The following is a 62,502-nucleotide window of genomic DNA, read 5'->3' on the forward strand; positions in this document are numbered from 1 at the left end:
TGGCATAGGAAGTGCAAAGGAATCTACAAATGATGAAAATGAGAGACTGAGCAAGAATTGCAGCAAACAACTAATAATTGTACATAAATATTTTTCTACCTTGGCTCATAGGTTGACACTTGTTTACTAACTATTTTTTGGCACTAGGGATTAAAATCCAGGGGTGCTCTACCACTGAGCTACATCCCCAGCCCTTTTTATTTTGAGACAGTGTGTTGCTAAATTGTCCAGGAGGAATTTGAACCTATGATTCTCTTGCCTCAGACACCCTCAGTGCTGGAATTACGAGTGTGTGCCACTGTGCCTGACTACTTATTTACTAATTTGGACCTAGTTTAATTAAAGGTGTTTTTCTCAACATCACACAGCATTTTATGAAAGCCAGGACAGGAACCTAAATATTGTAAGTTCAAATTCAGTGATATTTACATTATGAGATATTGGTCATTTTTACCATGTTATTACAAATGTGGCAGTGATAGAAATAGCAGCTTCACAATGCTGTGAGTTTTATTCCTGAAATTTTTTGCAAACAGAGTCAGAATGGAGGAGTAACTCTGTAGAAACTGACCTAGAGATGCTTTTGAAGCAGATAGTTTAACCTCACACAAACAATTTCACACTTATGCTTCATGTCATAACCTTCTTTGTTCCTGCAAATGACCAAGCCAAGGTTTCTGGGAAGATGTAGATAGAAACTATTATGAAATGGGAAGGGATCTAGATGAGGTGGGATGAGATCAATGAAAAATTCTGAGATTCCCCCATCAAAGAACATGCAGGGTGAAACTGAAAAAGGAATGCAGAAATAGAAGGTAAATTGTCTTTGTAAAATAAAAGTGTATTAGCAGATTTGTAATGTATTAGCTAATCATTCCTTCTTTCTTGAGAAAGCTTGGCCCATGGAATTCCATTGTCCTTGGTTGTCTCCATCCTAAGGCTTCTCTCTCTCTCTCTCTTGATTGCTGCTGCAAATTCCCTCCTATGTATAAATATTGACATGTCTCTAGGTTCAGTCCTTAGTCTTAATACTTTCTTTATCCCATTTTCTATGGTTATCTCATTCAGTCTTTTGCTTTGGCATACTCAAATTTTATTTCCTGCTCTGATGGCCTCTTTCCTGAATTAACATCTGGAATATCCAGCCACCATCATTTAGATGTTTAATAGTCACCTAAAGCTTCACATATGCCAAGTCAAACTCTTGTGTCCTACCTCCTCTTCAACCTATCTTCTTCGTGCCAGTAGACTGCAGTTTTTATCACTCAGTTTTTCAGGTGAGAAAATAGTAATGAACATTGACTCTACTCTCTTATGCACATATCCACCAATCGGCAAATTCTATTGACTCTGTGCTTTGGTTTGAAAATTGATAGTGTCCCACAAAGGTCCATGCATACAGGCTTGGTCCCCAGCATGGCACTATTGTGAAGTGCTGTGAACCCTCAGGTAAAGCCTTATGAAAGGTCCTTTAAGTCATTGGGAGGATGCCCTCAAAGGTTATGTGGAACTCTGGTCTCCTTGTCTCTCTTTTCTTCCTGACTTATGCTGTGAGTACTTTACTCCACTACATGTTCCCTGCCATTACTATCTGGTGTCCTCACCAGAAGCCCAAAACAAGGAGCCATCCAATATTAACTACAACAGTGACAGCAAACCTTTTAGAGCTTTCAGTGATAACAAACAGTAAGCATGACATTAAAAGATGAAATAGAGAATGTCAAATTTCAAGCTAAAAGAAATAGAAGCATGCCATAGGTTCACCACCACTAGACTAGAACCTCAAGAACCATGAGTCAAAAAAAAATTTTTGTCTTTATAAGTTAATGACTTCAAGTATTTTGTTAAGGTAACATAGAGCTAAATTATACACTCTGCCTTGGAAAAATGCCCAGAACCAAATCACTTCTCATCACTTTCACTACTTGACACTACTATCTGTCACCTGCACCACTCCAAAAGCAAGCTAATTAATCTTGTTTCTGCCTTGGTGGGTCCCCTGTAATCTATTTTTCATGGGCTGCTAGAGTGGTACTTTCAACAGGTCAGATCATGTTGTTCTTCTTCCTGTCACTAGTCTTTCATATCACTTAGGATAAAATGTTAAATCTCTCTCTTTTTTTTTTTTTTTTGTAGTACCAGGGATCGAACTTGGGACCTTGTGTTTGCCAAGCAGGCATAGCACCACTGAGATAAACCCCCAGTCCTAAAATGTGAAATCTTTCCCAAGGTCTCTAAGACCTTACCTGATGGTTCTTGGCTACAATTCCAATTTCATCTACTATCACTTTCCCCTGGGCCTGTTCCACACTTGCCACCCTAACCATCCCACTGTTCTCGAATGCTCAATCACATGTCTACCTCAAAGCTTTTGCACTGGTGGGGAGCAAGCCCCTCCTTCCCCCCACATCCATATGGCTATCTCTTCCTTAAGATATGCTCAGTCTCATCTATCAGATAGGGCTTGCTTGTCTCCTCTATGAAGAAACCATGTGATAATTAAGCTTGTGAAATAGAAGAATGCCTGAACTTTCACTCTTTACCCCTTCCCCTGCCTTCTCTTTTCTCCATGGGATCTATCACACTAAAATCTAAGAAACATTAAAAGAGGGACTTTGTTTTTTTCATTACCCTATCTCCATCAACTAGAACAGTGCCTAGTACATCTGTTGAAAGAATGAGTGTCCTGAGCAATAATAAAAATTGAGCAGTTATAAATAATATCCAGCATTCCTTTCTTTATATTTGGAAAATAAAATTTGGAGCATCGAAGAATGGGATTTCTCGGAATCTTAGAACTCCATCCTCTGTGAGATTGGCATGGTAGAATGTGCAGGAAAATTCAGAAACTTAGGGGATGAGATAAAATTTAGAAAGAATAAAATGCCCGGCTATTTCTAGAGGGGAATTTGTATTATATAAAGCGAGAAACTGTTGTTGCTTATTTTAAGCCCTGATAGTATTGCTACAACTAATTTAAGTTTTAAAAATAGCATTTCAATAGACACCTGTTTTTCAACACACATATATTTAGTCTACTTTGTCTGTTATAACAGAATATCCAGAACATGGTAATTTATCAAGAGCAGAGGTTTACCTCTCATAGTTCTGGAGGCTGGAAAGCCCAAGGTGGAGGGGTCTGTATCTGGAAAGGAAGTTTCTGCTACATCATCCCATTCATGGATCACCTTGTGAAGGGCTCACCTTTCAGCACGGTTGTTCTGAGACTTATGTTTCCAATGCATGAATTTTGAGGGACACCTTCAAGCTAGAGCAATAGGTTATACAAAAAGGATCACATCTGAAGCTCAAGTCACTTCATGGATGTCATTTTGTACTCAATTATCATCTAAACTCTTCTTTTCCAGAGAAGCAAGCATGACATTAAAAGATGAAATAGAGAATGTTAAATTTCAAGCTAAAAAAATAGGAGCATTTAGATATCTTACTCGCTAATATATTTTAATCACTAGCCAATTTTTAAAATGTAATACAAGTAGATATTAATAAAAAATATAAAAAGCACTCTTACTCCTATTAAAAAATAAAACAAAATTTCATAACAAAATAATTAGAGAATAACAGTAGTTAATACGCTGTGTACCATAATCTTAAAAGAATGGCCAAAATATTGCTCAGAGTACAAGTTATAGACACAAAAGACTCAAAAAAGAAAAAACTAGATAATAGCACAAAACTTTCTTTTCATTGAACTGAGAAACTAATAGTATAAACAAAACAAATTAGCATATCTATTTAAATATTTTTGAAACAACAGAATAGGTAATTTGGAGAATTATATGAACTTCTCCCTACTTCCTATTTCTCTACCTTCTGTTTCACAACCTTAAATATCACATGGTTTCTCTTATATGAGAAACTCAGAGTGCATATATATGTAAATAAACCAAATTTTACATATATATGAAAATAAACCAAATTTGTGGACTCCTTCCAACTCACTCTGAAATATTTATATTAGTGTTAAATATCCCTTGGAATGCACATAACTTTTAATAATTTAATACTTAGGACTTTACAGAAACCAGCTAGACCCAATGAGAGTTTTATTTCCTCAGTATAACCCATAAGCGCTGGGCCTGAAGCTGGAAGCACCTCGGTTTTCTCTGTGGGCCTTTGCTTTCTCTCCTGCCCACTCAGAGGACTGGGCTGTGCTAATCACCATGTGCTACACAGCTCAGCTGGCTATGACTCTCCAGTTGAGCTATCCTGAAACTGCCCCATTGCTGCAAGTCACTTCTGAGTAAGCCAAGGTGGGAGACTCATTACAGAGCTCATATCTCTTTCTCTTTTGTGCCTCCAATTTCCATGCCTCCCTCTGTCTCTCTCTGTCCCCCCTCTCCTTCTAGTTCTATCGATTATTCGGCATAGCCTTTGGGTAAGGGAAAGAAAGTTACCACTTTCTGTATCCAGAACAGTGCCCACAGCTGACACCAAGAACCAAAAACTCTGCCTCAGACTCCATAGACTGAACCTCTGCTGCTCCTCATTTGGCATTAATTCACCTGTGTCATCCACTGTTTGATGGGCTAAAAACACAACTGAAAGATATTTGACTGTCTTCAAACAAATACACAGTTTAGAGGGAGACACACATATAAAGCAACAATGACAATGAAGAGGGCAAGGACCACAGTGGGTAAAATCCTGGCAGCTTTCAGAGCACAGATAAGTTCTAAGGTAGCATCTGGCACTGCAAGGCACCTCGTGTCTATGATTCAGAATTCCTTCATCTGTAAAACTGGAATAAAATGGCTCGCTTACTTCATGGGTTGTTGTGGGTGCTAAACTGTAGAGTGGAAGTGGAAACACTGTATAACCCTGAAGACCAGCGCTATAGTGATGACAAAGCACGCCAGGTAGCAGTGGAAGAGATGGTCCTGTTATGGTTGTCCTGCCTGGGGCTCCTGGAAACTTCACTGGGTCTGGGAATTTACACAGATGTCAGACCTGGTCCTAGCTCAATGTTGAAGCTTCTGAAATGAAAAGTAGGATAAAGGATAGGAAAGCAGAGGACCCTTGGGGGCCCCAGTCTATACCAGTACTATTAGGACCTCTCCTCCCCCAACACAAACCTAACTCCAAAGGACTGGCAAGTATAGTCTCTTCAGGCAGGAAGACTGGGAAGTATAGTCTCTTCAGATACTGGAGTGTAATACCAGCAGGGAGAGATGTATTACACTCCAGTATCTCAGACCACGGGTCTTTCTGGGTCTAACTAACTTCCATCTTTCCTGCTTTAATATATGATCATTTCACACTTGGAGGAGAAAAAAATTATAAGCCTTCTATGAAATCTCTTCAATAAGCTACTTGAGAAGATGGGGCAAAAGGCAGGAGAGATGAAAAAATGTCCAAAGTGCTCATTCTCATGCGATATAACAAAGTCTGTCCATATTCCTCCTTACCTCATGCAAAGCCCTCCCATTTATCCCTCCCCTCAGCTCTACTCCCTGACTGACTTCCTGCCTCTTCCTCCCTCACTCTAGCTGTGTAGCACAGAGAGTAGGTGCTTAGTAGTAGTCTCAATGACTAGACTTGAGTACTGGTTTTGTTCCTTATTACTTGTTGGGCCTTAGGTAACGTATTAAGCATTTTTCCAACTCCATGACAGATACCTGAGCAAAACAACTTAAAGAAGGAAATACTTATTTGCATTCACAGTTTCAGAAGTTTCAGTCCATGGGTAACTGGATTCATTGCTTTTAGGGCTGTGGCACAGGAGGAACATCACAATGGCAGGGTGTGGTGAAGGAAAGCTGTTCACCTCATAGCAGCCAGGAAGAAGTGAGAAAGCCAGAGCCTGTGCTGGAAGGCTTTCTCCTTCTTCCACTGGTGTTCCATTTGGGCCCCCACCCTATTGGATGGTGCAACCCAATACAGGGTGAGTCTCCACTTCCCATCAGGTTACTGTCACACAGCAATCACCTCTGAAAACACCCTCACGTGCACATCCAGGAGTGTGCTTCACTAATTTCCTAGGTGTTTGTCAATGTAATCGAGTTAACAATCAAGATTAACCATCATAGACAAGTTGACTTTAAAGCTATATACTTCAGTATCCTCATCTGAGCAATAGGGATAACAGCAGTTCCTAGTCATTAAGATTATAGATAGTAAATGAGGTAACCCATATAAAACATAACAAAAGGGGCTACCTCCTAGTAAGTCTCTAGTAATATTAGCTATTATTTTAATTAATTCATTTGAAACAGCTTCAGATAACTTCCAAAGAGCCAGGCCCAGTCTCAGTCTTCAGTAAGGATGCTGGAGAGCAACATGTCCAGATCATGGCTCCTCTTGCCCTCTGTTGTTGGTACTGATGTCCTAGCTTCCTCTGGGAAAAAAAAGCCACTTGGTCCCTTCAGGCAGACCACAGTACCTCCAACATAACTCATCTCAGCTACTCTGATTCTTTGCTGCCCTCTGTTGACACAGGTGTGTGTGTGTGTTTGCCTTGGGCCCAGTGAAGGCAAGGGTAAGTCAGGGAGGCTAGTGGGGGGCTGGTAGTGTGTGGGGTGACAGGCATAGAGGTATCTGCTACAACTGGTTCTGTTTTCATGAGAATCAAGCGATGACACCAATTGCAAATCCTTACATTATATTCCTAAAATGTAAGCATTTTTCAGAGAGAGAGGGAGAGATCAGTAGAATCTTAACATTTTTCTAGTAGTTTAACAGCTGTGCAAATTAATATAAACAAATTTGCAAAGCCATTTGGAAGATATTTTGTGGAAATTAAGGATGGTTTTGATATAAAACACAGTATTATGAAGTTAGAAGTTTGGCTATGTTAACACATTAAGGCATAAATGATATCAAATTGATGCTAAGAGTGGAAAGCATGCTGGAGAACTCACCATTACAGCCCTTGACAAGCTGTGACCAGCTCTGAGCTCATGTTAGCTGACAGTTGTCACTTCATGGCTAAACTAGGCAAATGCACACAGAACTACGGATAGTGGAAACTCACCAAATGAGAATGCAGGTTTTGGAGATTTGTGAGTGTACAGAAAAATCCAGTCTTAGAAGAGACACAAATCTTATCCACAGCATTCACTCTCTGTGGCCATCCTGATTTACTTGGACTCCTCCAGGGATGGGAAACTCATAACCTCCTGGACATTGCTGGCAGAACTGACTCTTATGGAGGACTCATCATGTATACCAGCTAATCTTAAACTCTTCCATTGTTCCATCTCATTTTTACTTTTTTTTTTTTGCAAGTTTCCATGTTAGACAAAACTTGCCTTCTAATTTTCTGCTCCTTTGAGCATGCACATTCCTCTTATGCATCTAACTACCAGACCCCCTCTTTCCGATCCTCCCATTCATGTTATGTCTGGCCTACATCCCACATTTCTCATCCCCCAATCTGCCAATGAGGTTGAAGGTAGAGTAGGTGACATCTTATCTTGAATAATACATTTTGTTTGTTAACAGATATGGTAATGTCTATGAGCTAGAACATTGTGTTTAGAAAATCAAACTAAGCAGTTGGAAGTAGAATACAAACTGCTGCCAGAATCAAGACATGAGGCATAATATTGAGATCAACAGAAAGGGGAGATGACATGCTTCATTTGCAAAAATTTACCTTCTGAGAGTATAACAGCATACTCAAAGTTATAAACAGTCTGACTTAAATAACAGGAGCGGTGGAAGGTGACCAAGAGAATAGTGTAATGACTGTGAATGCAACTGACTCTTTTGCAATACATTACCACTACCACAGAAAACCTGAGAGCCATGGGTTAGCTCCTTTGTCAGGAATTTCCTGATGATTGAGTGCTGCTGTAATTCTGTAAGATCACAAAAAGAAGAAGTCGATGGTATCTCTTTTTACCCTCTATCAACCTTCAGAAAATAATATGCAATGGTTAGCCAGTTGCTAAGTTAGGGGACAGTCCCCCAAGACTCCCTCACTTCTGATACTAACTTACAAGTGCAGGGATTTTCCAAAACCACAATCAAGTCAGTAATTCTCTAGAAGGACTCATGGAATTTACAGAAAGCCACTATGCTCATGGTAAAGGTTAATTAGAGAAAAAGGATACAGATTAAAATCAAGAGAAGAGACAGCTAGTGCAGAGTCTAGCTGGGTTCCAAACACACAGCTTCCAACTGTCCTGTACCTATGGAGTCACGGATCATGCTAACCTTTCTCGGTAATGATGTGATTGTACACATTCAGTACTGCTAACCAGAGGAGCTCATCAAAGCCCTAGTGTCCAGAGTCAGTTGGACACACATGGGTATGGTTAACAGCCCATTATGGCTGATCTCAGTTTCCAGGCCTTCAGAATACTGTGATACACATCCCCTACCCTAAGTCATAGGGCCATGTGGTTGGTACAAGTCTCCCCTGAAAACAAAAACATACCTATCAGCTGTAACATTCCAAAGACTTTGAGTTGATTCCTCAGAATCCAAGGGCAAAGGCTAGACCCCACTTAGGGTGAAGTTAAATTGTTTACTACACAGGATTTTTAAAAGGTTGGTACACTGTTTTCCCTAAAATTGAAGCGAATTGAAGGAAAAGGCAGAAAAACAGTGTCTTATTTTGGTTAGGCTTCTAAAATAAAATACCATAAATTGGGTAGCTTATGTATTGTGTTAGTTACTTTTCTCTCATTGCTGAGACAAAATACCCAACACTCAAAGTCAAAGGAGGAAACATTTATTTGGCTTACAGATCATAGAGGTTTCAGTCCATAATTGGCTGGCTCCAAGGCAGGGTGAATGGCAGACAGGCATCGCAGAGGAAAACAACATGGCACACACAGGGTAGCAAAAGCAACAAGGGTCCTTAACAGCGTCTTTCTGCACCTTTTATCCCATCCAAACTACTGGGATTAGGGCAGTGGCAAACCAATCACGTGCAGTGGTTTAGTAATCACTCATTCTTAATCCCAGCATCACACATTCCAGATTCAGCCACTTCTGGGAAAGAAGGCCCTACCCCATCTGTATGAGGCTTTGGGGGGACATCTAAACACAAGCCATAACATGTATGATAGAAGTTTATTTCTCACAGTCTGGCTGTTGGGATGGACAAGACCAAGGTGCTGGCAGATTCAGTGTCTGGTGAGGTCCACTTCCTGGTTTAAGGAAGCTGCAATCTCACTGTGTCCTCATATAACGAAAGGGGTGAGAGGTGTCCCAGACCTCTTTTATAAGAACACTAGTTCTATTACTCATGAGAGTTCCACCCTCATGATTTAATCAACTCCCACAGGCCCCACTTCCTTATACCATTACCTTGGAGCTTCTGATTTCACCAGATGAATTCAGGGAGGGGGAACACAAATATTCAGACAAGAGCATGGGGATCAGATTTCATTTAAAGTGTAAGAGATCATGAAAATATGAAATAGGTGAAATCCTGGACAAGTGTTGGTGACTTGGAAAGGAGCCCTTGCTCATTAGAGACCAAACTGTGTAGATCAGACAAGAGTAAAGTTAGTGAGGGAAGCCTCCAGACTCACTGTCCTGTGAGGGAGCAACACATCCAGGAGGTAAATGCTGGTGATTCTCATAATCAGACATCCAGGTAGGGGAGCATCACCAGCAAAAGCCAGCCTGGAAGTTTCATGCTCTGCCCCAAAGAAATCATAAAACAATTGAATAATATCCACAGGATTGGGGAAGGTGGATATTATGACCCAAGAATTCTATAGCCACACCAAGTTGTTTTATGCAAGGAAATAAAGAACACTCATACATACAAAACTACGTTGCCCTTGTGAAGTAGTAGTTGTTAGGGCAATAACTGGAATGAGCTAGATTCACTGTAAGGTTAGACTGATTTACCAATGGCATATTTTTTTCTCTACTTGATATTAGAATAATTTCTGCCTGAAAAACAAAATAAAGGATAGATGAAGTGACAGAGAAAGAGTAAACCATTCAGGGGCTGTGTGTGAAAAGAGAAGGGGACATAGACATAGTTTGGGGAAATACCAATAATAAGTGAGCACAGGAAAAAGGATCCAATAGGAGGGTGTCATGGAATGGAACAAAAAGAGAATGAAAGGCTCTGTGGAAGGAATGGTTAATGGGTCAAGTGCTGAGGAGAAGTCTGGGAGATTCGGGCAAAAAATGGTGGTTGGATTTGGCCCCAGGTCACAGATTTGGTGGCTTGGGAAGGGCAGAAGCCTGTCTATGGTGTATGGAAAATGAGGTTGCAGATCTAATGACTGCAGATTCTTTTGTCAAATAATTTTATTTGTAAGAGAAGGAAAGAGGAAGAAACTTGTCACCAAACAGGGCCTGAAGAGCTCCCCCTTACAAGGATATGGGGATCTCCACTTAACCAGGTAGGTTCTTGATATATCATTGAAAGAAAGCATTTCAGGGTGCATCAGAGAGGCATAGACAGATTTCTTAGGTTATATCAAAAGAATACACTCAGAGAGGAAGAATGAAGGTGCTGGGAGAGTGAGGCACACTATGATCTGGGGTTGGGGGTATATGTGTGATCTTGGAGTATTTTTAAGATATTTTTGAGTTACTTATCATTTACCTACTCTCTGTTTCAGGTTGCTCATTACTGAGCAAAAGCAAAATGACTTTATCAACTAGATTACAAATATGAAGTATTTATACGTATTTGAGGTTTAGAAAGATGGAACCCAATTAATAGTACTGTTTCTTTGAGAATGGAGGCCTTTGGGATATGTGGATCTATAGCATCAGCAGAAAAACACAGGCCAAATTTATGTATTTCTAGTATCTTTAAGACTGTTAGAAATTTAGGAATGAAGAGCCTGGAGGAAAAAACAAGTAAAAGGTGATAGGTCACCTTAAGGAATTTTGATTATATCTCGAAGCTGCAAGTATTTTTAAGTAGTCGAGCTTCCTCAAATTACAGTTTTCTCAAAGCTACAATTTTCTCCTCTCCTTTCTACCTATCTTTACTCCTTCTGCCTTTCTCCAGACTCATGAAAGTTCTTGTTTTTGTTTAATAATGAAAATGAGCTGAGGATCTTTATGTCCTCCACCATAAGCAGATGCTACTCCTTTTTTCTGAAATGAGTAGAGAAGCAAGTTAAGCTGCCCTACATGGATTTGCTTTTCTTCAGGGCAGGCAGCAGACTGATTTTTATGATAGAAAGCCTCGGGGGTGACAAGATCACAACTTAGAATGGAAGATGAGACATAATGAGCTGCTTGAGGGTGTATGTGAAGGTTTGCAATCATCTCTGAGGAGGGGGTTGGAAGCTGATCAGGAGCAAATGAAAGAATTACTGGCATCCTTGGAGAAGGTGCTCTGAGGTATCACCTAGACTGGTGACCTCTGTTGCTGTGTCCTCTTTCTGCCTACACATTTCTTACTTAATTTTCTACAGCATGATTTTAGCTGCCAGCAAACAATTGGATTTCAAAGTTGAAATCAAAGTCTTTCCACAACCTCTTCAGCAGCCGATGTGTTATAACAATACTTGAGTTTTGAATAGCAATGTCTGTCCTTATTTGCTTTGCAAACATGAATAAGCTGAGCCTTGGTGTCTTCATCTGTGAAATTAAGACAATAATGGCTACCTCATTCAGTCCTCATGAGGAATAAATAAGTTAACACATGTCAAACCCCTTGTTCAAAGTTTGGTTCAAATGCTTGTTTAACAGTAGTTCCTTTTCTCCAACTTAACCAAATTCTGTAATTTTTCCTGAACTCTCCTTATCTTCTACCTTTTTGGAGTAACTAATAATATTCTTTTGTAATTTGATTAGCCTCAGAACACATTTTCTCCTAGAAAATAATGCAGATAGTTCCCCACTATGTCCATCTGACTTTCTGTTATCAGAACATCAGATGTGCTAAGTAGAGCATGTACGTACTTGGGGCCAGTGTGCTATCCCATTTCTAATTCAAGGACGTGCAATGGGCTGGAACTTGGGAACAAATTAATTCTGAGTAGTTTTCAGGTTCATCAGGTTTGAGGGAATATATTCAAAGAATACTCTCACAGAGCCTGTTCCCAGATAGTCACAATCTAACATCCATGCTTGGGTAAAGATTTTATCACATCTGGCCACATCCACAGGCTGATTAGTCTCCAAACACAGCCTGGGGTTTTGCTATGTTCCAAGTATATTAATCAGGCAAAATGAAGTATAAAACATGTTCTTCTAGTTACAATAACAAGTGATCATAATAAATGTGATTTGAATAAATAACCATCTACATATGTAAACACACAAGTGGTGATCAGACTGCCAGAACAGATAAGAGGACTTATTTAATCAGAACAGGAAAACTAGTGAGTGAGCCAAGAAGAGAAAGAATTCCAAATCCACTTAGAGGTTGGGTATCTTCTAAGCGAGCACACTAAGGTACAAATGACACTCCAGCTACACAAAAGAAAAAGACTCCTGGGGTATATGCCTCTGTTTGGGTTCAGTTGTACCTTGACTGCAAAGGCACCACCATGATCTAACATGGCCCAGTCCATGTCTGGGGCTGTGAACCAATCCACATTCAGTAAGCTGCTTGAGCCCCAGTGGAAAGAGTTGCTGTGATCTCCCTCCAGTGCCCTGTATCCTTTTGGGGAATTCACAGTTTTGTGGGAATTGTAGCCCACAGCCTGAACAGATTCATGTGCTCCACTTCATTTCAGCCCAATGCACACTTGGTACCACTTTCCTGCCTGGCTATCTTTCCTAGTTTTCTATCTGTTGCCATTTCAACAGGCCCCCGATCGCCCTGGCTCTGCTGTCTTCTAGTGGATCACCTCAGTCTCCTTCTTCCTCAAGCCAAGGGAACATTAGGTATGACCTACTCAAGCTGTCACCCATTCTTAGTGGAGAGATATTCATTCTCTCATTCATTGGTGTTGTGGAAACCACTGTTTTTGTCTCTTTAAGAAATGGGCCCCACCAACTATCCTCCTTTTTTCCTTATTTTCAGCTCTATCCTCTCTGTTGACTGTTCTCTGGCCTATACACTGGTTCAGTACCTCCACCTTAGAAATACTCAAAATCACTCCTGGGGTCTGTGATAAAGCTTCCACCTCTCTCACCTTTCCCATGGCTTCCTTACCCTTACCTTAATCACCAATGTTTTTTAACATATTCAGTTTCATTAAATATACTTACAAATGGCATTTTAAGCAACACATGAGCATATCATCAATAACAATGTATAACGACTGTGGAGTCTCTCCTTCCATGAGCTACCAAAATGTCACCAAAAATCCAGTGATGCCTTCATCTGATGCTCTGAACATGGAAATAAATGTAGTACAATGGTCCTCAACTGAGAGTAATTTTGTCCCCTCTCCCAGGGGACATTTGACTAACAGTGGGGAGATTTTGTTACAACTAGGACCAGGAATTTGCCACTCCCACTTGATGGGTGAAGACTAACATTCTCCAATGCACAGGATAGCACTTTGAAACAAAAAATTAAGAATTTTCCAGCCTGAAATGTCAATAATACTCAGCTTGAGAAACCCTAGAGTGAGGCTTGAGATTTTCATTTGTTTATTATATTTCATAAGCCAATTTGAGTTTTGATGAACTAAACAAGAGCTACAGATTTCTCAATCTTCAAAATCTAAAAATAGAACCACAGTTTAAGTGATGCCATTTCAATATTTTTACTGGGAAGGTCTAGTTTGCTTTATTCTGGTGTCCAATATATTTGATTTAGGAGGGCATATTTGGGTTGAAGGGTGAAAAGAACATTTAAATAAAATTAAAGGGAAGCAAGAAGTGGAGGGAGGGAGAGGAAGTGGAGGAGAAGAGGATTAAAAAATTAAAAATAAAATGACAAAAATGAAAACTTCTCAGCAAAGTTCAACAGAAGATTTGAGCAGACAGAAAAAAATAAACTTGAAGTGAGGCCAATTGAGATTATACAGTCTGAGAAGCAGAACGAAAGAAGGAAGAAAAATGAACAGAGTTTAAAAGACCTCACTCTGGGGGGCTAAGGCAGAAGGATCACAGCCTGGACAACTTGGTGACTTAGTGAGAACTTGTCATAAAATCAAATCAGACCAAGGATGGCCTTGGGTTCAAGTAAAAAAAAAATACAAGAATTCCCCTACCCAGTGAGATGTTTGTGCAGAGTGGCTGATGGATGTTAACATCAAGGAATTACTCCTCTTAAAAACAAGAATTCTTTTAAAGCACTAGAAAGGAAAATTTTTCAGCCATTGTATTAATGTCTGTATTAGTCACTTTTCTGTTTCTGAGACAAAATACTAGACATTTGCAACTGAAAGGACAGAAGGTTTACTTTGGGTCATGGTTTCAGAAGTTTCTCTCCACGGTCAGCTGCCTCCAAGGCAGAAACAGCACAGCAGAGGGGCATTGCAGAGGAAAGCTGCTCACTTCACGGAAGCCAGGAAGAGAGGAGAGGCAAAGAGCCAGAGAGCAAAGGGCCAATCCCCAAGGTCCCCGCGACCCACCCAGACATACCCAGAAGTGACTTTACTAATCTCCCAGGCATCTCTCAAGCCAATCAAGTTGACAATGAAGATTAACCATCACAGTGACATTTTCCCCTTTCCCAAAAAACATAAATGAAGCTTTCTAACACAGATTTCAGAGAGAGCCCATCGTAATCGTGCGTTTTCATAAAAATTAAAGAAACAATAGAATTTCAAATAGCTCGGTTATAAAAGTGTCATGCATCAAAAGTGCACATACCTCATGCCACATCTCTAGCACCTTCAACCTCCAGAGCCTCGTCAGTCTGTTTGGAATCTTTTAAAAAATTTAACAATGTAATTTCCTGCATCAGCTTTCTCCCCCCGCCCCCATCCTTTTTTGGGGGGTTATCATTTCTCATTTCTTTCCAGGAAGTATTTTGGGCTTGGCTTCTAGCTGTGCATGAAGGGGTTTACTAGGTAAGCTGTGGTATTTTCTTCTAGTCTGTCTTGGTTTTCACTCTGGGCACCTCGTAGTGGTATCTTCACATAAATACTTGATGGCTTTCACTAGTCCAGCCAGAAGTTGCTCTTTCTTCTTCAAACTCTTCACCACATTTTCTTTTAAATTCTCACTTTTGTTCTACTTCATTTCTTATTTTTTAACCCAATGCACACTGTTTCTCCGATAATTTATTCAAAATTGGTGATTTATTAAATCCGATGGAAACTTAGTTACTTTTGAATAGGTAGTAACAGATGGAAATAGAAATACATGCTTCTTGTAAAAAATCAAATCAGAGCTGGCCATGGTGGTACACGCTGTAATCCCTGCACTCAGGAGGCTGAAGCAGGAGGTTCACCACAAGTTTGAGGCCAACTTGGAATATACAGTGAGTTCAAAGCAAGCCTAAACAACATAGTGAGATGCTGTCTCAACAAAACAAAACAAAACAAGTAAGAATAAAAGTTAAAAGCTTTATTCAAGCTTGTGCAGTGTTGCATGCCTGTAACCCCAGATGCTTGGGAGCCTGAGGGAGGATCATAAGTTTGATGCCAGCCTGACAATTTAGCAACTTACCAAGACCTTGTCTCAAAACTGAAAAATAAAGAAAAGAGCTGGTGGTACAGGTCAGTGGTAGAGCACCCCTGGGCTTGATCCATACACACACAAAAAGAATTAAATTAAGTTTAATTTAATTTAAAAGAATTTTATTCAAATTCTTCAGCCCTTATTTCTTAATTTCCTATAAATTCTTTCATATCTATTTATGTGCATATGTAACTATATTAAACAGAACCTTCCCCACATGCACAATTTTAGCAAAAATAAGAATCTATCACATGCATTCATCTACAGTTTTTTCCTCTGCAACCTATTATAGATATTCCTCTAAAAGGAGTCAAAAGTTCTTTTAAGATTCCAAAAGGTATCTAAAATATATGAACATCAATACATTCTGTTCTGTCTCAGTCTATATCTCAGCTCCATATTCCTCCATAGTATGTTCATAGTACAATTTATTCATCCAAATTCCTACTGATGAGTATATGTCAGTTATTTCCAACTCCTTTCATTATACATCATATTGTATTGACTGTCATTATATTCGTACAAGAATATTCTAATTGTACAAGTCATCCTTGTACAATTGTATCAGTACTGTAGGGGATAATTAACTGTGGTGTCAACTTGAATAAGAAACACCTAGCAGATTGGTTTGGTACAGTTCTAGTTTTGTGTGGATGATGACTTACTAAAGACAGAAGACCCACTCTAGGTGTGGGTGAGACCACCCAACAGGCTTGTAGCCTGGATGGAATAAAAAGGGAATGAAGTAGGAAGTCTCGCCTGTTTCTTGGGAGGAGCTGAAGCCTTCACCATGGTGTTTGGACATGCATCTCCAGGCTTCCAGTACAAACCCTCCAGCCATCTAGTGTGGACTCCACGATGAGCTTCAGATCTTCAACTTTTAACGGTCTCCTTTGATTCCCCAGCCTGCAGATGGCCCATTCTCCCACCCTTGATTCTGCAGGTGCCCGTTGTAAGCCTGCCTTGTAAGGATATATCTATAGAGATATAGATATGAATCATACATTAAATCTATCCTTTTAGTGAACATTGATACACAATATATAGATTTGTACAAGTGAAACACAGTATCAAAGGTGTTATATAATTAAAAATTTTTATAAGTAACACTAAATTTTCCTCCAAAATGACTACATCAACTTATATTCCCATCAATGGTGTATGTGTCTGGGGCCAGGGATTCAGCTCAGTGGTGTCATGCCTGCCTCACAAGGGCAAAGTCCTGAGTTTGATCCCTGGTACCAAAAAAAAAAAATAGTGTATGTGTCTGGTTTACATTCTGGTGAGGGGGTGGTCATAATTGGAATCTATCAATGAAATTTTTTTCCCAATTTGATAGACAATAGTATTATTTTTGTTTAATTTGCATTTCCCCAATTCCTAGGATGAATGAGCATTTTTCATACATTTCCCAGGTATTTTCTTATTCTTGCCCTATATAAATTAACTGTATGTTTTGCAATGGACACAGCTCCATAGCCTTTTTATATGTCATTTTTGCAGCATGGTTAACATCTCAGTTCATCAAGTTCTTTTATTTCCTCTTGACTTCCTTCAAAATGCTCTCATTTTCCTCTTACTTTTCAAGGAAATCTTTGTCAGTTTCATTTGTATGTGACTCTTTCTTTGCTCTTGCTTAAATGTTATTATCAGGGGCTTTCCCTTTTAACTCTCTTTCACTTCATGTGTTCTTTCTGAACGATAACCTTCCAGTACATGTACATGGCATCGAGTTGGAAGGGAAGGGCCCAACATTCTCCAAGAGGTATTTTTTCTTATTTTTTCTTTCTTTCCAACATGGCTGCTCCAAATGCATCACAACTGGCCACAATTCTGTCAGACAACCTAAGGACTCACTGGGAACCATTTGCTTTGGTTGCAGCAAGCTTTAGTCATGAGTCCATCCCCCAAGACTCTGCCCTGTGTTCTCTCTGGATGACTCAATTGCCCTGCAGCCATCCTCAATCAGGTCCTCGAGGAGCACTGCCTACTCATGATAAAACAGGAAGTCTGAAACTGTGCATGTGTGAACCCACCTTCTTCCCCTTATATAGGAAAAAGAACCCCCTCCCCCATTCCTGTAGTGGGTCAGTGCATGTACTTTTCCCCCATGCTGCAGCATAAGTCCTAATAAAGCCTCTGTGAGGTGGCATATTTTTGCCTATTCATGATTTCTAGCTCCATAAGAGCAGGCTGAGCTGATAATGCTAAGAGTTGGTAATATCAAGGCTGCTAGTGCTGAAAGAGGCCAGCAGCCAGAACTGGTGAGACAAAGGGTGGCTAGCATCCAACAATGGAGAGTGATGGATAATTGTTGGGAGCTGTCACCTCTGGTCAACAGGAAGAGACCCCAATCACAGCTGGTAGTTGCTGGTGTTAGCTGCCAGGATAGTGGCAGAGGACTACTAACACTAAAAGCTAATAGCACCTAACATTCAGAACTCAGAGCTGTTTACCATAGAAAAGCTACACTTCGCCTGTTTGTGATTTCTGTCCAAAATGAACCCCAGCCAATTGGCGTCAGCATGACTTCAACCACAAGCTGTATGCCAATTATCCATATATCTGGTACATAGTTCAGATGTTTCTCTTGAACCTCCAACACATTCATCTGTATCTCAGATATATTAATTGTAACACAACCCAAATGGAATTTATCATTTCTCATGTCCTGACTTGTCCCTTACCTTTTCAATTGCTGTGATCACCCAGGCCAGGAACCAAACTCTTTCTCCCGGTCACTCTACCCTCATATACAACCAGGTATCAAGTTTTGCTTATTCTGACCCCTGCCCTTCATACATCACTCCTGCCTCAGTCAAGTCTTTCATTATAGCTTAGCTGGTTTCTTCCAGTAGGCTTATGTCACTTTGCTTCTAGTCTCTTTCTACTCTTCATCAGCATATTATTTCTAATTTCTGAATTAGAGTATATCACTTATCTACTCAAATCCTTTAATTACCCTCCTTATAATCCTTCAGGATCAAATCTGGGCTCTTATTCATGTACACTGAAACCTTAGTGATCTGAACCTGGTTTTCTTATATGGCATTTATTTCAGTCACACTAAAATATCTCATTTTATGGAACTAGCAAAGTTCTCTTACTTCCCAAATTTTACACATATTTATCCTGTATAGTGCATTTCCCTTTTTATCAAGGAGCCACACCTATTTATCTCTTAGCAGCCTGCTGTGATCAGTTTATAGTAGATGTCCTTTCTGTGTGACACAAGATTCTCATTTCACAATCACTTCTCTGTGACAACTAACTTCTCTGTTTCCTCCATGAGTTGTATGATGGTGGGATTGTGACTTTCATTTCTACATCTCCAGATGCAGCTCAAAAATATTCAACAGGATAAGAGAGGAAGGGAGATAGGAAGGAAAAAGAAGAGAAGAGGACAGGACAATCTCACTTCTGCCTCCACTAAAATGGCTCTCATCAGGGTCAGAATTACAACTGATCACACGATAGCTAAATATTGTTGATACATTTTTGCTAGTCTAGATACAGTTTTGAAATGCTTTCCTTTGTTTTCTGAGACACCAATTTCTCTTAGATTTCTATCTATACAACTGACCCATTTCATTTTCCTCTTCAGGATTCATTTCTTCTGATCTCCTTTGAAATGTTAGGTTACCTTCAAGATACTGTCCTGGGCCCCCTTGCTGTTTAGTCTCTGAGGAAGTGTCCTCCAATTTGAAGCTTACTCAGGAACCTGAAGTGCTATACTACCCTCTACTGGAGCCAATAGGGGTCTAGACCACAACAGTAGCGGCCTTAATCTTCACAAACACTTCCACAAAACACCAGGAAGCAGCCCTTTGGAAGACTTCAGACAGGAATCTGGGCTCTTTAAACTTCTATTTCTTTTACCCTTACACTCTAGAGATGGTGGACCTCTTAGAGACGAGTGCCCAAACTGCAACCAAGAACCCACTTTTTCATTGCAAAGTCCCAATGCTGCATGCAATTAAACCTGAATACTGAGGTTTTAAAGAAAAACAAACTTGGCCCAGGGATTTAGCTCAGTGGTTCTGGCACCTACCTTGAAAGCGCAAGTTCCTGAGTATGATCCCCGGTACCAAAAAAAGAAAAAGAAAGAGAGAGAAAGAAGAAAGAAAGAAAGAAAGAAAGGGGGGGCAGGGAGAAAAGAGAAGAGAAGAGAAGAAAAGAAAAGAAAAGAAAAGAAAAGAAAAGAAAAGAAACTACATGCGTGCCATAGGGTCCACCACCACTGCTCTAGAGAGTGGAGCCTGAAGGGGGTAGGGGTCTTTTCTGCATCCTATCTGGGAGAGACTGTGTTCCTATTTTTGCTCCCATTGTTTTGGGCAAAATTTATTGGAATGATTTGCCTTTCTGTAATTCTCCTGCACTTACAAATCTGTAAGATTTATAAGCTTTACTTAACCTACAAGGGCCTCTGTCTTCTCCCATTCTCAGCTCAATATCGAACTCCTCCTTAAATATTATTAGGCTACTCAGGGCTCCATCTTCTCCACATCTCTAATTTCAGGTTGGTTTGACTCCATCATATTGTTTCCTGTGTGTGCACCATTCATGGAGGCATACTACAGACTCTGTGTGAGGCTTTGCACACAGTAGTCAGGCATGCCAGCTTTAGTATCAGACATATATTTTGATTCTGGCTCTAATTAGCTGAGTGTCTTTACCCAAGCCAATTAACTTTAAACCTCTTTTATCTCTACTGTAAAATGGAAATAGTTTTTTTAGATCTCCTCATGAGGATGTTGGAAGTTAAATGAGATAATGTAGATTTTAAAAATCCAGGTGAGTACCTGACTTAATAGAGAAAAGCTCTGTCATTGTTATCACCTCGTTTAAGGCAGGCAGGCAGGCAGTAGAGTATCCACCAGATCAGACACTTGGAGGAGACTAGATTTTAACTGATGTCAGCCTTGTTGATTTGTATATCTTTACTTCTGGGGTCTCCACAGCCCTGCCTCCAGGGACTTTCACTACCAGAATTTTACCAGCTGATTTACCCACAGCAAGGGATTAAGGGGCATCCTAACCCTTTATCTTTTGCTTCACCCAGACTTGTCTTGCATCTGTTCAGAGTCCTAAAGACCTCAGAATGGGCACTCAGTGTACCAGTGCCTGCTGTTACCCTGAGGGAAGGAGAAAGCATCCTTGGATTAAGTTTGCATTCCATTCTGTCCACCACATGGACATCAACTCACCACACCTATGCAGACCTTTGAGAATTATATAGAGTTCTGTTTATTTCTCATGACAATCTGCAAGGAAGCTATTATGTTTCCCATTTCTCTCTTGGGTACACACAGACTGAAAGCAGTGATATAATTTTCTTAAAGTGACAGAGCTTGTTGGTCCAACATAAAATCTTGTATTATTTTCTTAAAATGGTAGAGAAGGTAGACTCTGTCCCATCAGACAGGCCATCCTTTTCATACAGAACAATACAGCCGTCTCCAAGCTGCTGACATATAACTCGATATATCCAGAGGGTCCGAACCTAGGTCCCCAGTGGGCAGCTTACACAGATCCTGGCCCAATGCCTCTAGGCAAAGCCCGGCACTGGCAGATTTGTTTCCCTTCCCTCAGCCTTTGTCCTGCATTCAGCTGTCCTTCTCTCTAAAACAGCCTCAGACTTGAGCAAGGTTGGTAGTGCACACCTATAATCCCAGCACCCTGGGAGGCTGAGGCAGGAGGATCACAAGTTTGAACCCAGGCTGGGCAAATGATGATTTAGTGAGACCTTTTCTAAAATTAAGACAAGACTAAGGACTCGAGGGGTAGGGAGAGGGTTTGTGTTTTGTGCACACAAAAATCTTCCAAAATGAAACCCATGAATCCCTACAACCAATATATAATAATAAACAATGTGGTAAAAAAAATAATTTAAAAACAGGGCTGGGGGTATAGCTCAATGTGAGGATTCTGGTTTCAAAACCTAGTCCTGGAGAAAGAAAAAAAAGGAGGCTGAAACCCTTTCAAGTCTCATCTACCCTCAACCATGGGCAGCCATTCTTCTTCCCACCTTCTTCTCAGAAGGTCGGCACTTAGGGGCCTCTAGAAAGTCACCATGAAAATACAAGTGAGACCAACCTACATGTCCATGAAGAAGAATGGCTTAAGTGTCGGGTATGTGTATTAACAATTAGCCTTCCACTAACTATCTTATTTTTGAAGAAAGTTTAACATCACAGGACAATGCTCATTATGTAAATAACAAATAAAAATCACATTTAAAGTACATATGCCATAGGATCCTAGTTATCTAAATCCATGTGCCTAAGTACAGAAAAGCATTAGAAGGAATACTCTGAATCAGAAAGTTAACAGTGCTTTTTTTCTGGACCAGATGATTTACTTTTAACTTTCTATTTTTCATTTTTTTCTTTGATAAATTTTCTATAATATCCATGTACTCTTTTTAATTAGAAACTGTCTAGCAACTTGGTTCCCACCAAGAGTGCACCTTTTATGAAGTAATAAGAACAAGATTTCAAGGGGAACTAGAAACAATGAGCCTAGCACAACAGAGGCGATTCTGGAAGGATCTCTAAAGTGGATACAGCTTGGGCCACTTTGGAGGAATGGTGAGCCAGCCTAGTAGAGATGGGGGAGAGTACTTCAGACAGAGGAAAATGCAAGTCCAAAGCAAGAAGACAAGAGAAAAAAAAGAAACTCGCTGGGTAACTGGCACTGCAGAGTAGAACTTGAAAAGTTAGATTTTTCTTTTTATTTTAGGAATAAGTGACTTCTCCAAACTTCCTCTTACTGAGACATAACTTCCTCTCCCCAGGCCAAAAGAAGTCATGGAATATGCAGAGGCTGGCCCCACAAGGCCAGAGTCCAGTTTCCTTTCCATTAGAAAAAGGAAAATGAGTTAAAAGTGGCTGGAATCAATAAAGCAACTGTGAAGATCTGCATATCTGTGATTCCCCTCCCCTCTGTTCCTTACTATAAAAGACCCTTATGCACCTGGATGTGGTAAGAAGGTGATTTGAGGCAAATGGGCCCCTCCATCTTCTCAGAGCTGGCTTTGAATAAATCCTTGTTTCTTTTTCCTTTTTTTTTTTTTTTTTAACCGAAATAAATGGTCTGCTTAGATTTGGTCTGAAGCCAGCAAACAAACCTGAGAGTATGAACCTAAGTGGCAGGTGGAAGCTGGAGCCTGGTCAGGGCCAAGTTCCGAAAGACAGGGACCAGACCCATAATCTGGCATCCTTATGCACATCCACCTAGCATAGAGTGGACAATGGTGTTTGTTTGTGGAATAAACAGGCAAAAGGGGAATAGCCCACGTTGGCATCTCCATTCACACCTCTCATCACCTCACCCCTATGGGATCCTCTTTCAAATCACACATATTTTAGAAGTGAGACAACTTCAAATCATCATTTGATATCTCCTTTTTTGCTTAGCTCAGATTCGTACGCCAGCCTAGCTCTGGGAGATGAATTCAGGGAGTTGAATAATAAGCCCTAGGGCATGGGACACTTTGGGGTGGATGATCCTTGGTACAATCAGAGGAAAAGCTTGGAATGAGTTTACAGGAAGGAAGGGGAAAGTGGAGGAGTGGCTTACATAAGGATGCCTTTTAGCCTCTCTCCCCTTTGCCGTGAGGTTTATCTCCTTAAGGTGACTGCTTCTAGATGACTGCAGATCTTTCAGCCCCACTCTACTCACTTTCTGCTCTTGAGAGCTCAGTACTGCCTTCTCTCTCTCCTTCTTCCTGAGAAGACTGTGGAGATGGGCGGGGACATCTCAAAGGCTGTGTGGGGTTTACTTCCTTCCTTTACCTTGTCCTTCTCATTTGACCCCACCTCTTCCGCTGTTTCTTTTTATAGTTTGCCTTAAAATCTTCCCTATGTATCTCCCCTTCAACCTTGCTCATTTGCTTCTGCTTCTGTCCCATTTTTTCTAGTCTTAAGATTTGCTGGCACCTGCACTGGGGGAAGAACCACAGGCAGAGATGACAAACAGTAGCATGTCTGATGGTGAGTTTCAATAGTACCTTTCCTGCCCACTTCACTGGGCTGCAGTGTAACCAGAAGTATGGCGTGTCTCACACAGTGTCAGGTACTGAGTTGATCCAGTTTCCCTCTGCTGATCCTTTGGGGAAAGTGATTGATTTCATCACAGATTGAAGAGAGCAGTCATTTTATTGGTCACCTCCATTTTGAGAATCAGAAATGTCCCCAATTCTGAAATGGGGACTACAAATCTGCTGCATCGTGGACTGTGCCTTGACTCATGGCTCCCTCAAAATGTCTTAGGTGAGCAAATAACTTGTTTAGATTCAATGAATTGGAATGAGGAATGTCTGAAATTTCTTAGCCCACAAGTGGAGATAGGGAATCCATTCTTTGGGGCCAGTAATTTCTTCTAATATTCAGTGGATAGGCTGATATAAAGGATCAAATGCTGAATTATCATAAAGGAAGAGGAAGTGGAGGTGGAATATGTGGCATTAAGGCTGTATGAATCTGATTTCCCAGACTTCCTCTCTGAATGAGATCCCACACCTGGATGGGCATCGGCTATAAGCCTCTGAATTGATCAAAGTGATCCTACAAAGTCATATATTCTCTACCACGAAATTTCTGATCATGAACCCCTCTGATTAATGTGGGTCTGTGGTCCTTCTGAGAATCCATTGGAAGATGTGGATCTTTTCCCCACAAAAAGTACTAACACATATATTTTTTTCAATTGTTCTGTTACCATAGTGCTTTCAGATGAAAAAAACTGTAAGACTTCCTCTTTCTGGTCTCTTCCCCCACCTCTCACAAGGGTGCTAGATGTTAAGTAAAGTTCACTGGGTATTTTCCTCTAACCTTAGTGAGTTCTCTTTTTGCCTCTGGTCCCTTTCTAGCCGGGCTGTTGGCTGTGTCTAGCGTTCCTGGGAAGCTCTGGAAAGTAGTATGTTCTCCAGAAGATGGGAATGGTGTTCAGTTCTGCAACTGCTACTGCTGCCTCTCCTGGTGACTGGCATTCCAGGTACTTTCCATCAGTTGCCTGCCTGTGATTGTGCGCGGAAGGCACAGTCCGATGGGAAAGAGAACCTGGGATGTGGCTCAGCCTTGCCAGTGGGGTCCAGTCTCTCATTCTGGAGCGGGGCTGTGGTAAGGTTGGGGAGCCTGTGTTAGACTGGGGAAGCAGGATGTATGTCTTTTCCCAGAGGGGATGTGACAAAAACAGGACCTGGCGAGATGGGGAAGTACTATTCCTGATGGCGGGTGACGTGGGTAGTAAAAAAATTTACAGATATCTTATGTTTTAATCTTTTAGAGAAAGATATAACATTACCTCAGGGGAGGAAAAGATGGTTTTTGTATTTACTTTTATTTTGTGCTGTTTTTAGTCCTCAGTGGAGTGCTTTATGACTGTCCAGTACATACTGGGCAGAAGTGTGTTGTCAGAAGTTTGGGTGCTGAGAATTTTAACCTTCCCGTTACTATAGGAAGTTTTCATTCTGTGGCTGCTGACTTGCAGTGTTCTAGATAAGTGTTTTTGCACTTTAAATATAAGGAATCTGACACTTGCCACATTTTATTCAGACATGTGTTCCCTTAGGTGTTCTTTGATAGTCACTGTCTCAGAAACAGGTAAAAATTGTAGGAAAGAAAACTTGGAAAGCATTGTCCTATCTAAAGTCTCTGAATCACAGTCTGGGAAGAGGCTTAGGGTGCTTCAGTATCAAAGAAACTCCAAAATGTTTGACTGTTAAGCGTTAAGGTCCATTTCATGTGCCGCCAGCCTACTCTGGTTCCCCTTGTGTGCTGAGATATGGGACCACTGGGTTTTTTTCCTGTTACAGATGCCTAACATTCTTTCCTTATCCAGTACCTACAAGTCTTCCAGACCAGATGAGAAGAAAGATTTAAGTTTTTGCCTTTCTTGCTATTCCCCCAAATAAATACTCAGGTTGCCTTCCTTTAAAGAGCTTTAATGCCCAGCATGAAGAAGTTTCACAGCATCAAACATTTATGATGATTCGCAACTTTAGTAATCTTTAGAGGAACCTGATTAATTACTCGTATAGAGCCTCTTAGGGTGGCAGTTGTTTGGGTGTGGCCTGGTTCTGTGTCATTGCAGCACATTGTCTTCAGGGCCCCTTGTAACTGGGCTTTCTGGGGGATGACTGTACTCACAGGAAGTTAGTATGGCCTCTGGAATGGGTATTGATGTGAAGTATTAGTCTAACTGCTGGAAAAGCACAGCTGCCAGGAGAACTAGACTATTTTAAAACTCATTAGATATGTCAAAAACACCTTGATTATTCTCTGATTTTTCCTTTTCTGGTCATTTATTCTCCTTTGGTTGAAACATTCAGGTGATACCTAGTCATGTTAAACAAAGGGTTAGACACCTTGGCCTTTATCAAGGTTCCCCAGGCTGATACCCTCAATCTTTGACTTTGTGTGCTTTTTTTTTTTTTTTTTTGGTACCAGGTATTGAACTTGGGTCCTTGCGCTTGCGCAGCAGGTGGCAAAACCACTGAGCTAAATCCCTGGCCCTGTTAATCACATTCTGCCTAAACCTAATTTTGCTGTTTGCCTTGAAAGAAGTGTCTTCTCTCTTACTGCCGGGCCTGTGCACATGTCTCTCTGCCAGTCTGACCTCTGTCTCCAACTCTGTCTCTCTTAACATGCATCCCCTTGCTCACTCCACACCATCCACTCTGGCCTTCTTGTCACTGTTTAAATGTGGCTGACACACCCTGCCACAGAGCCTCTCCTCCAGCTCTTCCCCCTATCTGGGTCACCAGCTCCAGATATCTGCATGGCTTCTTCTCTCCTCCTTCAAGATGTGTCCTACTCATCACCTTGTAAATGACACCTACCCCTCCAACCCCTCCCTCTTATTCTGTTCTAGGCTTTCTCTTCTTCATAGCAGTTGTCACTTCCTAATGAAGAGGCAGTAGTATATTCTTTGAATCGATAGCATTGGTTTTGATTAGGTTATCATCATCCCTTTCTATAATTTAGAGTAATACAATAAAAATCAAGCATTAACTATGTCAGGCATTGTGCTAGATGTTTCGTATATTTCATTTAACTTTGATGAGAAATTTATGAGGTGATGACCAAATTCTCCTAAGAGCGCACAAACCTGCTTCCAAACAGTGTATGGTTATGCTTTTCAGAGACTAAGCCCAGAGAATCATGATAAAGACCAATGTGTGTAAACCCCTTTGTGTACAGATTATGTCTTTAGGTGGTCAACTGACCCCCAACCTATTACATTGTTCCTATTAACTACATTCTGGCTAAATTTAATTTTGCTGTTTGCCTTGACACTTCTTGTGTCATTTTCCTCATCCCTAGGCCTGAACATGCTTTTCTTTCTGCCTGGAATTCTCTATACCCTATGTTCTTCTTGCCTTTCCTTTTGGCTTCATGTGACTTCCTCCTGGAAACCCAAATATTATGATTTAGATTGAAAGTGTTCTCCTAAAGTCTCTTGTGTTTGGGAGGTGATTGCATCATGAAGGAGCTATACTCAGCAGTGGATCTGGGCTTATGTACATGTCTTGCTTTCTGCCAATCTGAGTGTGCTGTTAAAAGGTGGAGCCTGGTTGGAGGTAGGGGAGTGTGAGTGGGGAAAGTGTGTTTTTTGTTGCCAGCTCTTTCCTTCCCTCTCTGCTTCCTGGCTGCCATGGGTTGAGCAGCTTTTCCTCTGCCATGGCCCTCTGCCATCCTGTTTCTTCCTTGGAGCCAGCCGACAATGGACTGAAACTATGAGCCAAAACACATCTTTCTTCCTTTAAGTTGTAGGTGTCAGGCATTTTGTCCTAGTGACTAGAAAGTGGCTAATACACAGAGGGGCCCAATTATGGCTTGTGAATTGCTTGCTTGACTCAGTTTCCTTGAGCCCCATGAGGACAGGAACCACGTTCAGCTTTATGCTGCTGAAACTAGCACTGTGCCTGTAACACAGCATGTGCTTAACAGATGACTGTTAAATAAATGAATGAATCAATTCAAAGAACTTTCTTTTGGACTGTACATTCATATCTTCCTGGGGGTACAGGTCACTTTCTCCTCCATGGTGAGCAATGCTTTGTGAGGAAGTGTAAGAAGCACTCCCAGATCGCCTCTTTCCATGCTCCGTAGACTTGATTTTCTCAGCTCTGATTTCAAGGCCATGATTCAGGGTGTCCTCCTCTTCTAGGCATTTGCTGTCCCCACAGCACTTAGCAGGGTACAGTAGAAACAATATTATACAGGGAATCAGAAGAACTATGTTCTGAGTTCCATGCTGTGAGGGTTTTTTTATGAATCACAAAAACCTTTGAAGCCTCACCTTCCTTAACTCTGTTTTAGAATAATCGTTTCTTCAAGTTGTTATCAAGACAAAAGGAAATAAAGAATGTGAAAATGCAACAGTGACACACATACAAAACCTGAGACAGATAAAAGCATGGGATGAGCATGAATAACACTGAAATCCAAAGCTCTTGCCTGTGCCCCAGACCTGAAAGTTCTGTCTCATCAGAAGAGATGAACTCATCTCTCCCGGACTCTCAGACGCATTTACAAACTTCAGCTTATCCTCTTTGTTGTGCTCTCTACTGCTCTCTATCAAGCCACCACAACACTGTGGTTTAAAATAACAGCAATCATTGCTTTTGTCCATTAATCTGAATGCAGACTGTGCCCAGCACTTCTCACTCAGGGAATCCCATGTGCTTACAGCAGGATCGTGGTGGAGCCCAAGGTCATGTCAAAGCTTTTTTCACTCAAGTGGCTGGGGGCTACACTGAGGAAGACACTAACACCTACGTGCCTAGCATCACACTTCTGAAGCCTCTGAATGTGTCCCAAGGGAAACAGGCGAACACGGCATGGCCATTCCTTTCATACCTTTGCAAGTCACACTTCTGCATTCTGCTCATTGAGGCAGCCATCAAGCCCTATCCACTTTCAAGGGGAGGGGATTTCCCCTTGATGGGATGAGTATAAAAAATTAGCAGACTTTAAAACACTTCTGCAAACCTTCCTGTCCACCAGCATCCTGTTTGTCCACTGTTCCCTGGCTCAATACACACCATCTCCATTTGTCTAGTTGCTCAGGCCAGAATTCTAAGAGTTTCTATTCTTTGTCTATCACATCAAATGAATAAATTTATTAATACCACCTTCAAAAGTAAGGGCCGGGGATTTAGCTCAGTGGTTCCACCACCTGCCTCGCAAGCGCAAGGTTCTGAGTTCAATCCCTGGTGACAAAAAAACAAAAAAAAATAGCTCTGAACTACATCAAATTCCATCCACTCCCACTGCAATCTATCCCAGTCAAAGCTAACACTTTCTCTTATCACCAGTTATAATACTTACCTATCCTAGCTGCTCTTTCTTCTCCATTCTCTCAATCTAGCTTATTCTGCACACTGCCATTGATATACATTTTCTCCAGTGATTATCTGCCTATTGCACCTTTTTGTTTAAAACTTCTCCATAACTGCTATGTTGAATGAGAGAGCAGAAATCCCGAGTATGAAACTCCTACATCATAATATTTTCATCTCCAAGCCTTACCCAGTGTATGCTCCTTTTACCTCTTTAAATGAATCTTGCTTTTGATGTCTATGAAAATTTGATACTATTTTTTCTTTTACCCTCTGGCTGGAACACTCATTATTCCCAGTCCTCATCTTTCCCTGGCTTAATCCTACTTATACTAATTCCTACACACATTTCTATGCAGACATTTGTGACACCCAAACTTAAGTGATATGCCTCCATTTACATGCCTCTTTAGCATTCCATATTTTCCTTATCCTAACACTCATCAGCTGCAGTGGAATCCACGGACTGTCTCTATTCTTGGAGTGGAAACTCCTTAAAGGAAGGAGCTATCTCCATCCACATAGTAAGTGCTCACTGTAAGCTATTAAGATAAGTGAATAAATGAGTAAGTTGATGTACATATGTATATGTGTAATGGAGAGATGATAGCTAGATAGAGAGATGGTAGGAATAAGTTATGAGACATTTTTTTTCAGCCAAGTTGGGGTTTCAGAGTAGCTTTACTGGCCTCAATAAATTCTTTCTCCTATTTCCCACAATGACTACATCAAACCTTCACCCTTATCTTCACAGAAACCTTACCTCAACCCTCTTCCTCTTGGCAAAACACTCGCCTCTTTGTTTAAGAAGGAAATGGGAACTAGAGATAATTTGGCAGAAATCCCTTCAACGTCCTGTCCAGCATTTCCAGTTAGACACATCTATATCCCCAACTAGCCTTCTTCCTCTCTTTTCTCTCAGAGGTTGAGTTGTACTCTATCCTACTAAAATCTGTGCCTTCAATTTTGTGCTGAGCCCCACAAGTCCAGTGCCATCAGTTACCTCCCTTCTCTCTATGTCCTCCCCTCCAGTGGCTTCTTTCTCTCTCTTTAGTATCCACACTCCCCCCTTTTTCAGACAGGGCCTTGCTGCCCTTGGATTGGTTACATAACACAGGCAGGGCTTGATCTCATGACCTTCTTTTTTTCCCATTAAGTTTATTGGTACATGTTAGGTATAAAATACAGTTACATTCATCATTGGGATCTTGTACCGTTACATGAGTATCTTGGTTCTCATTTTTTCCTCTTCCCCTGCCCTCCCTTCACCCCCTCCACCCTTCCCTATTTGCAAAGACTTTGTTTCCATTTTTTTCCTTTTCTCTTATTTTTTCTTTTCCCTTCTTTCCTTTCCCCCACCCCTCCCACTTCCCCTACTCCTTTAGACCTTTTCTTCTTTTACACAATATCAATTATACACTTTTAAAAGTACAATATCAAAATTTAGATGACATTACCACAGATTTTACGGAATTTAAAAGGATATAGAAAGCATATTACACAAATCATTTTTGAAATAAATTTGACAACTTCTAAGAAGTACCTTGGAAGACAAATTAATGAAACTAACTCTGGAGGAAATATAAAATTTGAATAGCACTTATTGAAGAAAGTATATTCCTAACTTGAAAACCTACCTATATGACAACAACAGGCTCATATACATTTTAACTGATGAATTATATCAAACATTTAAAGCAGAAGAAAGAAGGAAAACTTCTCCCCTCATTTTAGGAACTCAACATTGTGCTAATCCTAAAACTGGATAAAGATAATAGAAGAAAAATGTATGAACATAGATAAAATTTGTTTAACAAAACAAACTGTTAGAAGTCAGATCTGGCAGGATGTAGAAAGTGGTTTTATTATAGGGATGGCAGTGTTGGTTCAGCATTGGAAGATCCACCCCCAAAAGTCATCATTTTAACAGAGGAAAGGAGAAAGCCATATGATCCTGTCACTAGTTGGAGAAAAAGTATTGGACTAAATTCTACAGCTGTTCATGGTAAAAACTATCAGAAAACTAGAAGTAGAACAGAAACTTCTCAACAGATTAAAGACATCTACTCCATACTTCTAGCAACAATGCTTTATATGAATGGAGAAGATACAATGCTTTCTCCTTAAGGTGGGGAACAAGGGCAGATATGCCTACACTTCATTAGTCCATTAAACTTTAAAACATAGGCCCAAACCAAAATAGTCTGGCAATAAAAAGAAACAATTAGCATACGATTGGCAAGGTAGAAGTAAAATCTTTATATGTAGATGAAATGCTCATCTACAGAGAAAATACTAAGAAGTCTCTAGGAGCCCCTAGAACTTGTATTTGAATTTAGCAAGACTAGAAAACACAAGGTATATATAAAAATTCAGGTCTATGTATGCTTGCTATAAATGAAGAATTGGATATTGATATTTAAAAGCTATGTAGGAGTACAACAGTGTCGGAAGGTATTTATTGCCTCATTTTAAGACTTCCTCTAAAGCTACAATAATCAAGGCAGTGTTGGCATAAGGAAAGGCATATAGGTCAATGGAATAGAACAGAGAATCCAGAAATAGAACCACACATATATGCTCCAATGAGTTTTTGAAAGATTATTTAACATTAACATTTTATAGAACATAAACTCAATTCAAGAGCAGAGGAAAAGATAGTGTTTTCAGCAAATGGTACTAGAACACCTGTTATACATAATGTAAAAAATTAACTTCAACCCTTTATTTCCATACATAAAAATAACTTGAAAGTATCTATGAACCTAAATATGAAAGCCTGAAACTATAAAACTTTAAGAAGAAATTATAAGGAAAAATGTTCATGAATTTAGGGTAGGCAAGAATTTCCTAGGATACAAAAAACATGATGCATAAAAGAAAAACATTGATAAATGAGATTTCACCAAAATTTAGAACTTTAAATGACATCATTAAGAAAATGAAAAGTAGTCCTTCAACAGACCGTATTTATAATACATATAACCTATGACCAGAATATATAAGGAACTCTTACAGCTCATTAATAGACAACCCAATTAAAAAGTAGACACAAGAAGATAATAAATAGCCAGTATAGCACAAGGAAAGGGATGCAACACTAGAATCAGAAAAATACTAATCAGTACAATAACAAGATCATATTATACACTCATTAGGGAGATTAAGTTAAAAGTTTTACAAGAACAAATGTCAGCTTAGGTGTGAACCAGTTAGAACTGTCTAATACTGCTAATGTGAACGTAAAATGACAAAACCATTTTGGAAAACAATATAGAAATTTCTTGTATTACTGTTAAGAACCAACAGTTCTGTTCTTAAGTTTTTACTTAAGAGGAATGAAAACACATGTTCACAATAGATTTGTATATACAAGTTGATTATCGCTTATCTGAAATTCTTGGAACCAGAAGTGTTTCAGATTTGGGTTTGAAATCCACTTGATCTGCAAAGAAGATAGCTACTCCTGCTTTTGCGGGGGGAGGGGGGGGTGGTTCCTGTAACACAGAGTATTGTTTTCCACCCTTTAACTTTCAGTCTATGAGTTTCCTTTTGAATTAAATATGTTTCTTCCATGCAGCATATTGTTGGATCTTGCTTCTTGACCCATTCTGCCAGTCTATTTCTTTTGATTGGTGAATTGAGACCATCACTATTGATGGTTCTAACTGATACGTATTGACTTATCATTGTCATGACTTTTTCTTTTCGTTGGATTTTCCCTCCCCCTTTGCATTTAATTTCTTGTTGCACCCAATGGATTCATTCTGCTGGGCATCCTGGGGATGTGATCCTCATTGTCTTTTCCTAGGATTTTGTCTAAAATTTTTTGGAGTGCTGGTTTGGTAGTAATGAAGTTCCTAAGGTGCTCTTTGTCATGAAAGTATCTTATTTCTCCATCCATTTTGAAAGATAGTTTTGGAGGGTACATCAGTCTGGGTTGGAGACTGTTTTCCTTTAGGGCTTGGAATACACCACTCCAAGCTCTTCTTGTGTTGAGGGTTTGCATTGAGAAGTCTGCTGTGATTCTGATGGGCTTTCCTTTGTATGTGATTTGTTTCTTTTCTCTAACTTCTTGTAGAATTTTGTTCTTCTGTTGGGTTTCTGGAATCTTAACTATTATATGCCTATGTGTAGATGTTTTTTGATCATGGCTAGTTGGAGACCTATATGCCTCACTTATCTGTATGTCAAGTTCTTTTCCCCTGCTTGGGAAGTTTTCTGCCATCACTTCTGTGAACAGTTTTTTTTATGTCTTCTGCACTCTCTCCTGTTTCTTCACTGACTCTGATCAGTCTTATGTTATTTTTCTTTGCATCATCAAGCAGCTGCTGGATTGATTTCTAGTGGTCCCTTATAATTTTTTTTTTTTTTTTTTTTGGTACTGGGGATTGAACTCTGGTCCTTGCGCTTGTGAGGCAGGTGGCCAAACCACTGAGCTAAATCCCCGGCCCTTCCCTTACAATTTTAAAGCAATTTTTCTTTTCCTGGTCATTAATTGCAATCTTATCTTCTATATCTGAAATTCTGTCCTCACATTGGCTCATTCTGCTGCATAAGCTTTCAATGGAGTTTTTAATCTCCTAGAAATCTGTTTGCATTTGTTTTCTGGAGTCCATTTGTATCCTATATTGGAATTCCATCATGTTCCTCAGCTCCTCTATTTTTTTTATCTGTGTCCACTCTAGATTTATTTATCATCTCTTGTGCTATGGGCACAATCTCTGCTGTTACTCTGAGAAATTATTTCTGATTTCATTTTTTCCAGATCCTGTTTTGTTGCCAGTTCAGGGAGTCCAGGTGGTTGAGTATCATAGTGTTCCATCTTGTTTCCCTTTGGGGTTGCTTTTGGTGATTTGGAAGTCTAGCTTTGAGACTTGTTTACGTGTCTTCTCATTTCCACGGGGGGGGGGGGGGTGGTGGTGGTTGTTGTTGGCACCCATGTGGCTCACCTCATCTGCCCTGGGAGGGGTGGTGGTATGGCAGCCCAAAAGCCTCCTCCTTGGTGCTGGGAGCAGCTCACCTCCTCTGCACTGGGAGGGGTGGTGGTATGGTGGGCCGGAAGCCTCCTCCTGGGCACTGGGAGCAGCTCACTTCCTCTACAATGGGTGATCTCATGATCTTCTTGCCTCAGCCTCCCAAGTACTGGGATTATAGACATGAACCACCATGCCCAGGTCCTTCCATGCCCATTTACATAATGCTCTATCATCCTCCTTCCCACTCTTTCCTTCAGTACTGGGGATTGAACCCAGGGCCTTCACACTGAGCTACTTCTCCAGGCTTTTTTTTTTTAAATTTTGAGACAGTGCTGGGATAACTGAAATATCTTGAAAGAATGGTTTATTCTGTTGTCTCTTCTTCCTTACCTTCAGATTTCATTGCAATATTGCCTACTAAACTCATTATATTTCCTATCTCAGGAAATAGCACCCTGTTTATCACCCAAGATGCAAATCTCAAGTCTTGATATCTATTTCCAAATTACTTTTTTTTTAGTAGTGGTGGTAGTACTACAGATTAAACTCAGAGTCTTTACACTGCGCTATATCTTCAGCTCTTTATTTTTTACTTTAGTTTATTTTTTTTATTTTGAGATGTCTCAATACATTAAATTGCCCAGGCCAGCCTTGAACTTGTGATACTCCTACCTCAGCCTCACAAGTGGCAGTGAATACAGGTGTGTGCCACTGCACTCAGCTAAAATTAATTCTTAAAAGTTTTTGAAGTTTTGTTAAATTTCTGGCTTCATCAGAGAGCTCCAGGTAACTCTACATCAGTATTTTTAAGATTCACCTCCTTAAAAAAAAAAAAGATTCACCTCCTATTTTTCTTTAAGAGTTATACTAGAAACCTATTTCTAGAGTAATCAGAATTTCCTTTTTGGAGCCTCTTTCTCTTTCTGGGGTTGTCTCTATGGTATGAAATTATAGTTTCTTCTGAAATGAATTTTGTTTTTCCTTTTATAATTCTGAAATATGGGTGAGCATAGACAAGGTCTGCTCCTGTTTTTATTCTAAGATACAAGTAAACACTGTTACTTTATCCTAAGCATCCAGACACATCATCAATTGCTTAGTTCTGTTATAATTAACTCAAAATAGTAGTTTCTTTTAAGGCTGCTTCATCTACCTTATAAAAGATGAAATGATCAGTAAAGCAAACCAAGACTTCATCAAAAAAATTAACCACTTCCTTATTTCTCAGTAAGAAGTCAATTACTAGATCAGCCTTTTTTAGAATTGCTACACCCAAGTGGCTAAAGACAGAGGGAAGATACCATGTCCTGCACACACACTAGCATCTGAACATTCATATCATTCTGAAATGGTCCTTCCCACACTTGCCTCTGTCATCAGACTGAGAGCAGTGCCATCTCTGGAGCTTGTGTCTGAGACTTTTGGTGATATGAAAAAGATTTCCTAGGCTAATAGTTCTTAATCAGGGAGGGGGTGGGGGAACTTCATCCCTCAGGAAACATTTCGTAGCAGCCAGAGATATTTTCCATTGTCGCAGTTGGAGAAGTGCTACTGGCATTTGGTGGGCAGAGCCCAGCGATGCTGTTAAAGTATTTGGCCCCAAATGTTAATAGTGCCAAGATTGAAAAACACTGATCTCACCGAATCACCCTGCTGCAGACAGGCAGGTCTGCCCACACCCTACCGAGGTCCCCAGTCGTGCGGAACACACCGAATCACCCTGCTGTAGACAGGCAGTCACTTGATTCCACACTGCAAAGACGCAGAGGACACCAGACCACCAGACCAAGGTACTGAGTCCCACTGTTCCCGGCCCAGAAAGAGGGGCTTCTGAGCCGTCGTCCCACTGCTCCTGGTCCAGAGGACAGGGCTTCCCGGTCACCATCCCTCCCACTGCTCCCAGCCCAGAGGAAAGGGCTTTTGGGCCACCTTCTGTCCCTCTGCTCCTAGCCCAGAGGAAGGGGCTTCCAGGCCACCATGCCTCCCACCCCTCCCAGCCCAGAGGGAGGGGCTTCTGAGCCACCATCCCACTGCTCCTTGTCCAGAGGAAGGGGTTTCCCGGCCACCATCCCTCCGGCTGCTCCTAGCCCATAGGAAAGGGCTTTTGGGTCACCATCCCTACCGCTGCTCCAGGCCCCTGTCCCACCTCACCCAGCTCAGAGGAGGTAATCCGTGCAGGCACTAACAGCCCCCCGCCCCAGTCGAAATGAGAAAACACATAAATAAGTCTCAAAACCAGACTTCCAGATCACCTACAGCAACCCCAAAGGGAAATGAGATGGAACACTCTGTTACTCAACCACCTGGACCCACTGAACTGGCAACAAAAGGGGATCTGGAAAAAATGAAATCAGAAATAATTTCTCACATAACAGGAGAAATTGTGCCCCTAGTGCAAGACATGATTAATAAATCTAGAGAGGAGCTCAGGAACATGATGGAATCCCAACATAAGAAACAAATGGAATCCATAAAACAGATGCAAATAGATTTCCAGGACATGAAAAACTCCATTGAAAGTCTACACAGCAGAATGAGCCAATGTGAGGACAGAATTTCAGATATAGAAGGTAAGATTGCAATTAGTGACCAGGAAAAGAAAAATTGCTTCAAAATTATAAGGGAACATGAGAAATCAATCCAGCAGCTGCTAGATGATGCAAAGAAGAATAACATAAGACTGATTGGGCTCAATGAAGAAACAGAAGAGAGTGCAGATGACATAAAAAGTCTCTTCACAGAAATAATGGCAGAAAACTTCCCAAGCAGGGGAAAAGAGCTTGACATACAGATAAGTGAGGCATATAGGACTCCAAATAGCCTTGATCAAAAAAAATCTACACCTAGGCATGTAATTGTTTAGATTCCAGAAACACAACAGAAGAACAAAGTTCTCCAAACAGTGAGAGAAAAGAAACAAATCACATACAAAGGAAAGCCCATCAGAATCACAGCAGACTTCTCAACACAAAGCATCAAGGCAAGAAGAGCTTGCAGTGACATATTCCAAGCCCTAAAAGAAAACAGCCTCCAACCCAGATTAATGTACCCTGCAAAACTATCTTTCAAAATGGATGGAGAAATAAGATACTTTCATGACAAAGAGCTCCTTAGGAACTTTGTGAATACCAAACCAGCACTCCAAAGAATTTTACACAATATCCTAGGAACAGACATTGAGGATCACAACCCCAGGAAGCAAAGCAGAATGAACCCATCTGGCATGACAAGAAATTAAATGTAAAGGGGGAGAACCCAACTAAAAGAAAAAGTCATGGCAATGACAAGTCAATACATTTCAGTTATAACCGTCAACATTAATGGTCTCAATTCACCAATCAAAAGAAATAGACTGGCAGAATGGGTCAAGAAGCAAAATCCAACAATATGCTGCATACAAGAAACACACTTAATTCAAAAGGAAACTCATAGACTGAAAGTGAAAGGGTGGAAAACAATACTCTATGGGACAGGAACCCGAAAAAAAGCAGGAGTAGCTATCCTCTTTGCAGATCAAGTAGATTTCAAACCAACACTAATTAAGAGAGATGAAGAAGGACACTACATCCTTGTAAAGGGAACAATCCAAGAGGAAGAGATGACAATCATAAATATCTATGCACCAAACACTAGTGCACCCAACTATATAAAACAAATACTAATGGACATGAAAAGCCATATATGCACTAATACAATTGTAGTGGGGGACCTCAACACCCCACTGTCACAAATAGATAGATCAACTAGACTAAAAATAAGTAATGAAATACTAGAACTCAATCGAATTCTTGAACAAATGAACTTAACCGATGTTTACAGAGTCTTCCACCCCACAAAATCACAATACACATTCTTCTCAGCTGCACATGGGTCATTCTCCAAAATAGACCACATACTCACACATAGAACATGTTTAAGTAAGTGCAAAGGAATTTAAGTTATCCCCTGTATATTATCAGACCATAGTGGGATGAAATTGGAGATCCATAGCAAAAGAAACTCAAAAAATTTCATAAACATGTGGAAATTGAACAACACACTTCTGAATAACCAGTGGGTCACAGAGGAAATTAAAGAAGAAATCAGACACTTCCTTCAATTAAATGACAATGACAATACAACATATCGGAATCTATAGGACACAATGAAAGCAGTCTTACGAGGGAAATTCATAGCAGTGAATATGCATATTAGGAAAACAGAACGAGACCAATTAAACAACCTGATGCTGAACCTCAAGCTTCTAGAAAAAGAAGAGCAGGACAACCCCAAAGCTCATACAAGGGAGGAAATTATAAAGATCAGAGGAGAAATCAATGCAGTGGAGACTAAGAGAACAATACAAAAAATCAATGAAGCCAAGAGTTGGTTCTTTGAAAGAATCAACATAATTGACAAACCTTTAACCAATCTTGTCAGAAAAAGGAAAGAAAAGGCCCAAATCCATGCAATTAGGAATGAAAAGGGTGAAATTACAACAGACCCAGCAGAAATCCAGAGGATCATCAATACCTACTTCCAGAACCTATACGCCAATAAGATGGACAACACGGAAGAAATGGACAGATTCCTGGATACATATGAATTACCAAAGTTGAAAAAGAAGACCTAAAAATTCTGAACAACCCAATATCAACCAATGAAATTGAAAATGTAATTAAAAACTTACCAACCAAGAAAAATCCGGGCCCTGATGGCTTCACTGCTGAATTCTACAAGACATTTGGAGAGGAACTGCTGCCACTACTGTTTAAACTCTTCAATGAAATTGAAAGGGAAGCAATACTCCCAAATTCATTCATGGAAGCAAGCATCACCTTGATCCCCAAAGCAGAGAAAGACCCAACTGAAAAAGAGAACTATAGGCCAATCTTACTAATGAACATAGATGCAAAAATCCTTAATAAGATACTGGCAAACAGAATGCAGAAGATCATCAAGAAGATCATACACCCTGAGCAAGTGGGATTCATCCCATGGATGCAGGGATGGTTCAATATATGAAAATCAATTAATGTAATACACTATTTCAATAGAGCCAAGGACAAAAACCATATGATTATCCCCATAGATGCAGAAAAAGCATTTGACAAAATCCAACATGCATTTATGATAAAAACCCTACAAAAAATTGGAATAGATGGTCTCTACCTCAAACTGATAAAAGCCATCTAGGAAAAACCAACAGCCAATATCATACTAAACAGTCAAAAACTGAAATCCTTCACACTAAAATCAGGAACAAGACAAGGATGTCCACTATCACCACTCTTGTTCTCTTGTTCAATATAGTTCTGGAAACATTAGCCACAGCAATTAGACAAGAGAAAGAAATAAAAGGAATAAAGATAGGTAATGAAGAAGTCAAATTGTCATTATTTGCAGATGACATGATACTCTATATAGAAGACCCCAAGAACTCCACCAAAAGTCTTCTAGACTTAATAACCAAATTCAGTCAAGTAGCTGGTTACAAGGTCAACACACAAAAATCAATAGCTTTCCTCTACACCAGTGACAGACTCACTGAGAGAGAAATAGGGAAAATAATTCCTTTCACAATAGCATCCAAAAAACTGAAATACCTAGGAATCATCCTAACGAAAGAAATCAAAGACCTCTTCTCTGAAAACTATGGCACTCTGAAAAGAGAGATTGAAGATGATATCAGAAAATGGACAGACATCCCCTGCTCCTGGGTAGGAAGGATTAATATAGTGAAAATGGCCATACTTCCAAAACTGCTATATAGATTTAATGCAATTCCAATTGAGATCCCAGCAGCATACTTCATAGACCTAGAAAAAACAATCCAAAAATTCATTTGGAACAAGAAGAGACCCAGAATAGCAAAAGCAATTCTAGGTAACAGAGACATGGCAGAGGGTATCACAATCCCCAACTTGCAACTCTACTACAAAGCTACTGTGATAAAAACAGCATGGTACTGGCAAAGAAACAGACCTGAGGACCAGTGGAACAGATTAGAAGATGCACAAACAATGCCAGACACACTCAGCCATCTCATCTTCAACAAAGGAGCCAAACACCCTCACTGGAGGAAAGATAGCCTCTATAATAAATGGTGCTGGAAAAATTGGGCTTCAACTTACCAAAGATTAAAACTAGACCTATATCTCTCACCATGCACTAAACTAAAATCAAAATGGATTAAAGATCTAAATATTAAAATAGAAACTCTGAACCAGTTGGAACAGAGGTTAGGTAGAACCCTTGAAGACATCGGTGTAGGAACAGGTTTTATGAACAAAACCTCAGTTGCCCGTGAACTAGCACAATCAACAAGTGGGATCTCTTTTTATTAAAAGGCTTCTGCACAGCAAGAGAAACCACCAGCAGTGTGAAGAGACAACCCACAATGTGGGAAAAAATATTCACCTGCTTTTCCTCAGACAAAGGTCTACTATCTCGAATCTATAAAGAACTTAAAAAGATCAGACCTCCCAAATTTAAAGACCCAATCCAAAAATGGGCATCTGAAACGAACAGACATTTCTCAGACAAAGAAGTAGAAATAGCAAATAAATACATGAAAAAATGTTCAACATCACTGGTCATTTGAGAGATGCAAATGGAAACAACACTGAGATTCCACTTCACTCCAGAAAGAATGGCTGCTATCATGAAATCAACCAATAACAAATGCTGGCGGGGCTGTGGGGAAAGAGGAACTCTGCTCCACTGCTGGTGGGAGTGTAGACTGGTGCAAGCACTGTGGAAATCAGTATGGAGATACCTCAAAGAACTAGGACTGGAAGTCCCATTTGACCCCGCTATTCCACTGCTGGGGATCTTCCCCAAAGAATTAAAAGAATCATACCACAGTGATATATGTGCACCCATGTTCATAGCAGCCCAGTTTGTAATAGCTAAAACTTGGAAACAGCCCAAACGCCCATCAACTGGAGCCTGGATAAAGAAAATGTGGTTTTTTAATAAAATGGAGTACTACTCAGCCATAAAAAATGAGAAATTAGAGACATTTATAGCTAAGTGGATGCACATTGAGGTGATACTCTTAAGTGAAATAAATAGGACACACATGTGTAAATACCGAATAGTTTCTCTGGTGTGAGAAACTGAAAGTGTAAATAAGGACTAAATGTATAACAGGCAATGTGAAATAGGAAGAAAAGGGGCAAAGGGGAAGGAAGTGGGAGGGCTAGGGGAAAGGATAGAAGGGAATGGGATTAATATGAGAAAATGGAAAAATAGGAACAAAATCTTTGTAAATAGGGAGGAATGGAGGGGTTGAAGGAAGGGCTGGGCATGGTGAAAAATAAGAACCAAGAGAGACTATGTAAGGGTGCAAATTTCCAATGATGAATGTCATTATATTGTATACCTAAAATGTACCAATGAATAGAATGAAAAATTGATAATGCAAAATAGGAAGAAAAGGTCCAAAGGGGTAGGGGTAGTGGGAGGGTCAGGGGAAAGGAAAGAAGGGAAAGGAAAAATGTTGAGAAATGGAAAAAATGGAAATAAAGTCTTTGTAAATAGGGAAAGGTGGAGGGCGTGAAGGGAGGACTAGGAATGGGGAAAAAATAAGAAGCAAGATGCATTATATAAAGGTACAATTTCCAATGAGAAATGTAATTGTGTTGCATACCTACAATATACCAATAAAAGAATTTAATGCAAAAAAAAAAAAAAAAAGAAAAACACTGATTTGAGCTGCTGCTTTTTTTTTCCCTTCAATATCGGAGATTGAACCCAGGGCCTTCACACTGAGCTACTTCTCCAGCCCTTTTTAAAAATTTTATTTTATTTTTAATTTTTATTTTAATTTTTTTTTTAATTTTTAGTGCTGGGATAACAGGCATGTGGCTACCCGTTATGATCATTTCTTTCAATTCACATGCAAAAAAGAATAAGGGTCAGTCTGGAATATAAATCTAGAGATTTTTAAATCCCAGAGAGAATGACCTCCTAGGCTGTCTGCTCCAAGAAGTCAGACACTCTATCTGCATTGCTGACATCAGAATCTAGACAGTGCTAGGCCTGTTATGGTTATGCAATATTTACTGAACATTTTCTTCCTATACCACATCTTTTTTATCCATTCATCTGTTAATGGGCATTTGGGCTATTTCTAGAGTTTAGCTATTACAAACTGTGCTGCTATAAACATGAGTGTACACATATCACTTTGGTATGATGCTTTTAATTCTTTTGCTACAACACTGGCAAGGGTTCCTTTTTCCTCACAGTTCCACCAGCATTTGTTGTTGGATGATTTCTTGATAATAGCCATGCTTTCTCAAATGACCAGTGATGTTAAAATTATTTCATACATTTATTTGCCATTTGTACTTCTTCATCTGAGAAATGTCTACTCATTTCAGATGCCCATTTTTGGATTGGGTCTTTAAATTTGGGGCGGGGGTCTGATTTTTTTTGAGTTCTTTATAGATTCTAGATATTAGTAGGTTGTCTCAGGAATGGCTGGCAAAAAATTTTTCCCACTCTGGTTTGTCTCTTCACTCTACTGGTAGTTTCTTTTGCTGTGCAAAAGCTTTTTAATGAGATGAGATCCCAGTTGTTAATTCTTTGTGATATTTCCTGTGTGGTTGGGATTTTGTTCATAAAATCTTTGCTTACACTTACGTAGAGTTCTACCTATTCTCTCTTCCAGCAGATTTAGTGTTTCTGTTTTAATATTTAGATCTTTGATCTACTTTGATTTTAATTTGGTACGTGGTGAGAGATATGGGTCTAGTTTTAGTCTTTGGCATGGGGAAAGCCAGTTTTTCCAGCACCATTTATTGAAGAGGCTATCTTTCTTCCAGTGAAAGTGTTTGGCTCCTTTGTCAAAGATAAGGTGGCTGAGTGTGTTTGGAATTGTTTCTGCATCTTCTAGTCTGTTCCAGTGATCCATGGATCAGTACAATACTGTTTTTATCACTGTACCTTTGTAGCATAATTTCAAGTCCCTTGCCTTTGTTGCCCAATGTATGGAGCTGAGGGTCTTCAGAGACTTATTGTATTCAGCTCCTGACCTCTAGTAACTCAGGCGATAAGGGGAGCAGCATGGAGAGCTCAGTGTTCCAGATAACTAACTGCAGCAGAGCTAGCTAACCTTGAGAATGTCCTACTTTCCACGTTCTCAACATCATAAAAAGAGCTTGTTCTTCCTGAAACCACCCTTGAATACTCCCCCTTGAAACTGTATAAAAAACATGCTGAGCAGGCACTGTGTTGCAGTTTCCCCATCAGAGGGCTGTGTTCCACCTGGCCCCAGCTTGCTCTTTACGTGTGTGTCTGTGTGTTTTTCTCTAACTTCTATCACCCCCACTCAGGTCTCAAGTTCACCCATGCTGATCGCATTAGCCCAGGATTGCTTTTGCTATTCTAGGTCTCTTCTGATTCCAAATGAATTTTAGGATTGTTTTCTCTAATTCTGTGAGTTATACTATTGGTATTTTGATAATGATTGCATTAAATCTGTATAACAATTTGGGAGTATGGCCATTTTCACTATATTCTTACCCAAGAACAAGGGATGTCTTTCCATTTTCTGATATCCTCTTCCATCTCCTTTTTCAGAGTACTGTAGTTTTCAATGTAAAGGTCTTTTATTTCCTTCATTAGGTTGATTCATAAGTATTCTTTTTTTAATGCTATTGTAAAAGGTGTTTCCCTAATTTTTCTCTCAGTGAGTTTGTTATTTGTGTTCAGGAATGCTACTGATTTTTGAGTGCTAGCTTTGTATACAGCTATGCTACTGAATTTAGTTATTAAATCTAGGAGTCTTTTGGTGAAATTTTTAGGATCTGCTATGTAGAGTATCATGTCATCTGCAAATAATGATAATTTAACTTCTTCCTTTCCTATCCTTATTCCTTTTATTTCTTTCTCTTGTGTGACTGCTCTGGTTAATGTTTCCAGAACTATATTGAATAAGAATGGTGACAGTAGACATCCTTCTCCTGTTCCTGATTTTAGAGTGAAAGTGTTCAGTTTTTGACCATTTGGTATTACGTTGGCTGTTGGTTTGTCATCAGATTGAGATAAAGTCCATCTATTCTCATTTTTGTAGGGTTTTTATTATGAATGTGTGCTGGACTTTGTCAAATGCCTTTTCTGCATCTATTGAGATGATCATGTGGTTTTGCCCTTGGCTCTGTTATTAGGGTGTAGTACATTTATTGATTTGCATATGTTGAACTGTCCCTGCATCCCTGGGATAAATCCTACTTAGTCATGTTATATAATCTTCTTGATGATTTGTTGCATTCTGTTTGCAGGTATCTTATTGAAGATTTTTGTGCCTGTGTTCATTAGGGAGACTGGCCTGTAGTTTTCTTTTTTGATTGGATCCTTCTCTGGTTTTGACATCAGGGTAATTCTTGCTTCCAGGAATGAGTTTGGGAGTATTGATTCTCTTTCAATTTCATTGGAATTTGAGGAGTAGTGGCATTACATTTTCTCTAAGTTTCTTATAGAATTCAGCAATAAATCCGTCAGGACCTGGGCTCTTCTTTGTTGGCAGGTTTTTAATTACATCATCAATTTCATTGACTGATATTGGGTTATTCAGAATCTTTGTATCTTCTTGATTCAGCTTTGGTAATTCATACATATTTAGGAATCTTTAAATTTCTATTTTTTCCATCTTATTAGATTATGGATTCTCATAGTAGATATTAATGATCTTCTGTTATTTGTTGAGAGTATCTGCTTTTCATTCCTAATTTCATGATTTGAGTCCTTTCTTTGATTCTTTCTTTCTTTTGATAAGATTGGCTATGGGTTTGTCAATTTTACTTAATATTTAAAAAAAACTCTTCGATACATTGATTCTTTGTATTGTTTTCTTAGTCTCGGTTGCATTAATTTCTGCTCTAATGTTTCTATTTCCTCCCTCATACAAGCTTTGGGTTTGACTTGCTCTTTTTTTTTCTAGCACCTTGAGATTCAACATTAGGTTATTTGAACTTGTGCTATTTTTCTGATGTGGGAATTTACTACTATAAATTTCCCTCATAGGACTGCTTACATTGCATGCCATAAGTTCCAGTATGTTGTATTGGTGTTACTGTTTAATTGTAGAAACTGTCAGACTAATTTCATCTGTGACCCATCAGTTGTTCTGGAGGGTGTTATTTAATTTCCATGCATTTATAAAGTTTTTGTGGTATCTTTTGCCATTGATTTCCAATTTTATTGCACTGTGGTCTCATGATATGCATAGGATAATTTGAATTTATTTGCATTTACTTAACCATGTTCTATGAGCTAGTATGTGGTCTATTTTGGAGAATATCTCATGTGCAGCTGAAAAGAATGTGTATTCTGATGTTGTGGGGTGGAATACTCTGTAGCCATCCACTAAGTCCATTTGTTCAAAAATTTGGTTCAGTTCTGATATTTCTGTGTTGATTTTTTGTCTAATTGATCTATTTGTGTCAGTGGTACATTGAGGTCTCCCATTACAATTATATTAGTGCTTATTTGATTTTCATGTCCATTAATATTTGTTTTATATAGTTTAGTACACTGGTATTTGGTATATGTATATTTATGATTGTTATCTCTTCCTCTTGGATTGTTATCTTTTTTTTTTTTTCCAGTACCGGGGATCAAGCTCAGGAACTTGCGCTTGCGAGGCAGGTGCCAGAACCACTGAACTAAATCCCCGGCCCTTGGATTGTTATCTTAACAAGGATGCAGTGACCTCCTTTACCTCTCTTGATCAGTCTTGGCTTGAAATTCACTTTGTCTGCAAATAGAATTACTACCCCCTTCTTTTTTTCCACTTTCTCGTCACATGGAGTATTGTTTTCCATCCTTTGACTTTCAGTCTATGAATTTCTTTTTGAGTTAAATGTTTTTTGTATTCAGCATATTGTTGGATCTTGTTTCTTGATCCATTCTGCTAGTCTGTTTCTTTTGATTGTCAATTGAGACCATTTACATTGATGGTTATAATTGATATGTATTGACTTATCCCTGTCATGTTATTTTCCTGTTGTTGATTCCCTTTGTTTCTCATTTGTTTAATTACTTGCCTTGCCTAGTGGATTCATTCTGTTGGGGTTCATGGAGTTTTAGTCTTTGTAATCTCTTTCTAGAATATTCTTCAGAACATTTTGGAGTGCTGGTTTGGTGGTCATAAATTTTTTCAGGTGCCTTTGTCATGGAAGTATCTTATTCCTCCATTCATTTTGGAAGATAGTTTTGTGGGGTATATCAATCTGGTTGGAGACTGTTTTCATTTTGGGCTTGAATACTTCACTCCAAGCTCTCCTTGACTTAAGAGTTTGTGTTGAGAAGTCTTCTGTAATTCTGATGGGCTTTCCTTTATAAGCGATTTGTTTCTTTTCTCTAACATTTTTTAAATTTCTGCTCTTGTGTTGAATTTCTACAATCCTGGCTATTATATGCCTTGGGTAGACTTTTTTTATCATGGCTAAATGGAGTTCTATATGCCTCACTTATCTGTATGCCAAGTTCTTTTTCCATGCTTTGCAAGTTTTCTGCTGTTACTTCTGTGAACAGGTTTTTTATGTTGTTTAAATTACCTTCTGTTTTTTCATTGACTTTGATGAATCTTATGTCATTCTTCTTTGCATCATATAGCGGCTGTTGGACAGAATTTTTTATGGTCCTTTGCTATTTTTTAAAGAAATCTTTCTTTTTCTGGTTGTTAACCACAATTCTGTTTTCTAGATCTGATATGCTGTGTTCACATTGGTTCATTCTGCTGGGAAAACTTTCAATAGAATTTTTAATCTTATGGATATCTCATTGAATCTGTTTCATGGATTCTATTTCTCTCCTATGTTGGGCATTCATGGTTTCTATTATTTTCCTAAGCTCCTCTTTTTTTTTATCTTTATCTTCTGTAGATTCACTAATCCTGCCCTTCATTATGGCCATCATCTCTGAAGTTATCTGAGAAATTATTTCTGATTTGATTTTTTTTTTCTAGAGCATCATTCATTTGCTTTGTTACTTCTGCTGTTACCACTTCCACTGTTACCAGGTGGGTGGATTTCAAATTGTTCCACTTCATTGACCCGTGGATTTGCCTCTAGTGATCTGGAAGTCTGTGTGGTTGCATCTTGCTTTTGCGTCTTCTCAATTTCTATTTTTTTCCAGTTTAATTCCTGCATTGATGCTTGTAAATTGTTTATGGTGGGTATCTTTATTGCTAGTATTGAGAACTCTTAGGAAATGACTACTTTTCAGAGATGTCTTCCAGATATAGCTGGCTTTTGGGTTTTGATTCTGTTGAAAGATCCTATCTCTTCAATTTACTGGGGATGAGAAGTTGCTGTCTATTTGGCCTAGCCCCTTTGACATTGGCCTATAGTATTGTTTATGATCCTCAGACAATCTCAGTCTTGGCATACAAGGAAGAACAACTGAACAATTATGACACCTTGACTAAAGTAGCACAATCAGTAATAACAATAGCATCAAACACACCCTAGAAAATGACAAACTGTGGTAATTATTAATTTACCACCTTTAACCATATGAACAGAATTTGTAATTATATAACCAAATCTAAAACATACCACAAAATTGCATATAGTAAATATCCCCTCAATATGGGAATTTTATCCTCAGGGAAGAAAAGGGGCAGAGGAAAAAATCGAAAAATAGAAGAGAAAGGGGTCAGAAGCAAGGCTGGAGGACAAAAACATATTATGCAAGCTTTGGGAACTGGTGAAGAAGACAGAAGGGAAAGAAAAAAGGAAGAAACAAAAACAAGAACAGAGTAAAACAAACAAAAAACAAAATAAAACTAGAAACAATGTGTGAGAACACATATAAAAACAAGATCAAGAAAAAGAGAAAAAATAGAAAATTAAAAATTTTAAATAAACATTTTTGAAAATTAAAAAGCAAAGAAAGGAGGAAAAGTAGGGGAGAATGTCCATTTCAGGGCATGTCTCTGCTGTCACTAGTTGACAGAAGAGGTAGACAGCCCAGATCCATGCTGACTGATCCCAGCAAGCCAGCAGTAGAATTATGGCAGTGGTAGATAATCCAAGCAAACCTGAGCCTTTAGTTCCACTTAAGTTCAGGCTGGTCCTGGTTTCTGGTTGTGAGGCTAGAACCATAGTTTTTCAGCCTGCAACACTCTGAGTGACTTTTGCCAGCTTGAACTTGGCTCCCTGTAGGCTTCCACTCAGCTCACTGCCAACTTGAACTCAGCACCCTGGTCTCCTGCCAACTGGAACTTGGTTTCACCTCTCCCTGACACTTGGAGCTGATAGATGGGGGCAACCCTGCAGCTATTCTGAGTTCTGACTCCCGTTGATCCTTTTCCAAAATGGCTACTGGTCAATCACCCACACCTGAGTGGCATCTGAACCCACATAGCTCACTAGCACTGAAGTCTGCAGCATCCACTGCTCCACTCCACTGATGCATTTCTCTGTAGAAGCCTCTGGGGTAGCCAGTAATCACTATGCCCCTGCAGGTTTCAGCCACCCCTCCCACATCAGAAGTGGGGGGTCAGGGAAAAAGCACTGCTCGCCATCTCCCTCCTCCATGTTGTAGTCCCTCTCCTTGCTCTTTTCATGGGCTCTAATTCTCACCAGATCCTTTCTGGGTTCCAGAGACCCACTTTCCTCCTCTTCCTCATGCTGCTATATTCCAGCGTCTATATTCCAAATACCGGAGAGGCTGTTTCTCTGTTGCTCACTATTCTGCCATCTTCCCAGAAGTCTCTTGAGACCGTAATGTTAAGTGAAATAAGGCAGACACAGAAATTTAAATATTACATGGTTTCTCTTATATAAGAAATCTGAAGCATAGGTAAATAAAAGGGTAAAATAGAGATGGTAAGAAACAAAAAGGCAGATTTGTTGTGAATAGAGAAAGGGATCAGAAAGAATAGGGAAGATGGATGGCAAGAGGAGGGATAAAGAGATTAACAATGCTTAAGATATGATATATCCATGTACCAATCCCCTAAAACAAATGTAATTATTATTTATCACAAATATACACTAGTAAAAAACAAAAAGGGCTGGTCATGTAGCTCAGTGCAAAGGCCTTGGGTTCAATCCCCAGAACTGAGAAAAAAAAAAAAAAAAAGAAAAGGAACAAAATTTAATTCAATTAGAATGAGGAAAGAAATCTCAATAAGATATGAATTTTTTTAAAGCTGACAAGTCTTACATCACACATGAAAGCCAGAAAAATAGCATAAACCTTTCAATTAATTAAATATCTTCATGCTTCTAGAGTATTCTGTTATTGAATAGCTCTGGCTCCTGTTCACTTCCAACCCTGTTTTCTTCCAACCCCACACCTATTACCACATGCCTAAGGACTTGGCCAGTGAGGGCAGCAACATTCTTGATGTCATTTCTTCAGCCAAATAGCTAGCAGTACCCACTCAGGAGAGTCTGAACCACACTCAAACTAAACACTTCCTGGTCCTAGTTCCCCCTTAGCCAGATTCCAGAATACCCACAAGTGTGACACAGCCAACCCAAGTAGAAATGTGAAGAAGGGGATGTTGGATTGGAAAGAGGTAGTGGTCTAATTACTTGCGTTAAAAACATATACTGCTTTATAAAACATATCGGCACACAAATGCACTGTTGGGGCCCTGATAGGGCCATGTAAAGGGCCCTAGAGCTTCAGTTCCATCACTTTTGCAATAGCTGTCTCTGATCCAAAGTTTGTCACCTAATAGTTCCACTTTCTTACCTTCTAACAACTTATAAATAAATTGTGAATGCATACAATACATGAGTCATTTTTACAAGAGAAAAATGCAGAGTAAAACATTATCAATAAGGCAAGCATGTCTTCATTTTTATTTTCCATTCTCTCTCTCTCTCTCTCTCCTCTCTCTCTCTCTCCATCCTCCCTTTCTCTCTCTGTCTCTTAACACTCATTCCCTTTGCTTATTCCACACCTTCCACCTGGCCTCATCTCCACTGTTTAAATACAGCAGGAACACCCCGCCACTGGGCCTCTCCTCTAGATCTTCCTTCTACCTGTTCACTATTATCCTAGATATCTGCTTGGCTTTCTGTCCTCCTAGTTTTTGCTTAGATGTGACCTACTAATCACCTTATAATTGACACTCCCCTCCCAACCTCTTCCAGCATTCATGAGACCTCTTACTGTATTCTACACTTTCTCTTTATTATACCAATTAGTGTTTAACATGCTATATAATGTATTTAGTTATTGTATGTATTGCTTACTCTAATGTCAGTTCAAGGATCTTTGCTCTTTAATTCACTGACATATTCTAACTGCCTCACGTAGTACCTGTCATACATTTCTCAATATTAGGCTTTAAACATTCTTAGACTCAAATTAGTGGTCATATCCCCTGAAGAAATTTTCCTAGTATTTCCTCTATCCCCTAGGACAGAGCCTTGTGCTTATCTTTATTATAGTAACCAAGATTTCATATTGAGATAATTTGTTTTTGTATCTGTCCCACATTCGTGCATTAAATCTTTTAGCATAAAATCATATCCTGTTTATGTTATACCTCTAGGCATTTGTACAATGCTTATTGAACTAAATTGAACAGACAAGAAACATAAACCCAGAGAAGAGACATGATTTATCACCAATTCATTGGGAAATCTATTGGTATGAAGGTAAGAAAGAGAGTAAGAGTCAACTCAATGTCTTTTGTCTATATTGTCTGAGGCTAGAACTAGATAATTATAAGCAACATCCCCTGGCCCCCACACCTGCTTCTCAAGCTCCAATTTTCACTGAATTCTTGATCAGAGGACAAGAACCTGTGATGAAGCCCACAATCCCCACCCCTACCGCGGGCAGAAATCTCTTCCTTCTTCCTAGGCCACTGGGTGACACTACTCTCTCCAGGGCAGGTTTCACCCTGACTTTCATTGACAGGTCATTCAGAATCTGAGACGATCACCAGGGCCTCCGGCAGCAACGTGACTCTGCAAAGCTCCAAGAAACTGCTCGATAACTTCACACATGGCACCTGGTTTTACACTACCAACCAGAAGATTGTGGAATGGGACCCAAAAGAAGTTAACTACTTCAACACTAAATTTAAACACAGGATCAGACTTGATAATCAAAGTGGTGCATTACATATCTATAACATCCAGAAATCGGACAGCAGTACTTACATCTTGAGAGTATCAGAGGAGGACGAAGATGAACGCGAGGTCAAGATAATCTTGAAGGTGTTTGGTGAGTTAGGAAAATGAAATGGCAAGTCCAGGGCCCTGGGTGGACCACTTCCTGGGACTCCTGGGGACACTGTCTGGGAGAAGGGGCAGAAGTCTCAGACAGGCTTAATTCATTTCCCCCAAGGCCCTTTCTCCTTAAGAGTGAGCTTGGGCCAGCAAACCCCCCAAAGCTGTTTTCTTTCTACCTCCTTCATGCTGTCCTATAATGAACCCATATCAGTTCTGAACTTATATGAATTATATTTCTGATCTTGGACCTCAGACTTGTGGGAAAAGGTATAAAAAATTAAGGTTGAGGCAGGAGATATTATGGAGAGTCTTTTTAACCTATCAGAATGAGAGTGACAAAAACTTCCACATATAGCTCCAGCCTAACCAGTGTATAAGGAATAAAGACTAAGACATTCTGCTTGGAGTCAGACAGGCCTGGACTCATAGCTCCAGTTAGGTGAAGTAAGCCAGGTAAAGAAAGACAATTATAATATGTTCTCACTCATTTTTGGAAGCTAAAAATGTTGATCTCATAGTAGAGAGGATAGTGGTTACTAAAAGTTAGGGAGGGCAGGAGAAGGCCGAAAGGTTGGATAACGAGTACAAAATACAGTTACATAGGAAAAATTAGTTCTAGTATTCTATAGTACAATAGAATGATGGTCTACAATTCTCTCTTTCTCTCTTTCTCTGATTCTCCCCGTCTCCCTATGTCCTCTCCTTCTCTCTCTCCCTCTCTCATTCTTTGTAGTGATAGGTATTAAACCCAAAGAAAGCCACTCACTGAGCTATATCCCTGGCCCTTTTTATTTTATTTTGACACAGGGTCTCACTAAGTCACCCAGGCTGACCTAGAACTTCCGATACTCCTGCCTCAGCCTCTTGAGTAGCTGGAATTATAGGCATGTGCCACCACACCTAGCTTATTTATTATATATTTCACAGTAACTAGAAAAGAGTTGAAAGGTTCCCGACATAGAAGTGACAAATACACCAGGTATGCTACCTGTGATTCCAGTACTCTGAGAGGCTGAGATAGGAAGATCCCAACTTTGACCCCAACCTTGGATAACCTAGCAGCTTAGTGAGACCTTGTCTCTAGATTTAAAAGAGTTGGAGATGTAGGAATGTTGGGAATGTATAAAGTTTCCTGGGTTCAATTCTCAGTACTGCAAATTTACTAATTAAATGTTTGAGGAGATAAATGCTAATTATCCTGATTTGATCCTTGCCAATTGCACACATGTATCAAATTATCATACCATACCCTTAAATATGTAAAATTATTGTCTATTAAAACTTAAAACCAAAAGCAACAAAAAACCTCTGGTCAGTCATCCACTTGTTTTGTGATTTTGGAGAACTATCTTAATATCTCTATGTCCATATTAGGTAAAGCTCTTTTGACAGCAAATATCAGAAACCAATCTGCTGTATTTTTACTCAGTAAGGACAAGTTATTTTTAAGAAACAAAGAGCAACTGCAAAAGCAGAGCAGAAAAAGCAGAGCGAAAGCAGTGCATTAGAATCAAGAAGAAATAAATGGGAAAAATACCAGGATCAGCTGAGAGTCCCCAGGCTCAGTAATCTGTGGACAGTGGCTACAGATTCCTGTTATTTATACCATTTATTTCTCAAAGTTTAGACTTTTATAACCTCGAGTTTAAATTCTCAGAGAAATTTGATGAAAGAAAAACCAATTTATCCAACTTGGTTCAGGCTTGTGTATCTGATCTAAACCTTTATGGCCAAAAGGATCAAGTAACACTATGGAAATGAGGCTCCTGGAAAAGCTTCCATGGGGTTGGGTTGGGCAGTGATTGCAGAAAGGGAACCAGGCTGATAGCTTTTCACTCAGACCCTTGAGTTCCTCTTCACATTGTGAAGGTAATCATAACCTCCTTTCAAGGTGTTATGAGCATCAAAGCGGATAATCAAAGTGGAGAAAACACTTTAAGCATGCTAACCCAGTGCAGATGAAGGGTGTTGAATACATTCAGGTCCTGCCAGCTAGGTGGTCCCTGGTGTAAGAAGCCAGTGTTTCCTCACTCACTGCCTCCATATTATATGGCCTGGAAATACAGGTGGTCTTGGGAAGAGGAAAGCTTTTTGCAGTGTTATTCTCTGCAAGACCAAAATCAGAGAAAGCAATCAAAATTAAAAGACCCTATTTGTATCCCATTTACCAACATCTGTAATTTCTGTGGTGTAAATACTTCCACCACAGTTGATTCCAAGTCACTAAAGTTTTTCACAATCAGCTTGCAACATTTCTGAATATCTCAAAATTCACAAGCTGGCTCAACTCCAGCATACCCTACCTAAGGGTAAGACCCCCAGGATGTGATCAGTAGGAGAATAATGTTTCAGTCCAGCCCGGACATTTGTGATTGTTCAAATGGGGCATCTTGGAGCCCAGACCACCCTAGCTGGTTCAATGAATACCATCAACAAAGCTGTGCTGGTCATGGAGGGAAATGTAGAAGGAGTATAAGATATGAGGATGAAACACAGGTAATTGTGAAAACAAAAACAGTATACAGATTGCTCACTTAAAGGATGTAGAGGCTGGGTGTGGTGGTCCACGCCTGTAACTTCATCTGCTAGGGAGGGTGAGGTAGAAAGACTGAAAATTCAAGGCCAACATGAGCAATTTAGTTCAACTCTGCTTCAAAATAAAAACTGAAAATGCCTGGGCCTGTAATTTAGTGGTAGAACACACTACTAAGTTCACTAGGTTCAATCCCTAGTACTAGAAGAAAACAAACAGCACGTGGGCGATCAGTCCAGCAGTCTGAGACGTCTTGAGTAAGCAATGGAACTTGAGTTCTGGGGGCCATATGGGAAGCCCCTGCGCAGTCTCCCAACACATACAATCCAGAAACAAGCTGTGATCTGGTCAATTCTCTGCCACATTTTAATCCAACAAGGTCTGAGCTGCACTGATTCGTCAGGTCTTTTGTCACTGACTAGAATGAAAAGATCTCAGAGGATTTTAGGCAAACCAGACCTAGGTGAGGAAGGATCAGATGCTGGGATTTCCTCTCTTCACATCTGGCATCAAGACAATGGTAGTAATGATAACGTGATTTCTATCACAGATGCAATACTTACACCCTACCAAAAGCATTTCTCCAAGGACAATGTCATTTTGTCTTACTAAATTGTACCATGAGGGGGTTTTGGACATGAGTTTGGGGAAGTTAACTACAGTGTTTAATGCCACTTCACTGGAGCCAAACCCAGGGCAGAAGCTGGTCATACTCCAAAGCTAGTGTTTTGTCCTTCTTGCCTCATAACTTCATCATCCATCTGTCTACCCATCCATCTATCCATCAGCTATTTGTGGAATATCTGCTGTGTGGCAGACACTGCACTAGACATTGAGATAGCAAGGTTAACAATCACCACTGACATGTGTTGGGGTTTCAGGAGGTTCTTATCTGTAACTCTGCCAGAGTCTAGGAGGATGGCATTTCCCTGCTGTGGCTGTGCAAAGGACTTTGCCAGGTGCAGGCTGGTACCTCTTGCCTTGGGGCTCCAAGTCTGAGCTTGAGAATTCTTGAGGAGCAGACTGGCCACAAGGTGCCAGCTATGGACCATTCTTAGAGAAGAAATCCTGGATAGCTCAGATAGTTGAGATGCCAAGTGTGACCCCAGCTGATCTCCTAGCAGTATGACGTGCTTTCTGGTCAACAGCACCTCATTTTGTTCCTGGTTGCAAGTAATGGACTCTGGCTCCCTCTTGTGGATGTAGCTTAGCACCACCTCCATAGAGGAGTTCTTGGCCCGGGAAGCCTCCCAAGGTCAAAGCTGCTCACTGGCTCCCTCTATAGGAGCTTCTTCTCCACAACAATGCCTCCCATAGTTCTCCCTGGTTCTCTTTGTACTTTGTTGGTTAAATGCCTCATAAATCATAAGTCCATTGCCTCATTTTATAACACCTTTCTTTCTTTCAGATCCTGTACCCGAGTTTGTGATACAAATTGAGACAACCAAGGAAGTGGGTGACAACTGTTATATGAATCTATCCTGTAGAATACCAGACCCATCTGTTGACTACACTTGGTATGGAGACTCAGGCTCCTTTCCAAAGGAACTCCACAGAAGTGTGCTTGAAGTCACCCTTACACCACAGAACCAGTCCAAGTTTTACACCTGTCAAATCAGCAATCCTGTGAGCAGCAAGAACGACACAATCTACTTCCTTCCACCCTGTACTCTGGGTAAGAAATAACCCCCAGGGGCTGAAGTGACCTTGGCCTCTGGCTTTCTTTTGATTTAAGAAAGTTGTGGGATGCTACTCAGCCTTCTGGCACAGAATGTGGTGGAGAATCCCAAAGGCATCTGGGTGCTTGGGAGACCTGGGTCCTATGACTGGCTCTGCCACCTCTCAGCCAGCTTTCCTCACCCTTGCAGAGCTCCATGTCCTCATCAGCAAAAGGGGCCAGGCATAGGCGCTCTGACGCTCCCTTCCCTCCCCCACTCTCACAATGCACTGTCCTAGAATCTGAGGCCTGGGAGCTATAGGACAGACTGAGACATCCAGGTGAGCAGCGAGGCCACAGGGCACATGGAGAGCAGTCCAGCCATGCTGAGAAGACACCTGGAGGGGTTTCTGGTGGACACCCCGAAGCAGTGAGGAAAGAGGGAGAAGTAGATGAGTGTGAGAGAGGCCAGTGAACAGGGGTGAGAGCTTTATCTTCAGGTGGAGATGGCTAGGTTTGAACTCTGTGGTAAAGGTAGAAAGCCAACTCTGGGTTTCGTGTTTTGATTCCTGTCTGTCTCCTGGGAGGATCTACTCACCAGACCATCATGCCTGGCTCCAGCACAGCCACACAGGTGCTATCGCAGGGCAGCTAGGATCATGGGTTTTAGAGTCAATCACATCCGGGGTCAATCCGGGTATTGTCACTTACATGCTAACCAAGTTACTCAGCTTCTCTAACCCACGTTAAATAAAAGACAAAATACTGGTTCTTATCTCATGGTTTATAAAGAATAAGTAACACAATACATGTGACCTACCTGACGCCGTGCCTGACAAGTCCTCAACGAAAAGTGGCTAAATCAGTCTCAGTCCCTTCAACTCTGGAGACTTCTGGACTTGGTGGGACCCCTTATACATTTGGATCACAATCTCTGCACTTCAGACTCATGCTCTCCACACCGCTGAAGTGGCATCCCTGAGCCCTGGCCCACACATTCTTCCACAAGCACTCAGAGCCGTTGTGCTTGTGTTTACTTCTGGTCTTGTCTGTCCTGTCCAGCCACAGGGATCCAGGTTCCTGGGACACTGTTGTTTCATAGTCTTCCAGGGTTCAGTCTTCCCTTTCACCTGTGCTGATTTCTTTTCTTTCCTTTCTTCCTTTTGTGGTACTGATTAAATGTAGGGCCTTCACACTGAGCTATATCCCCAATTCTTTTTTAAATTTTTTCTTTTGAGGTAAGGTTTCTCTAAGCTGCTGAATTGCTCAGGATCAAGCTTGGAATCTCTTCCCTCACCCTCCCAGAAAACTCCCAGAGTAGTGGGATTATAGGCTTGTGCCACCACTTCAGCCTCACCTGGGCTGATTTCTTTATCTGTTTCCACAAGTGAGCTATAGGATCCATATGCTCTTCTTTCTTTTTTCCAACTGTTATGGTTTATATTAGATGACCCTGAAGGCTTCAGTGGGTGCATGGGTGGAGCTTTTGGAAGGTGATTGAATCATGAGGTGATACAGCTGACTTGCTGTTAGGAGATGGGGTCTGGTCAGAAGAGGTGGGTCACTGAGGACATGACCTGGAAGTGTATATATCTCCTTCTGGGTTTTTTGCTTAGTTCTCTGCTTCCTGGCTGCCATGATGTGAACATCTTTCTTCCATTGGTCCCTTCTGCCATACTTTCCTGCCTTGGAGCCAGCCAACTATACACTAAAACTGTGAGCCAAAATAAACTTCTCCTTCTTTAAATTGTGGGTATCTGGTACTGGGTCTCGATGACAAGAAAGTTACTAAGATACCAACTAGCTGGTCATGTCTTTCTAGCCTCTCCTAGTATGCCCTGCTCTTCTGCTACCAGAAACCCAGTGTGACAGGTTGATGTATTGATTTGGCTAAGCAATTATGGCACTGCTATCATATTTGTACCACATTATGAGATCCAGAAAAAGGAAGAAGCACAATCCTGTCCCTTATAAAATCGGGGTGACTGCTCATCTGCAGAGAGTATAAAAGCCATAACACACCCATTTGGGGGAAGGGGTAAGTCAGTCTTGTCGCTTTTAGCCACCAAAATTATCCTAGAAAACATCCCTCATCTCCCTTTCTCTGTTACATCACTGGTCTCTTTTTATGATTTCTCCTCTTTTTTTTTCTTCTCTTCTTTTCTATCTTTTTTTCCCTTTTCTTCTCTCCCATCTCTCTTTTTCTTTCCTAATTTGCCTCACAGTTGGTACAGATAGTTAGTGGGATGGAGAAACGAGAAAAGGATATGGCCCTTCCATCATTAAAGTCAGCTGTGCATAGCATTATGAGGTCATCTCTCTGTACCTGACACTGTCCTCCCTCATTGCTATCCCATGTATGGGACTGATTCTTTCTAGGCCTGTAGAAATGTCAAGGTAACTTTCAAACACAAAACTTGGATAAGCCAGTGATTTTTAAGAGATTTCTGCACCCTTTATATCGGAGAAGTTCAGCCTTGCAAAAAAGAAAACACTGGGATTGGATTCAGGAAGGAAATTCCTCTCCTTGCTTTATAAGTTCCCAAGCCAATGTCCAGGACTCCTTCCCCTTCTGAACACACGAATAAAGACATTTAAGTCCTGGGGCTTTTCTTGTCTTTCAGCCCGATCCTCTGGAGTAACCTGTATTGTAATTTGGCTAGTGATCTTGGTACCCACCATTCCTGTCCTGCTACTCACCTGAAATGATTCCTCCAACTCAAGAAGGAAACTTCCAGGCCAGACAATCTTTCCTTCACCAGCAACCATGACCTTAGCCAGGACAGAAGCTCCAGCTATGTGGGATGAGACAAAGTATATTATTGAAGCTTTTCAATTAACTTTTGACAACTCATTATATAACCCTGTGCCACAAAAACTTACTGATAACTTGACTGCATTAAGAGACTCTTGGAGAGGTGATTGGACCATGGGGACCTTATATTCAGCGGTAGACCAACCCCTGATATTCATGGCTGAGTGTACTGTTAGAAATTGGGGCCCAGTTGGAGGTGGGCCATTGGGGGCGTGCCTGGTGCTCTTCCCCTATGCACTGATTCCTGGCTGCTACGAAGTGACAAGTTTTGCTCCACTCTGCTCCTTTGCCATGAAATTTCTGCCTGGGAGCCAGCCAATCAGGCAGTGAAACCTCAAAAAGTACGAACTCGAATAAACTTCTCCTCCTTTAAGTTGTATGTGTCAGGTATTTTGTTCCAATGACAAGAAAGCTGTCCAATATAATCCCATGGTTGTTTTTCAACACGCACCACAGATAGACACACATGCATTCTTTCCACCAAAAAAATGTGTCCACGTTGTGCTAATATGTTCACTTTTTAAATTTTTTTATTTATTTACTTCTCATGGTGCTGGTGATCAAACCCAGGGTCTCATGTATGCTAGGCAAAGGTTCTACTGTTGAATTACAATTGTCTTCTTACTAGTTAAACATCGATGTGATCATCAAAGTGGATTCCTGAGTCATACCAAATCTGTCAAACAGTACCCATCAGCCTGGACAGACTAGAACATGGGTAAGAGCCTGGGATTATAGGCTCTGTGTGTCACCACATCTGAGGAATTAAATTGTGCTCCCTCTGACCTTTGGTCCAACACCAATGTCAAACCTGAGATTCCAGCTCTCCCCAAACCCTCTCCTATCCCAAGTTCTGGCCTCCTTGTCACTGGTCTGAGCCATTGTTTGGAAAGCAGCTTCCTGTCTGAATTGCATATGCATAATAAGAAAGTTTGGATTTTGCCTGATACCAGAAGGTGGCCAAGGCTCCCTACGACACACAATCCCTTACCCTAGCCTGCAGTCCCATCCCAATGTCAGTTCTCATCAGCCTGTAGCCTTCAATTGGACTGTCTCAGCCTCATTTTTAGAAATTGTTCCTGTTCCTTTCCTCTCACTTTTCTTTGTAGAAGAGTAGGTTCTATTGAGAAACACACATAGGCATGCACGCACGCACACATGCACACATGCAGACATACATTCCTGGCATTACATATTAGTTCTAGTACCTTGGAAGCCTCAAGTAAATCTCACTTTAGGTGGCCCAGGTCACAGGCACCAACTCTTCCCTGCCTCTCCTGTCTCTCAAGGGAGCACCAGATATATAGTTTTTGAGGCTCAATACAAAATGAAAATGTGGACCCTTTGTTCAAAACACAGGTGAAAACTACCATTAAAGGTGTTGCTGGATGTGGTGGTGCATGACTGTAAGCTCAGTTTGACTGTAATCTCAGCAGTCTGGGGGGCTGAGGCTGAAGGATCTCAAATTCAAGCCCAGTCTGGGCAACTTAACCACTTAACAAGACCCTATCTCAAAATAAAAAATAAAAAAGGGCAGGGCAAGTGTGAAGCCCCTGGGTTCAAACCCTAGTATCCTCCACATGCACACATACACACACACACACACACACACAAACACACTTAGTAAAACTTAAAGCTTTTCCCTTTTTTCACAGTTTCTCTTTCTACTTGAGATGGTATATTTTATTTGCCCTTTGATATTGCTGTCAAAATAAATTAATTAATTAAAAATTATTCCCATGAATTGTACTGTCTGTATTGTACAATGATAATTTATAACACAAATTCAAGAATGTTTAATTTGCATGTGGAATCATTGAAATCACTCAATTTATATTTTGCAGCTCATGCATACATTTATATTTTGGTCTCACCAGAACAGTATAAACACTGCAAAACCTAATTTAACATTTCGTGTTGCTTCTGGTTGCACACGCACACCCCCCCCCAACCTATGAAAGCCAGTTTCTGGTGTAATAGGCTTGCTTTGCACTCACATGAGGGCTCATTGAGCTCTCACACATTGAGTGTCCACTGGGATGCAGCGTGTAAGGGGTACAGGGAATGCTAGGCTATGCTAATGGCATGACAAAAGAACAGAAGTGGACACACATTTTTATGTATCTCCTCCTCTTACATACATCCTCCATTGTCCTAATGCATTTCAATTTAGAAGCGTGATTTGAAAGATAAAATTACTTAGCATTTCCAGATTGGAACAGAAGAGCTCTAACTCTTAGCAGGGCTGGATTTGCCTCCAGGACATTTAATACCTGTGCCAAGACAACTCCCATCTTTAGAAGCTACAGTGCAAGGGCCATGCCTGATTCTCCCATGTTTTCAGCCCTTTATGGGGCTAAAAACTTAGTAGGTTGGGTTTAGGGGAGAGTTTGAGGTCCTAGATTTCATCCTCAGTACTGGAAAAAAAAACTTAATGGGTTAGTGGTTCACTTTTCAACAAACTCAAGCCATCTGTCTTTATTCAGAGAAGATAGTCCAGCTCTGGTCCAGCAGCCCCACTGAATGGCAGTCTCAGGGCAAATTGCTTCAACTGTCCCTCCAAAGGCTCTGTCAATCTCTGCAGCACTGCCCTCTGCTGGTTCCCCTTTGCGAGTGTGTAAATTTAAACCTTTGGGGTTCTCAAACTAACTTAACAGACAAAATGCAGACTCTGGATCAGTAGGTCTGGGGTGGAGTCTGAAATTCTGCATTTCTAATAGGATCCCAGAAGATGCTGCAGTTGCTGTCTGTGACCCACTTTTTGAGCAGCAAAGCACAAGATGACTCCGAGCTTCCTTGCTGACCTTTAGCTCTATGGTTTAAACTTCTTCAAAAGATTTGGTTCTCTCTCCTCTACTTTCTGCTCTGCTCTGTGCCTGGCTACCACATTCCTTCTCTTCTCAAGTTAAAGTTTCCACTGGTCTCTCCCAGGTACCAAGGTCCCCTGGTGCAGAAGTTATGCCCCTAGGGACCAGCTTGTTCCAACAGCCAGCACAAGGTTAAACACAGGAGGTTTGCAAGGTCAGGAGCTCCTATGAGTGATGTAGGCTTCATATCTAGCTTGGTACAAACAAATGGAGTATTTTGTGCCCTGGTGGTAGGCCTAGATAGTCACACATGAATTAGACACAAACCCTCAGGTCAATGAGATTGTTCATTCATCACCCACACTGAGTGAGTGCCTACCCAGGCTAGGTGCTGAGATCCTGTGCTGGGAGCTGCTCAGTGAGAAGTAACATTGACTGAGCCCCTGGATGTGCCAGGTTCTGCTCTGCGCTGAGCACTTTACCTGACTATGTCCTTTAACAAATGAGGACAGGTATTAGGAGTAGAAGTAGTCTAAAATTCTTCACTCAGGATTTGGACTGTAAATGACCTTGGCCACATTAATTCTACACAACTGTTGCTGAGATCAAAGCATCCATATAAATGTTCTATCTTGCATCTTCACTTCTTGTCCAAGAATAAAAGGAGCAAACTCTTCCAGTGCTCTTGTGTTCAAGTGCATTTGTTCAAGTGGCAGCCCCTGCACCTGGAGGGGTGTGCTCTCCCCACCTCCCCTGTATGCCTTCCCCCCCACCTGTAACCTCAGAATACTGCACAGTGGGGGAGGGGATGGGTTTAGCCCACAGCCACCCACACAGGCTGGCGAATGGTGACCCCAGACCCTTATTCTCTTTCACCAGCTGTTCTGTCCATCCCCCATACTCCAGTTGAGCCATGTACAGCCCAATCCTCCCTGTCCCCAGCCTCTCAGTCTTTCCTCTACCATCTTTTCTTCCTTCAAGTTTCTATCACTTTCATTTTCCATTCCCATCGTCTTCTCATCTCTTTTTTCTGCATTACTCTGGTCCACCCCATCCTACTGACTTGTTTCTTTAACCACTTCTGCTTTTTGCCTTGCCTTCAGTTCTGCCTCAGATAGTCCATCTGCACATGGGGGTCTGTCTGCCCAGCTGCAGATAAGCCTTGGTTTGTTTCTTTCTTCTCTTAGTGAAATAGTGAGTATGGTTCACTCACCAAGTTCCTCCCGGCTCGGTGACCTTTGTGTCCCAGAGTTTGGTTTGGGCAGAGGCTCCCTAAGGAGCAGACAACACAAGAAACACACCACTGATTCTCTCAACAGATGTAATAGGATTCCTGAAGGAACTTTTCCTAATGACTCTTTTTCAAAGCTAGGACAAAAAGACTTCACATTGAAAGAGAGCTGCAAATTAATTAGGACAACATCACCTCTAGGGCTCAGTGACAGGTGTCTAACCTGTTACTGCTGCTCTGGCTCTACTTACCCTCACTGTATACAAACAGAGGACTAGGGAGAGAGGAGAGGAAGAAATCATTAAGATCAAAAGCAATCACTGGAATTGAGAGGGCTCTGTGACTCCCCCCCCCCCGCATGAGTGAGTTTCTCCTCCCATAATGCCACATGAGAGGGGTCTCCAGGAGCACTTCTTCAGAGGTTCAACGTATGCCAAGAAAGGGG

General features: G+C 40.5%; 1 protein-coding gene across 2 annotated transcripts; it reads left to right on the top strand.

Moving 5' to 3' along the window:
* The first annotated feature begins 23,358 nt into the window (after nt 1-23,358).
* Cd48 (CD48 molecule) lies at nt 23,359-58,392 on the top strand. Of its 2 annotated transcripts, none has more exons than XM_021239834.2 (5): nt 23,359-23,483; nt 24,362-24,486; nt 50,698-51,006; nt 54,956-55,222; nt 57,829-58,392. In XM_021239834.2, the coding sequence occupies exons 2-5, from the start codon at nt 24,411-24,413 to the stop codon at nt 57,906-57,908; spliced, it is 732 nt and encodes a 243-aa protein (XP_021095493.1). In that variant the 5' UTR covers nt 23,359-23,483; nt 24,362-24,410; the 3' UTR covers nt 57,909-58,392. The 2 variants fall into 2 exon arrangements, with proteins under 2 accessions (XP_021095493.1, XP_087047056.1); XM_087190930.1 differs by lacking the exon at nt 23,359-23,483 and adding an exon at nt 23,744-23,762.
* Nucleotides 58,393-62,502: the final 4,110 nt, after the last annotated feature.

Source organism: Heterocephalus glaber, unplaced genomic scaffold, assembly GCF_053883595.1.
Source record: "Heterocephalus glaber isolate CG9 unplaced genomic scaffold, H.glaber_assembly_v1.0 deba00001561, whole genome shotgun sequence".
NCBI lineage: Eukaryota > Metazoa > Chordata > Mammalia > Rodentia > Bathyergidae > Heterocephalus > Heterocephalus glaber.

Bases quoted from the DNA above. Each gene is read 5' to 3' on its own strand.
- Cd48 (XM_021239834.2), top strand. From the start codon at position 24,411: ATGTTCTCCAGAAGATGGGAATGGTGTTCAGTTCTGCAACTGCTACTG. The intron at 24,487-50,697 runs GTACTTTCCATC...TTTCATTGACAG, and splicing joins CCTGGTGACTGGCATTCCAG to GTCATTCAGAATCTGAGACG. The intron at 51,007-54,955 runs GTGAGTTAGGAA...TCTTTCTTTCAG, and splicing joins GATAATCTTGAAGGTGTTTG to ATCCTGTACCCGAGTTTGTG.